We start from the raw sequence: 62,500 nt of genomic DNA, 5'->3' as shown, positions 1-62,500 counted from the left end.
AGCGCCGATTCCCAGACTTCCAGGAGGCTGCTAGTACATTGAAATTGTAAATTAAATTTCTCCGCAGTTCTTGAACTGTATCAGTGGCTGAGCCCAAGGCCCCCAAAGAAAGGAGGATCTATCTCCCAGCAAAGAGAAATTCAACAACACCTATCTAAGAAATGCTTTTCGAGATGGTATTCTCTCGTGGAATCCAAAGACGCTTTTGAGTCCTCCCGCAAAATAGCGCCTCTTATTTGGTGCTTGGTAGAGCTTCAGGGGGTTCGATCTGTTTATTCAGTTTGCAAATGCAGCACCTCTCAGCACACTTCTCCAAATCATATCGTAGCGGAGCAGCCGAACAGGTAGAAGCCTCGGAAATAAACCGTCGAAGGCCACGTGGCCGCGCTGCCGGAGGAAGAGGAGGGAGTAACGGAGTGATGAAGAGGCAGACGGCGTGCACCTGAACACAGGAGCAGTGGAATAATAGCGCGCCTCCTATGTCTGTGCCAAAACATGACACCCAAGTTACTAGCCAGAGAACAACAGGAAAACGAAGCACTGCATCAGTGCAAGGGCTATTCATAAAAAATATCAGTCATCCCGCAGTGTCGATGCAAGAGTTCTTTAAAAAGTCCATGTTGTTAGCAGCGTACCAGTTGGGCAATCATTCAAAACCAGTATTGTCCCACTGAAAAGCCCCAGAACACCTGCCACCATTTTAAGGTTTCCATTTAGATTAATGTGGGATACTGAAGGCTGGGGCTAACCGTGCCACTAAGCTCGAAAACGAACAAAGAGGAAACTGAACAAGATTACGTTGTCTGTCCCAGTGTGCCCACACCCGGTCTGTTACAGAGACAGAGTGGAATTGCAGAGACAAAGGACAGGACAAGGTTAAGGTCGCGAGGGGAGTTTTCTCACTAGAGAGCAGCCATGTCCTGTCAGCACTGCACCTCTTCACCCACAGGACATGATGATACTTTCATTTCCTCTCTCAAGCTTTTCATGAATAGCTTTCCTGGCTTGAGAATAGACCCATTAGGAGAACAATAATGATACAAACCTTGACAAATGTGGGGTTTAAAAGTGTGCATATAAAGAATGCATTTATATGGAAAAATGTAACAGGCTGTGTAATATCTGAAATCAGTGCATCTCTACAAGAGCAGTGACTCCGTTTTCCTGCTCTCTTCCACCGGAGACTGGGGGAGAATAATCACCCCTGTGATTTGAGCAGCCTTGCTGACATTCCTCCCCATGACGCCAACCAAAAGGACAGAGCGCTTTCCTCTTTTTCAAAACGAGCACACGCAGCCCGTGGAGCAGGTGAGGGGAAAACGCTTCTCCGGAGACCAAAGCACGCGCGCGGCCCCCGTCATCTCGAACGCCGACCCTTGAAACCATGTGAAAGAGGGAAAAATTTTAAAAAACAAAAAAGAAAAAAGACAGCAGGAGACGACGCCCCGGAGTGCGCTGGAGCCAGCCCGTGCGGGAAAATGACGCGTGGCCGTTCCGTGCTTTTGATGAACCTGGAGCTGGCAAGGGCACGGTGCAGTGTGTGTATGGGTGTGTATGCGTGTGTGCATGTGTGTGCGTGTGTGCCCTGCTGGACATACCCGCCTATTATTGATAACCAGATCACTTCTCTTTGTTAGCCACATGTAATGACAAATGGACCGAGGTAAACATTTGCTTAAGCACAGGCGCACCTGCATTACTGTAATGACGGAAGGAGCAGAGCAACTGCTCATCGGAGAGCCATTCCACCTGTGCTGTTCGGTCTGCTAGAGGATCGGTCCTCTCTGGCCACCGCAGTGACCTTCTGAATCAGGGAGAAGTTTACGTTTCCTTTTATTCTAAAGCTTCCGTGGAAGCTGCCGTTTTGTGCTTTCTCTCCGCTAACGCAATCGGTGTCAGAGGGAGGCCGACGCATCTAAGACACCGTGAGTTTGTACCAATAAAGTCACTTATAGCTAAATGCATTGTCTACAACCCTGGTGACCCATATTTCTTACCCAAGCACAGTGGTTTGATTCAGGAAAAGAGAGAGAGAGAGAGAGAGGTAGAAAGGAAGTCACAGAAGGCCCGTCTGTTGCAAGTGTGCAACAGGACCCTTTAATTACATTTTGGAAGGAACTTTCTGTGAATATCACAGTGCTCTTCTGACCCCTAACTCCCACAAGACTCCCACAAGAGCTCCTCCCACAAGAGCCAAACCACACCCCCCACCACCACCATACGTCTCTCCATCCATGACTCTGTAATTCCGTGACAGTTGATACCATAAAATCTGAATCTACCAGTTTCAAATCGCGAATCGGTTACAAATTCATGATTTTCCAGCATGGCAACTCTGAGATTGCCGTGCAGAAAGAAGAAGATCTATTTAAACAAATAAATAAATACATAAATACGACAGCGTTGACACAACAGCAATGTCAATAATAGCACTTTAATTAGGGCTACTCCCGAGTGACACAGCAGTACAAGTTTTGTTCTATTGTAAGTAGATCGCAAATTCAAATCCCCTGGCGGAGAATCATACTGAGCAGTGACGAAAGATGCGGCAGACGACTTCACCACTGAATCAGAGGCGTTAGATTACCTATATAATAGAGGATTCCAGTCTGGGAGCTGTTGTGATTGGGTACGATTGGTTTTTTTGTTGTTTTTTTAAACAAGCCATTTCAGCAAAAAGCATAAAATAATGCAGTTTCCCAAAAAACACAATATCACAATATTGAACCTCAGTACTTGATGAATCTTAACGTTTTAAAATTCACATCAAATCTGCAATCAGAGCTTTGGTGTACTGAATCCACTCCACTCGAGTGCAGTGTGTTTTCAATCCACATCCCTTGGTTTTCCCTCTATATGCTGATAATCTGCATTTCCGAGATCTTTCTAAAGGCCCTTCCCGCTTCTGTTCCTCGGCCCCAAAACTTCCACCTCTGGCTCCGCCCCTCTCCCTCATCTGCGGTCCGTGGCTGGCCACTCTCAGCAACCGCAGCTATCTGTAGGAAATGCATCGACCCCTCCCATCTCTCAGTCACAAACACCCACCTCCCCAAACCCCTGAACCCCCAGCTATGCCCCCCCCCTGCTCCCACCTCCCAAGCTTTAGTGTGGCCAGCACCTCTGACAATAGGCAGCTTTGACAGCTCTGCATAATTCATGCACTGTGCAGCTCCGAGGCCGAGGCAAGCCCGGGCTCGATCTCCCACTCGCTCTCTCGCTCACCGTGAGACAAACCAAGCCTACGAGTGGAAGAAGGCAAAAAAAAAAAAAAAAAGAAAGAGAAAGAAAGCAGCCAGACAGGAAAAAATAAGAGGCCGCTTCCATTAGCCTGTTCCCAGCCTGATCCGAGGTAATCCGCGCGAGAGTGTCCGTGCTGCCTGCGCCTCGTCATTCCCTCAAGCCCCGCGCTGGGGACGAGAGGCTTCGCAGAACAGGCGAGGAGTGTGTGCGAGACGCGCACTCGGAAGCATCTCCTCTCCGTATTTGGGATTGGCGGACGCCCTTAGAGGGCCAGTCTTGCTCTTCGCGTCTGTTTAAGTGAATCAGCTTCGTCGGTTGTTCTACCTCAGGCACCTTCTGAGAAACCCAGCTTCTCTAAAGCTAATGCTTTAACAACAGTGGTGCACAGTACAGGACCATGGTATGTTTCATTTGGAAAATCCAAGGCTTATTTTGGGGAATCCGAATCATCATAAATGCAAATGGCTCACCTGCAGCTCAAATATTTTTACACAAAAGCAGACTTATTTGCTCAGCTTGTGAAATGAGGCCTCGTTAATCAGCTCGTCTGCCCTTGCACTATACTGGACTTAGACGAGTGAAGGGCTTTTCCAATTCTACTCATGGTTTGAGAGGTGTGGGTTATATAGGTCATGATCGCACACTAGCAGACTACAGAGATTCTAACCCTTATTATTAAAACATAACTCCGAAACAGCTCGTGCACTGGACTAGATTTCAATTTTTCCCTCTCTTGGTCTGGTGGAGCAAAAGTGACTGACTTCTAAGGATAAAAAGTTTGTCTTGCTGTCTACATTGAAGCGAAGCATTGTGTTTCAGACTTTTTTTTTTTTTAATGAAAATGAAAATAGGTTACTGCATTGTAAGCACCACCCACCCAAACCAGGAAATGGGACTCCACACCTCCGCAGTCTTGGGAGAGTGCACTGCAGACAAGAAGCTGTTTGAATGATTCACACTCTGAACAGCTGCGAAACGCAACACCGTGACTGCATATACCCAGATCAAATGCACAGATGCAAATACAATATTCACCACCCTCCCCAGCCCCGAATCAATGCAGCTACTAATTACCGTATCTAAAACATAGAAACCAAGTTTATGACTACATTACATTGGGCTTACTTGATGTAGCTGATAACATACAAGAACTAGACAACATGATTACATTACTGCTTTATCATACAAATTCAATTCAGTGATTCAGTCATTTTAAACCTTGCATATCGACCAAACTAATCTCTTATTGGCCTTTGGCTGTGTAGTCCATTACGCTGACCTACATTTCATGGAGTATTTTCCGTATTTTCAGCTATATTAGCAGTCAGAATCTTGTTGGCCTTCAGTAACCATCCTCACAGCTCGAGCCATACACTTTTTTCTCTTGATTTTTAATTTTTTTATTTTTTTTGCTCAGCCTTACGCCAACAGGATACTGCTCCAAGTCTGGCTGTGCTGCATAAATTCAGAAACTTGCTAGCAAGCCATTACAAAGATTATGAACTGAAGTCCGCAAACACTGATATATTTTTGCTATATCATGCCACATGCATGAAATGAGTTGGGCCTGCAGTTTCCACGAAGCATTTAAGTGAATTCTGCTGTGGGGTTTCACAGTGCAGAGGAGCATGAGTCTTCAAACATAATGTTCCTCACAATATGAACAGATGAGGTCACTTTGAGCCAAGGTTGCAGCCAATCCAATTTGTCCAGTGGAGCACGCAGAGATGTGCCGATAGCTTCCCCAGCGCCACTGCATTCGGCAGCTGATTGAGCCGTAAACACCGTAAACATTAACATGCAGCACTCCGAACCACCAGACCAGCGATTACGCACACGCACACAGACTTGATCGGAAACCGCTCGGCTGCTTCCAAAAACAGAACATCTCCCAGCATGACAATCCGTTTCTTTTAAAAAAAAAAATTTCTACAAAGGCAACAATTATTCAAGCACACCTCTCCTTCAGAATGTGAATGTGAATGTAAAGTGGACTGCAAACAGAGACCTTTAATCCACTACCAAAAACCAAACTGAATCAATTCAAATACACCGTCCCCTCTTGCCAGAGGACTTCCTGCACCTCTCCAGCTCAGCGGGACTCTCTCATCCTGTCCTCTCCTCTCTTGGTCGTCATAGTTGTGTCACTGGTCCTTTCGGCTCAGACCCCTGTGGGACAATAATGTTAAACCTCTCAGTTCCGCAGCTAGGGCGAGTTTTGAGAGCCAAACTCCAACACCCAGGCAAATTACTCACACCCTCGGCCACAGCAGGGGGTAAGCGAGAGGACGCTACAGCACATCGCCCGTAGGAGGAGAGGGGAGGATGAAACAGGAGGCAGACAGAGAGAGGAAGGGAAGGCGGGAGAGATAAAGAGAGGGGGTGAGAACGAGAGGGGGAGAGAGAGAGAGAGAGAGAGAGAGAGGGAGGGAGGGAGAGAAGAGAAAGACAGATGGGGAGAGAGAGAGAGAGAGAGAGAACAAGAGACAGAGGGAAGGATGGAGCCAGAGAGAGAGAGAGATGTAGGGGGAGGGGAGAGGGAGAGAGAGAGAGATGGAGAGAGGGAGAAATGAAGGTCTGAGCAGGAGGAGAGCGCTATGGGGCAAAGGGAAACTGCACTGTAGGCAACTCAGACATTCACAGAGTTTAGAACATTTATAGCTCACACAACATAGATGTGAGAGGGTGCATTTTACCCCAGAGGCTGTAGCTGAACGCATGATTGGACACACACACCCCACCCTCTCTGTCTCTCTCTCCAACACACACACACAGGCTATGTGATACATTACAATTCATGTGCTAATGATAAGTTACCACACTATGACTTATGTACACTGTATAAAAATATACAGACAGGTGCATTTGGCATCGAGCGATACTCAGCTGGGTGGGGTCATATTTTTAGGGGTTTCTTGCAAAAACATTTCAGTGAGGTGACGTGGGCGTAGATACCGTATCTGCCTTTACCGGACCAATGCTGGACTGCTGTTTCTTTCAGCATCCTCAAAACGCAAAAGTTCAGAGATCAACATCAGTAAATAGATCAGAAATGTCATGTTACTGATGCTGACATATTCATTACCAGAGAACGTAAACAGGAGAGAAGATGGGTACATACTGAGTAGATGTGGAGGATGGAGGCTGTATTTCCTTAAGACTTACATGGGATTGAGTACACTGCTAACAGTGGCTGGCTGTAAATTCATGCTGCGTCTCTATACTGTCACATCGTCACATACTGTCATGGTGGGTTTTTTAGTTTTGGTTACCATGATAAATTATCATTTAAATTTTTTACTTCTGCTTGTGTATTTTAGTTGATGTTTTTTTGTTTTGTTTTGTTTTTGTTTTTTTTGCTTTTTTTTTATGTGGTACATTTTTTATATGTGCTATTAAAAAATGCCATAGTCACAATACATATTGAGATATCCTCCAGTATTGAGATATGCTCAAAATGTCAATGCCAAGGTAACGATAATGTCAATACATCATTTTGCGCTGAAACTGTAACTGTAGAAATAAATAATATCTTACTAAAAATGTCAGTAATTGTATGAAGTGGAAACAGACATTCTTTGGTGAAAATGGGCCAATTTCCGAATGCTAAATCAATCAACAATCACTACTGCCATTAGCTAGGCTAAGTAACCTGGAAAGTTAATTAGTCACACATTCATGCAGCATCCAGCAATGGTCACGGGCATATCCAACTAACATTAATGGTTTATATTTAGTTACAGTTGTTAAAAAATCTCGTGAAGTCTCAACAATGTGTCAGTCATTGTAGTATTGAGAGTAGCAGCTTTAATTTATTGCATAGTCATATAATATCCTGTGTAGCTGTACCTGCTTATGATAAACGACATTATTAGTGTCAGTTTGAAAAAGTGAAGCGGATTTTTATTAGTCAGCTTCTGTCAGCTTTCATTCACAGTATGTCAAGTAGGAAGAAGTTCAGCAGTTTTTTGGGCAACCTAAGACAAAAAAATAAAAGTAAGATGTGGGAAAACAAGTACTAGTCAGATGATTGGAGTATAGAAGAGTCGTACGACAGTCATAATTAACAGTCACAACATTATGAATAATGTGTTGACAATAAGAAATTGTCAGTAATCTATTCCTGAACATCATGGCAAGAAATACCAATTGTTTACTGATAATATTTTTCATGTTCACTCTGGTTCATTCAAAATAAATAGAGAGAGCGAGAGAGAGAGCGAGAGAGAGAGAGAGAGAGACAGAGAGAGAGAGTGTGTGTATGAGGATGCTCACAGGTAAGGAGAGCAGGTGACATGTAGGTGAGTGAGAAAAAGAGCAAATATTGACAGTGAAGAACATAAAGCCATTACACTAGTCTCATCCTGATGCACAGACTCCTGTTAGCCGCCATATATGGATCAAGATTCTTTCTTGTCATTAGTTTAGTGATGATAATTCTGTCCTGTCTGCTCTGGTTCATTCAGAGTAAAGAGAGAGAGGGAGAAAGTATGAGACCACTGACAGAAAAAGGAGCAAACATTGATGGTTAAGGACAAGTAATCAGAACAGTCATTGTAATGTTAATTTAAGATATTTACATTTAACATTTCCTATAATAATAATAATAATAATAATAATAATAATAATAATAATGATAATATATTCCAAACAAATATGAACCATAAAGAAAAGCCCTCATTTTAAATTAAGAAAACAGTAAGACTAATAAAGTAGTCCCACAGTCTGTGTGTGTGTGTGTGTGTGTGTGTGTGTAGGGCGGGGGGGGGGGGGGGGTTAGTAAAACAAATAAATACGTAACTAAAAAGAAATGAGAGGAGAATAGATGATTGGACAGGAGAGGGCAGAGGAAACGATACGACTGGAAAGGAGATTAGAATACAGGAGCAGAGGAGAGGAGGAGATAAATGAAGAGGTGAAAATGAGAGCAGAGCAGAGCAGATGTCCCTGATACCCTCCCAAGTGTACATGCAAGCAGATAAACCTCAATCTCCTAAACCTTGGTCGCAAGAGCTGGAGTTGCCTTCATATAATACATAGATTTATGGTTATATGAGTATTTATACTTTATTAGTCCCTTAATAATAATAATAAAAATTAATCATTTCTTCTCATGAGTTGCCCCCCAGATAGATCCCCCCCCCGCCCCCATGTTCAGGTCATGGCTATGGCCTTGCTATTTAAGCAACATCTTCAGTGCCCTTTGAGGTGTACAAATGTTGAGCAGGCACACTGGTATTGGAAATGTTTAAATAATTTTCTGATCATGGTTTAATTTTGGGTTTGAATATCCACTTTCAGCAGGCAGTCTCCATTTCCTGCAAGCAACAGCCGATTTCACCAACTACAGCCGTATGCCCTCCAAAAATAAGCACCTTCCCAGCAAACTGTGGACAGAGCTCAGCACACAGCCGGCTTGGGGCAGACTGCATTGGATTTCAGTGGGAAGAATCAGTCAATAACGATGCGACTGTACACTGTAGTGAAAGATGCCACAGTCTCCAAAGACAGTCTGGTGTGTTTAACAAGCATATGAGGAGAAAACAGACGTGTCAGTGGAATACATAATCGTTCCGGCATCGGCTGATTCCGGATCCAGCACCGCACTGCAGAGAGAAACGCTGCCTTCTTCTAGACTTCATAACCTTACAGCACAATTGGGTCTGAGCAGGCAAAGTGGGTCTTACATCAGTACTTATACATGGCTCTTGGCCATCAGAAGGCAAGAGAAATTCATGAGGTGCTTCAGACGATCTGCATAAGTACATAAATAAGCCGTTCCTTCCACTCACCTCTCTTGCGCATTAAGAGCTGAAGCAAGATTTTGCCACTGGTCACTCATTCCCTCCCGGAATATCGTTACTAATTCCGGGCTGAATCAATTTGCGGCGACTTTGCCACGTAGCATCCATTATGAATTCCAGGCTTTATTTTGTGCTAATGTAAGTGCCTCCCTCAGCCCCACAGCCAGGGCTGCCCCCCTGCCGAAAACGGCCCAACGTTTTACGCTTCAGAGAGTCTCGCTGAGGAACGAGGAGAATGAAGTTAGATACGAGTGAAAATGTTTTGCATTTGTGACCTTTGCCAATGTGTCAACATTACATTAAAACCAATGTAATAACCGTAAATCTGGTACACGCGTGTAATTGGAACATAGGGCAGATGCTTCCATTTTCAGATTGGGACATTTTCTCTTCACCTTTTTTTTGTTCGTTAACAGGTGGAGGACCTTCGGCTGTTTCACTACACCACTGTAAGAATCGTGAATAAAACAGCAGAGCCCCACAGCTATATTTTTTTTTTTCAGGTTCACAGAGCTCAGTGCTACAGATAACTTTTCTTACAGTGGTGCAAGAACACAGTCAAACTTTTGTACTTATAAAACTGCAATTTGTCAGTCCTTTACTCACAAAATATCTTGGACTAAATCCAATTCCACAACGATTGGGTGGTGAACAACTGAACTGTTAGTTGGAGTATCTGCTATGAAACAAGGTATTTTTATAGGATGACTTCTAGAGGTGTGCAAAAGTGTGTCAAAATGGCAATGTCTACGTAATTAAATCATTGATAATATACATGTACAGTAAAAAGCCAAAACTACATGAACACCACTCTGAATGACTCCTAATGAGATACTAAATCAAGCACGTGGCCATGCCACATGTACTAGAGTGGTACGCACTGAAGAGTTCACTGACTTCAGCTCTGCTCCAGTCCACTGCAAGTCCTTTGGTGGTAAAGTGGAAACATCTAGGAGTAAAAAGAACCGTTCAGTCACAGAGAGGTACACCGTGCGACCTGACCGCGCGGGGCAACCGAGGGCTGAAACACGGAGCGTATAAAGATCACCCAGCCTCCACTGCATCACTCACTACAGAGTTCCCAACTGCCTCTGGATGTGATGTCAGCACAAGGACTGCGGGCCGGGAGCTTCTTGAAATGGGTTTCTTTGGTGGAGCAGCTGCTCGCAAGCCTGAGTTCACTATGTAGAATGCCAAGCATCAGCTGGAGTGACCACCGAACTCTGGAGCAGTGGAAACTGGATTGATGAACCACGTGTCACTATCTGGCATTCTGATGGATCAATCTTGGTTTGGCGAATGCCAAGATTACACTACCTACTGGAATATCTAATACAGTACCAGCAGGAAGGTTTGGTAGAAGAGGGATAATGGAGCGGAGCTGTTTTTCAGGGTTTGGTCCAGGCTCCTTAGTTCCCGTGTAGTTTGAGGAAAGTCTTTCCCTCTCCCAGAATGACTGGGCTGTTGTGCACCATGTGAAGTCTAAAAACACGTAGGCTGAGTATTTAGGTGTGGAGGAACTGCACAGAGTTGTGACCTCAGCCCTAATGAACATCTTTTTGGGATTAATCGGAATGGCGGCTGTAAGACAGGCCTTCCTGTCCAACATGTCTGACGTCACAAATGTGCTTTTAATTGAACTGGTACAAATTCCCACAGACACGCTCCAAAACCTTGCGGACAGACTTTCTACAAGAGTAGACACTGTTGCAACTCCATACTATCACCAATGAGTTTTCACTAAGATGTCCAACAAGTTCATATATTTGTGTCCACATATTTTTGTCATATATTGCGGTCAGTGGATGTACATCGTAATGTTTGGATTCTTATAAGCCTGTTTGATAAGTGTTGTAGTGTTACAGGTTGCAGCTCATCTGTTGGCGAGCAGTTTGTGTAGCCATCCCATCCATCACTGGTCAGTTTCTGACCACAGAGCCGCTGCTGACCGCATATTATACGTGTGGTGGCCGAAGTGTGGCATCGCATCAACACTGATATGTTAGCAGCGTTGGCTGTGGCTGTTAAGCTGGGTGTCTGGACAGCGGCGTTCCGAGAGTTTCAGTGTCACCGCTGGGACGAGAGTGGTCCACAGTCAACACTGGTCCTGTGGGCAGAAACCGAACGCTGATGAAGGGCTGGACGATGACTAACACACTGCCTGAGGGCAAACATGGGCAAACAGCTACGCACACCTACGAGGTATTCTTCACACGCGCGCTGGTCAGGTAGAAATATGCCTGCATCTATATTGGTTTAATTTAGTCTGTATAAAAGAAAAAAAAAGGCTTGAAAGAAGATTCCACTTCTGCCTACACAAAACCATATGAATATAGAGACAAGGACGACAGTGGAAGAAAAGCAGAACCAGCTCAGTGAAACAGATGGTGGTATTTGCATAAATAATAAACATATTCAAACATCAATTGCCACTTCAGCAGCAATTAGTGTCTGGCAAAAGTAACTACTTTGTCTGTGTATCAAAGATATAGATCGTTTTCACTGGCATTAAAATAGTGCAGGTATTTTTTCTTCACATGGACCATCTTCCGTATGAGACAGAAAACATCCTTCAGAAGGTTTGATTCCTTAGTTGCTCGTACGCTTCTCTGTGAGATGAGAGATCCCCTAGAGATCCGTGTTGCGCGGATGTGCATGCGTGCTCGTGCACGGGCTCGTGCTCGGGCACGTGCGCGTCAAAGCCGAGAGTTATCCTTCACTCGATAGTAGTGACACACCGATTTCAAATGACAGAATTCCAAAGCCTAATCAATGTGCATAAAGCTTGTTGATGTGGCAGGGCCCATAAGGGATGGCGGATGTCGATCGAGCAATAGCATCCTATAACAGCCTCTGCTTACAAACATCGGCAATAGGTCGCCGTGGTGATGGCTGCCTTACCCCTCTTTCACTGCACACGACAGAGCTTTTCCATTGATTACCTATTAATTCTCCAAGCTGGGAAATTGTGTTACATTGAGTAAGCATTGAACAAACGATGTTTGTGACCGTCTGGGGGCATGTAGGTGCTCTCCATTGAAGCATGTTGCCTTTTCACAAAGGAACAAAACTCATGAACACCTCATCACGAAATATCAATAAACACTCACTCGCAACATATAAACCATAAGCAAACAGTTCAAAGGCAGACATAATGAACCTGCAACCTAATTAGAGGCCCATTTAAGGGCTGGGTTTTTTGTTTTGTTTTTTTTTCTTCTTAAAGAAGGTAGACAAAATCAGATCAAACTTCAGGAAATCCGAGCCATGTGGAGGTGGGGCCCAGCAGGCAAACCTGACCACGCACGGGTCTGTTCTCAGCCATCACACTGTATTTATAAGGTCGTCTAATCTGCAGGGTGTGTTTGTCAGGCTGCGTTAACCTGCTTCTGTTTGCTCAGCAGTGGGGAACTGAAACAGGCACTGATGTTCTCTCTCTCTCTCTCTCTCCCTCTCTCTCTCTCCCTCTCTCTCTCTCTCTCCCTCTCTCTCTCTCTCCCTCTCCCTCTCTCTCTCTCTCTCTCTCCCTCTCTCTCTCTCTCTCTCTCTCTCTCTCCCTCTCTCTCTCTCTCTCTCTCTCTCTCCCTCTCTCTCTCTCTCTCCCTCTCTCTCTCTCCCTCTCTCTCTCTCTCTCTCTCTCTCTCCCTCTCTCTCTCTCCCTCTCTCTCTCTCCCTCTCTCTCTCTCACTCTCTCTCTCTCTCTCTCTCTCTCTCTCTCTCTCTCTCTCCCTCCCTCTCTCTCTCTCTCTCTCTCTCTCTCTCTCTCTCTCCCTCTCTCTCTCTCTCTCTCTCTCTCCCTCTCTCTCTCTCTCTCTCTCCCTCTCTCTCTCTCTCTCTCTCTCTCTCTCTCACACACACACACACACACACACACACAGTCTCTCGCCTCAAAATGTTTCCAACATATGGTGCCTTAAACACACATACAGCCTCTCTCATATACTGTGTGTATAAGTACACAGTCGTATACACCCTCACACGCTCTCTTATATATGCACTCTCTCTCTCTCTGTCTCAGGAGAATGCAGATGACATCAAAGAACGTGTTCAGGCACCAATTTAAACGATGAACCTGGTATTTTCTATTCCATCACACTGTGACAGGGTGGCATAGGCTACTTGAACAAAATCAATACATACAACAGTGAGTGAAAGCCCAGGTCTGGTGGTGATTTATGGCCGAAATTAAGCCTGTGATGGGAAGTATCTGTTCAGGGTGATTAGGGCAGAATTAGGCCTTCAGGCTGGGAGACTCACTACTGCCCCATGCTCCCGCTGTTTTAACCCCCCCCCCCGCTGTTCTAATTCCACCACGGCGACAAATCTGGAGAAGGCGCTCGAGTCTGCGATAGCAATAACCCTTTAGCTGTTTCCAGCGCACGCTCCAAATCATGCACCAATGATGCAAGCTAAGGAAAGCACAGCCCACGATCTTCACTTCCTCTGAGCGAATGTGACGGGGCCGTATCCTAGGCGACACCCCTCACCCTTACTCCACCTCAGCACGTTCCTGGCATGGGGCATTATCTGAACTGTTCTCCAAGTTAAATAGGTATATATAGCCACTCCTGGCTGAACGGGAGAAACATGAGATGAAAAGCATTCTGTAAATAAGCAGTTAAAATGCTGGGTGGATTTTTCCTCCCCGCGCCCCTCAATCAGACAGACACTTCTCTGTTTCCCCTTAATCAGAGGACACTGCAAGTCCTGTTGCTGCGTTGTCGAGGTGATGTTACACGTGACCTTTTCCTTCTGCTCAAAACAACTACAGCCTACAAAAGCTTCTTCAACTCTCAACCCAACGTGGTGAATCCGAACAAGAACAGTGGCTCCTCACCTAAATCACTGAACATATCAGAGTGAGTAAGGATTTTTCAAGTGAATGATGTCTCCATTCACTGTCCTGCATTGTGGGTGTAATGGTTTTGTGGATATCCAAATGGCAGGTGGGATGAATTTCATTTTCAGTGTAGCTTGTCATCGTAACTGTGTGAAAACAAGGTGATGTGATGACGCTGTCAGAAAAGTGCTGTCCAGACATTACAGGGAAATACTGAACTATCAACAATCTTACTGACCTTTCAGACCGACCTCAGCTGCAAAAACGACTAGGAACATGAAAAGAATTCAAATGTTTCCCCCCCAAAATCATCTGAATCAATTACAGCAGTTAAAGACCCATGAACGTTTTTAAGTGAGCTGTGTGTGTATGTGTGTGTGTGTGTTAAGGTCCCATTAGTGTGACGACTGTCATGATGAAGCGATTACTCCAAGTGTGTCCCTGTCTTCTGTGTGTGTGTGTGTGTGTGTGTGTGTGTGTGTGTGTGTGTGTGTGTGTGTGTGTGTGTGTGTGTGTGCACTTGATGATAAATTAGCAATATTAGCGATATGCTCGTTATCACAAATGCTCCATCTCATGAAAAAGTAACTGCCACCACATTCTGATTGTCTTTTTTACAACTGGTTCAATTATACATTACATCAAAATGTTCATAATGAGGCCTTTAATTGAGATTAAATAGAAGTTCAGATATGGCACCTCGAGCAGGCCCTGGGCAGTCTCATCTGTTCCAGTAGTCTCTCACGCACTTACCACAAACTATAGCCTTGACCCACCTGTGAGGCTGACGTGTAACAGATGATATATTATACTCCATTTTCCCAGGGCCATAAGTGAATGCGATTTTGATCTTAATCCTTGTTTCGATATTTGAAGTAAAAGCAGAACGTGCACAACATAGGGACGCGTGCAGACAAGCGATGCTGACAAGGGGTCTCCAGATATGCTGTTGATGCATCGTGTCAGAAGCAGTGCGCTGCTAATGTAGTATAAGAGGGACCGTGCATGCAGCATCGCATTTCTGTAACGATGTGGACTGAATGAATGGCTTGGCAGGTTTAGCGTTCACGTGGGGAATGAGACAGGCTGTACGCGGTACTCGACTCTGTGTTTTCCGTCACTGGACGACTGTGCAGCCGATCGCAGATCGCTGACTGCCGAAATGGCCGTGCTGTGTCGGGGCGAGTCTTCAGCACAATTCAGTGACGCTCGTTTAGATTCGGCGCCTGTCTGGGTAACGCGCTCAGCAGACTGCGTAATCGTGCACAAGTTTGTTCAGCATCCACGCAACTGCACTTGAGAAAAATGCATTGTGTTACCGAAGTGCACGCAGCTCATGCAAACTCGTCAATGACGAATTATGCGTGCTGTGTAAGATTGCGTTATTCAAAATAAGTACGGTGCACGAACGCCAGTCTGAGAAATTCCCTACACTGCAAGACCCGAGATCAGACCCCTGGGTAATAATCTTAGTACTCACCTCCAGCGATTCACTTCAGGTTTCCATCGTCGCGGACAGCATGACAAACTTCAGCAGCAGGCATCCAAACTTATGCACAGCAGCGATGCAATGACAGGATTACAGCAGCAGATTCCCCGCAGTCACGCCTTCCGCCCCGTTTCTGAGCGCGCACTTGGCTAAGTGAGCTCGATCTGGGTGGAATTCCTCCGCTAAACTACCCAAACCCTACCCTGCGTTACCAACACCCGGACTAAAGAAACGCTGGCTCAGACGGACTCAGAAACACGTGTCATACGGCGCAGGACCGTAACACTTCTCTCTCTCTCTCTGCGACGCGAGCCGCGGGACAGGGGCTGGAGAAGTGACCGGCGCGCTCGCGGCGCTGCGGAGAGCTTTTGTCACCGCGCGCTGTCTGTAAGCCCGGCTACACTAACACCATCTCCACGAGCGGAATATCGCTATGGATGCGCATCGATTTAAAACAACAACAACAACAAAACAAAACGAAAAAGACAATGCAAAAAGATGACTATTCAATTTCCCATAGTACACTGCAAACACGCATCCCTGATGTTCCTGCAAAGAATGTATGATGGTTTTGGTGGACTATAAAGAAAAATAAGAATTATTATTAAGAATTATTGCTGATGGTGTTGTTTTCACAATATTTCAATTTATATTATTAATTGTATTAATTTCTCAAGAATCATATATATATATATATATATATATATATATATATATATATATATATATATATATATATATATATATATATGATTCTTGAGAAATTATATATATATATATATATATATATATATATATATATATATATATATATATATATATATATATATATATATATATTCATAATAATTTTTTAAAAATGGGTTAATTCATTGGTGGAATGAGCCATCATCATCGTCAAGTGTTGCTCTGTGCATTTGCCCCAGTGCAGGGGACCCTGCACCCCTCATCATAGGGTTATGTGAAAAGCACATGACATATGAATCGGCGTTTGATGCCTGTGAAGTGACAGCTCTCAGACTGCCCGAGTGCAAAGAATAAAGACCATTCATTACAAAAGCCCCTTTTCCCGCTCAGAGGAAAGACTTTAGTGCAACAGCACTTGCTCTCCTGCTCCCTCGCTCACCCTCTCATTCTCACCCGACTTTCCGTCTCCATCTGTCTCTCTTCCTCTCACTTACTGCCTCATGTTCTTCACTCTCTTTCATTTCTCTTATTACACCCTGACACTTTTCACAAATCTTTCACACTTTCTCTCTCTCTCTCTCTCTCGCACCCCCCTCTCTCTCTCTCTCTCTCTCTCTCTCTCTCTCCCTCTCTTCTGTAAGAAGAATGGTGTCCAGTGAGAGCAGAATCCAGTGTCCAGAGGCCCTGGACCAATATGGCTGCTGAGGCACAACACCACCACCACCACCACCACCCCCTCCACCGAAGACTCAATGCTGCGATGGAATTATCTGTCACGGCAAGCCGTGTCCTCCCCACCTACCACAGTCTCCGCAACCCTGTAAGCATGTCCAGCGCTTTCCTATCACAAACCTTTGTTATCCGCATGAACGCTGGTTTGAATCAGCAGCCTGCTCAGTCCTCTACCTGAAGAGCCCGAGTAGAGACCAGTACTCCCCGCTGAGTGCCGGTGTGTAATATGGGGCACTTCAGGCTACCTAAACAGGCACACTTACCACCTGTTCTGATAACTATCCTCTTTGGGTGTGTATAGGTTCATAATCTCTTTGTGAAAGTACAATACAGCTAAAAAAAAATAGACCTGCACCAACACCTTCCAAGCAGTGAAATTTCATATTCAACACTTGAGTGCCAGTAGTAAATTACAGCCTGGAAATGTTGCAAATTGCCTTCACCAAATTTCCATTTTAGGACACATCTTATCGTAGACTTCTGAAAGGTGTTTAAGTAAGATGATTACCAAAAACATTCAAATCTCAGTAGCCTGGCATAGTCTTTAACTCTGTAAGCCATTTAAACAACTTGTTCATGGCATCCGATACACACCGGAGTTGCAAAGGAGTGTTCAAAGCACCTTTCACATCAAATTTAAAATCAGGACTTCATGTAAAAAAAAAAACTATTGCATATCATATATGTTCACATCATTTAGTTTTGAAGACTGCTCAGCATAACCTTTCTGATTTGGAAGTTTAAAAAAAATGCAGTCATTTTTTTTAATAAATAGACTACAAGGTTTTGCCTGAAAGAACTAGACTCCTCTGTAGAGTTCCTCTCCAGATTTGCACAGATGGTTTCTGCAGTACTCACAAGATCACCACGACCTGAATGGGGCCCATTACAGTGTGCATGCATATGCCAAATGGTACCTTTTGCATGTGGAGTCCTCTGTCCAGTTTTTCAGCAGAGCACTAAAAGGGCACTAGAGACTGATTCATTTCCCTTCATCTAATGGAGTCTTCTCCTCAGTTATGAATGTCAGGGCAGTGTTGCAGCGTAGCTGAAAATGAAGACAGAAACAAGACAGAATATTCCTGCTCCTTTTTTTTTCATTCCAAATTTGCCTGTAACCACAAGTCTTGTTTACTGGATTAAAAAAGGACTGGAGACACAAAAATACGAAAACAAAACCAAAACAAACAAAAAACACTGCACAGGACTACAGCGTGTCATACAGTATGTAAATACATCACATCTTTTAAAATGTTTATTCTTTTAAAATATGTACATTTTATTTTCTTTTTTTGTTGTTATTGATGTTGCTGCTGCTGTTATTAAAAATACTGTACAATATAAACATTTTATCAAATAAATATGAGGTTGTATTTTTACTGTTAAATAATAAAAAGCAAACACAATGCTGTTGGTTTTGCAGGCAAGACATAATGGATGTAATATGAGAAATTCGGGTTTGATTATGTTTCAGACCAGTGGATGTTTAAAATATGGATATTTAGGGCCAACAGCATTATAAAGCCTCTCCAGTACTTCACAGATTTATTCTGTATATTTTACATGGCCATAAAAACCCACCATAAACTCTATTTCACCACCTGAACAGGAAAATGTGTAGTGTAAATCTGTAAAACTCCATTACCATGTATTTGGAAGAGTGCACAGTAAATGTTGATAATTAGTTCCAGCTAAGTAGTAGAGAATTTTGGCAAATAATATTTAATGTGCCAGTGAAAACCAAACATAAAAAAACATAAACAAAGGAAAGAAAATGTAGAACATTACTACTGTTACACATTGTTAAATAGATCATTTATGTGCAATCAAACGTGTATAAAATGTCTATAAAATGCATATTATTCTTATTTTTATTAGTTATAGCATTATTATTGTTGTTATTATTATTATAATGATCATCCTTATAATACTCATAATTGTTGTTGTTGTTGTTGTTGTTTGATTTAATTGTGCTTTAAATCTGTGCATGCCCATATATTTTGAAATCTGCTTCTAAAACATCATGGCACTGATCATCTGTGCGGAAGTTAAAGCAGTACTGTCAATAACAGCAGGCAGGAAGGTGGCTGTGTAGAGCTCCACACAACAGAGAATAGTTCAACCTAAGCTACGATCCCTGGGAATGAGTGTAAGAGTCATGGAGACAGATGACTGGTCAATGACGATCTCCATAATCGTTAGTCCCCTGGTGATTCATCAAGCCAATGACACTTCTGCCCCTAATGCTGCATTTTTCCAGGCCGCCGTTGAGCAGCATGCGTGCTGTGATTTCCTCCAGAAGGATTGATTATACCCAGTCTGTCTGCCCCATGCATGAGGGGGCGTGGGGCTGCATTTGTGTGTGCAAGTATGTGCACACGTGGGTATGTGTGACAGAAAGCGCAAGAAAAAGAGAGAGAGAGTTATGAGTGAGTTAGTAAAAAGTCCGTTATTAAGTTCATAGAGAAACAAGTTTCGAGTTTTAGGCAACCCCAAACCTTCCAAACCTGCACGCACACACGCACACACGCACACATGCGCACACACACACACACACACACACACACACACACACACACACACACACACACACATTTTGCTTGTAAAAATAATTCAAATAAAATGAGGGCAGTCTGGAGCCAGCCTGGGCAGGTGGCACCTTCATGACACTAAATTAAATAGGCAGAGCCTGAACAGCAGCAGACTGCAGACCAGCCATAGAGCAGCCATGGAGCATGCATAGAGCATTCATAGAGAAGCCATATAGTGTACATAGAGCATATATAGAGCAGCCATAGAGCATACATATAGCGTGCATAGAGCAGCCATGGAGCATGCATAGAGCATTCATAGAGAAGCCATATAGTGTACATAGAGCATATATAGAGCAGCCGTAGAGCATACATATAGCGTGCATAGAGCAGCCATAGAGCATGCATAAAGTGTACATTCAGCAGCCATAGAGCATACATAGAGCAGCCATCGAGTGTACAAATAGCAGCAAAAGAGCATACATAGAGTGTACATAGAGCAGCAATAAAGCGGTCATGGAACAGCCATAGAGCAGCTATAGACCAACCATAGAGCAGTCAAAGACCTGCCATAGAGCAGACATAGACCACCCATAGAGCAACCGTAAAGCAGCCATAGAGCAGCAATTGTGCAGTGATCAGCAAAAGTATCATCTCCAGCCACACTGTCTGCCAGCAAGGTGTCACTGGATCCCTGCTGCTGTGTTTAATTAGAGAATGAGTCAGGCTCGTTCCCAGGCCTTGCTCTGATCATGTAATCCTCCTCTAAACAGAGCCTGATCAATACTTAATAAAGCTCTGGAACAATCAATCCAGCACAGAAACATGGTGGAGAAAAACCACAGGACAGAATGTGGGTGCTGCTTTCCTGTACCAGTCGGATCTCTGTTCCGTAAGTGCACTGCGGACAGACGTGCTGGAGTGACATTTATCAAAGTGAATGTTGAGGATTTCACAGGCTGTTTACTAATTGAATGGGGAATTACAACAAATACTAAACCGAGGAATGCCTCATCTGTAAACACACATGCGCACACACACAAGCCCACATACACACACACATACACACAAACGCACATAAACTGAGATAGGAAAAACAAAAAAGAAGAAAGGCAATGAATGTAGGTTGTTACGCTGGCAGCATGGTGTAACAAAAACCATCACCCAATAAAGAATGATGCCTTGGTTTGTGTTCTTGTGTGTGGGTGGGTGGGTGAGTGAGCAGTGAAATCTCCTCTCCTGGCATACAACTCCATTATCCTCTTACAATCTCCAGTCAGTGAAAGGAATAAAAGCCACCCACCACTTCAAAATACTCAAGATGGCCACGCGGTCGGGGGCAAAAGTTTGTAATTAAGGAAATAATTATGTTCATATGTGCCCTGAAATGAGAGGAGATGGAGGCAGTGCTGGCTGGAGACAGTCTACCGAAGCCCTGAGCAGCGGGGAGTTGATTTAATAGAGTGGAAATTGCACTCGGATGGAGGGCTTAGTGCCTCCAGTGCTCTGAATGGTTCACAGTCAGGACGCTGGGCCACGGCTCTTAGCCATGGACGTTTAAAAAAAGCGCACCACTTTGAAAAAGTCCCGCGCTTGCCTACGTACCTGCCTCGCCCCTGCCAGGTTTGTTCTTTCAGACCCGGGCTGACACAGACAGATCGGTGCACCTAGTAATACAGCGGGTCTAAAAGTGAGCCGTCACTCCAGTGGTGCCCTGTAGGCGGTACAGGGCCGGCGGTATGTGTGTCTGGTGGGGTGTGTGTGGGGGGGGGATTATGATTAAGAGTGGAGCAGGGAATTAGCTGTGTTCTCTGCCCAGTGAAAGATGATGACGACAGCATCTCCTCACAAACAGCAACACAAGCCTTGAAGACTCCAAATCAGGAAACATTAAAAAAAGAGGCTATAGTTCAGAACCCTTGCCAAAAGCAGACTTTCTCTCTCTCTCTCTCTCTCTCTCTCTCTCTCTCTCTCTCTCTCTCTCTTTCTCTCTCTCTCTCTCTCTCTCTCTCTCTCTCTCTCTCTCTCTCTCTCTCCTTTTTCTTTATTTTTATGCCCTTGAAAAGTCTGGTCAAGTCACAGTGCGGCTCTTAACCCCTTTTTCCATTCCAAACATTTCAATTGTCTCTATCAGAGAAGATGCACATGCACCCACGCAAACACACACACACACACACACACACACACACACACACACACACACACACACACACACACACACACACAGACACACACAGACACACACACACACACACACACACACACACATTCTCTGTGCATGGATTCAACCTTTGCCCAATCACCCAATTAAAACTGTTCCTCTGCCTTTTCTACAGATAATTACCCTCTCATCTGACTAGGACCTGTCACCAAGACGCTGCTCTTTCTTTCTGCAAGCTTCTGCAGCATAAGAGAGAGAGTAAAAGACACTTTTGATTTCTTTCCTTTCTTTTGTCTCTAGGCTTCAGTGATTATAAAATACACAGGGTCACAGCAAACGGGCGTGCAGTGCACTGTGTCTGTTAGAGGCAGTATTACAGAGGGGGAGGAGACTACTGTGCAAATGGAGGGGGTGGAGTCAGGAAGAGCTCCTCCCATAGAGGCAGCCAGTAGAATATGAATGAAAGGCCCAGTTACTGAGCGTAAATTATTTTAAAATGTCTTTAAAACAAGTCTGTTGGATTAAAACTTCTGCACAATCCCAAACCAAATATGTATTGCCTTATTAGTGTGCTTGTACATATGTGTTGATGTGTGTGTGTGTCTGAGTGTATGTGCACTGTGGAGGGAAGCATCTAACCACAGCAGATGTGAACGTACGCCAGATTATGAACCCATTACTCTAACACAGAGTGGGTCACTGCAGTAATCTACCTATAAAAGAACACCGACAATCAATAGTCCACACACATCTCATTACGCAGGTGAAACTCACATTCGTCTCTGCTCTCTGCCTTCTCCCTGCCTGCAGATGAAATTGGGTTAGCAATGATTACCTGACTCAGGTAGAACTCTCACTGCCCTGAGGCTTATTAACAGACATAGTGACGGACAGAACGAGGGCCAAACCTGCTTTCAGCTTTCAGCATCGTACAGCTTATAGCCCTGCTGCACCCCTCAGCGCAACCCCACCTCTCTCTGTCACTCCCAGCGTCACTCTCTCACCCTGTGGTTTACCCTCTCTCTCTGTCACTCCCAGCGTCACTCTCTCACCCTGTGGTTTACCCTCTCTCTTTGTCACTCCCAGCTTCACTCTCTCACCCTGTGGTTTACCGCCTCTCTCTGTCACTCCCAGCGTCACTCTCTCACCCTGTGGTTTACCCTCTCTCTCTGTCACTCCCAGCGTCACTCTCTCACCCTGTGGTTTACCGCCTCTCTCTGTCACTCCCAGCTTCACTCTCTCACCCTGTGGTTTACCGCCTCTCTCTGTCACTCCCAGCGTCACTCTCTCACCCTGTGGTTTACCCTCTCTCTCTGTCACTCCCAGCGTCACTCTCTCACCCTGTGGTTTACCGCCTCTCTCTGTCACTCCCAGCGACACTCTCTCACCCTGTGGTTTACCCTCTCTCTCTGTCACTCCCAGCGTCACTCTCTCACCCTGTGGTTTACCGCCTCTCTCTGTCACTCCCAGCTTCACTCTCTCACCCTGTGGTTTACCGCCTCTCTCTGTCACTCCCAGCGTCACTCTCTCACCCTGTGGTTTACCGCCTCTCTCTGTCACTCCCAGCGTCACTCTCTCACCCTGTGGTTTACCGCCTCTCTCTGTCACTCCCAGCGTCACTCTCTCACCCTGTGGTTTACCGCCTCTCTCTGTCACTCCCAGCATCACTCTCTCACCCTGTGGTTTACCCTCTCTCTCTGTCACTCCCAGCTTCACTCTCTCACCCTGTGGTTTACACTCTCTCTCTCTTTCTCTCTCTGTTTCACTGTTTCTCGCTCTGTCTCTCTTCATTTTCCTGTTTTGCTCTGTTTTTCTCTCTTCAAAGTGCTTTACTGGTGTTAATCATAATTAAACAACTGTTGCCAAAGTGATCAAAAGTGATAAAATGGAGAAAAAGAAAAAATAAATTAAATGAACTGCATATAATAAAGTATCTTATATATACTTAGTGTAGACTCACTCACACATACTGTCTCTGTCGCTTTCTCTCTGTACATATGTTTCACATTCTCTTTCCTTTGTCTGTTCTCTGTCCATCTTCCTAGATTTCTATCTATCTATCTATCTATCTATCTATCTATCTATCTATCTATCTATCTATCTATCTATCTATCTATCTATCTATCTATCTATCTATCTATCTATCTATGAAACATTTTCATATTTAGAGAATGACCATTCCTGTAAGCCTCCAGCTATAAGGAAGAACCACTGAAAACTATTTCCTGCTCCATCATAAAGTAGAAAACTATAGAAAACTCTTCACACCTTTTCAAAAGGTAGAAAACAAAACATCTGAATAAGAAGAGATTGCTGGTAAGGCCTGTTCAGTCAATAAGAGCTGATTTTGTATAAATAAAAGAAATTTGGCAATCTGAGTGTCAAAAGCAACTTTCAGGCAAATTCAGCAGTGACCGTTAAAATCCCAGCATGGATAACAACCCCTGTAGCAGAGCGGAGCACAGCCCGCGCACACCACCTGCTCTTGGACATTATCATAAAGTGCACAGTCCAGCACCACATGCTCATTGCGAACTGTGAAGATGAACCTGTTTCGTTTCTGACCTCGCAAAACATTCAACAGCAGTTTGAATGACGGTCAGATTACAGCCATACATAAGGTGCTGGAATTATGATGCACAACAGATGAAGAACAGGTGCGATATGCAGGCGATGCGTGCCGAGCGGTGGGGGTGTGGTTGGGTTAGGATGCTCAGTGGCAGACGCTCCCTCCAAGCGAATGTGAGGGTTAGGTACTGGCTAAAGGGGGTTTGGAGAGATCGGAAGTAGACGACGTGAGATATACAGCGCTTCTGTCGAACAATTCCCACAGAGCATCCGCTGTGTAAATTAGTTTCAGCGTTTATACAACACTTGTTCTACGTAGGCCAGCCAGAGGTTAAACCGATTTCTTGTGATATTTAGCATGCCATCTCATGTCGACGCTAACTCTGCGCGATAAAGTTTCTCCATTTGATTGGGTCAGAACCTTTCTTTGATGGTTTGTCCATGGCCACGGTTTGTCTGTAGGCAGGGAATACTTCCTCTGCTTCCTCATCTTCTTGGGTTTGCTCTTGCCTTAGGAGTGTCTGTTCCAGTGCCACTGTTCCAGTGCCAATCCCACGCCTAGACCGGCACTAATTGGTCACAGAGAGCATAAGTTGGAGAGGGAGACTTTGGCATGCACGTAGGTCTGGGTGTTTCTCTAAGCAACAGTGTTCACAAATACCGTAATTGTGATGACAATAGATTAACTGGTCCTACAATTACAGCGTGGATTGCACGTCACATTTCAGCGAGAGCGGATTAACGCCAGAAAAACCATTTGGTGCCTCTCTCTCGGTTTTCTGCCTCGCGGCTATATGTTGCTGTGGCATCTCCAGGACGCTTTCAAGTCGGTCCAGCCATGTCTACGTGCCCTGAGCAACAATAAGGACAATGAAGACTTCTGCAATGAAAATACTTTTCACCTTGGGGGTGGTGGGGTTTAGTGGGGATGGGGTGGGCTAACAATCTTCACGGCATTTGATTACAGCGCAGCTTCAGGAAAGGAGCGCTCAAAGCTGGAGCTTCTCAAAGACGGCGTGGAACTCAAAGACCCCCTGCCGCTCACACCCAAATGAGAAATCTCCCCACGTTGCCGCGACCCGTCCAATCAGAGCAGGCTACGCCTGGTCGGGAGGCTCATCCTCCGGCATTCACGCATGGTCTATCACTAACTTATCAAAGAAAGACTACACTCTCATACATAGTGCCTATGCACAGCCCTTCTCTTGAAGGAGAACATGCCTGGAATACAAATGAAAATCACAGGCTGGAGGATAATGCCCTACAGGATGAGTGGGAGCTGTCCCTTTGCGTAAACATACAGGCAGCGCCGGGTGGCCGCAGTGAAACTCACACGCAGGACGATGAAACGAAGGTGTCAGTACACTCTGGCTCGGACCACAGGCTCTTAGGTCATGCGCAACAGCTGACAGGCTCACACAGCAGTGGTGTAACGTGCCGATGGAAAGAAAAGCAAAGAATCCCAGACAAACGTGGGTCAAATGGAACACCTCCACACCTCCACCGGGGCATGACGGAGGGTTAAGTCCCATTCTGTTTCTGAATCCAGCACTGTTTAACATTGTCATTGTCTCCTTGATTACTTCAAGAGTTATCACTAAAGAGCGATGGCTGAACAGCCAGGTGTATATGGATAACCATTACGTAATTTAGCGATTACTTGGTGTCTTTAAATATTGAAGTAATGTGGCAGAGTGTTTGGCTAGAAAAACAAAAACAGACCACAAACATTATCCCTTCCACAAATGGTACAGTCATTAACATTTTTTTTTTTTGATGTTCTTACCTGAAAAAAATAATCGATTTCCCTCTAGGAAATAAATTTATCTTATAAATCAGATTATAAAGCAACACTGCATTAATATACATAAAGATCTTAGGTATTAAAAAAGAAACACTTTGCGTTAAATCTATCTCAACTGTTTTCCCTAAGATGATTTCTCAACCTTCTCTTTAGTAAAATGGTATACAGACATTAACAATTTCCGCAAGTAGTGAAAATGAAAAGATGATACATGTGTTAATAAAGTGCACACCCCTTATATGCTGAGGTTCAAGGTGTTTTTATTATGATACTAATCTGAGTTGTAGGTATTATTAACTAGAATATCCTCAATTAAATCCAAAGGATACACTTTCCTTTAAAGTGTTAACACCTCTCATCATGTACAAGTTATTCCTAATCTGGCCATCCTAAAACGGATGTGACAGCTCACTCACACTGTAATCTTGCCCAGTACCTTTACCTCCAGGTCTCTCTCAGATGAACTGAACTGAACTGAGCTGAACTGAACTGAACTGAACTGAAATGAAGTGAGCTGAGCTGAGCTGAGCTGAGCTGAACTGAACTGAGCTGAGCTGAGATAAGCCGAACTGAGTTGAGCTGGGCTCAACTGGGTTCAGTTCTCTGCAGGGCAATCAGACACACTCCCTTGTTTTGGCATTTTCAAGCATGCTCTCCCAGAGATACGGGGTAGTAAAGAATATCTTTAAGAAACAGTTCTCCTGTCCTAAAGAAATGCACATGCTGCAAGTTTAACTTTAGAAAGAGTATGCTGAATAGCACCTCATCATTTACACAGCTACAGACTCACAAGAAGAGTCTCCTATGGTGTCATATCAGCACACGTCATATCAGTTTTTTAAATTTGTTATGTTTTTTCACTATTAATTAATCACTAATTCATTTATTGATTGAGCTACGTCTTCCATGATCTATGATCTTTATGAATAATAATTCTGAATACTTTATATTCCTTTCCTTTTTCTCTCACTCACACTTTGAATGTCTTCATTTCTCTGTTAAACCACAAATTCATTTACTATTGATTGTGTACAATAATGAGCAAAACTGTTTTTTTTTCTTTAGAGCCAGGGCTTTAAAAAAATAAATAAATAAATAAATAAAAACCTAACTCAATTTATGTGCTCAGAAGTACACTATAAATCATTTCAATGAGATTAACTACTTTTTGATTGGCAAAAATTTATAGGGCCACCGTCAGAGCAACGCAGACCGAGTATCATTAATGTGACAAAAATGCTGACAAATTATAGCTGGGGAAGAGACTGAGGAGATAATTACACATATGCACGACTCGAGTCACCATTCGCCGGTGTTTGCGATAATCACTCCGCCGCTCAGCTGCAATTACTGATAAACAGCTGCCCGGCGGAGTCCGGTAAAGCGAGCCACGGTGCATTCCTGCTGCAACAACCGCGGGCACGTGCTTTTCGCGTTGGCCCTCGGTTCCCCGCGAGCTCACCGCGAGCTCCTTTATCGGCGAGTAGCAGAAGGAAACCAAAACGCGCGACAGGCTGCAGGACTCGAGTGTGCAGCCTCCTGTAAAGGGCACCTGCTACGCCCTTACCTCGTTTGGTTCCCCTGTAAAACTGATGATGGTTCCCCTGTAAACCTGCGAAAGCGTTGGTTTTGAAACAAGGAGATTGAAGCGCGTATCTGTGGGTGACTCTGTAGCGCCGCCTGCTGGTCAGAGAGAGCCATTACCGCTACAGTAAAGAGTTTGACCCAACGTGGTCCAGTTAGACGGGCTTGCAGTGTATGTTGACGATGTGAGAAAGCAAAATGATTGAAACGGATTTCCCTGAGACAGATATGTGTCAGAATCGCTGATTAAACCGTGCCGTACATCTGATTGTCTTTATCTGACACCGTCAAGTTGTCGTGTATGCCGTGTAGCTGCTAGTGAAATAGTCATGCAATGCACATTCTGTATTCTACTCTTCTAATGTACCTATTCACTCTTTTTTATTGTTAACCACGCACCCCCCCACCAAACCATTCACTGTGAAATATTAAAGAACCTCTTGTTCATTTCCAAGATATTAATTATTCCAAGATAATAATAATTATTATTATTCAATTAATTATTAGTCAGTATGCAAAAAGTGCAATAAAACATAATTAATAAAAACAACTTTAATGAAAATATGGTAAATAATAATAAAAGCTCAAATGTAACTTTTATGGTTATGAAACATCATGCAAAAATCCAATCTCTGTGGAACTACACTGCACATCACAAAATGTGGTTAGCAGTCAGTGAGACTGGCATCTGCACACCCCCATTGTTTTTCTAGACAAGCTCATGATATGAGGCTCAGATCCCCACAGAATCACCTGCAGGGGAGTTTATATCCCTCCATCTGACCCCTGACCTCCATGCTGCCATCTTTATCGCAGATCTCTCTCTTTGTCTTTCTTTGCTGACTGGCTACAGTGTCTGCCTGCAGGTGGCTTTAGGCTGGCGGATGGAGAAAACCCAAGCTGGATCTCCACGAGGGCTCCGGAGCCGAATGGATGCTGCACCTCCACTCAGAGGCTCCTCTCTCTTACGGACACAGCTCGCAGCCTTCCAGACATTTGGATGACTGGAACGAAATGTTTCAGCCTCCCTAGCAAAGAGTTAAGAAACTGCACTGCGGACCTGCAGATAACGTAATGTTTCAGTTATCACTGCTCCCACCAGCTTACACAGTGCCATTTCTTATCATATACAGCTATCAACAACTTTCTGTACTTTTACAACTAGGTGTTTTGTTTTTTTTTACTTGCAGATAAGCTGGTCTCATGTTCTATAGCAGACTGCAGGCAATGCAATTTCAGCATCTAGAACTGAGCTTTACCAAAATAAATAACAATAAAATGTCTATAAAAACCTGTGTGCTTAGTGGACCTTTAAAAATAGCAGTCAGCCTTGCTAACTTTAATGTATTAGTCAGCTTCATATATATATATATATATATATATATATATATATATATATATATATATATATATATATATATATATATATATATTCTTTCCTTTTTCTCCTTTTCTTATTTCAGTCTCTTGCTATCCCTTTTTCCTAGCAGCTAGAGGGTCCTGCATAGAATCTTAGCCTCTTAGCTGAATAGAAACCTTGAATGCTGTTCCTGGGATCTGCTGGAGCCGTTCTCCCAGTTTGGGGGTCATATCCCCTAGTGCTCCGATTACCATAGGAACCCCTATATACACAGCAGTAGAAGCAGAGTACAGTTGTCAGGGGGTGGCATGGTAAGGAAAAACACAAGAAAAAACCCTTCAGAGACTATATCAGCAGGTGCAAGCTGACCTCTCCCACAATGCCTTGTTGTTACCAGCAAGCAATTTAAAGGTCCAAGCCAGCAAGATAAAAAGAAATTCAGAAATCTTTAGAAATATTTTTATAGTTATTGTTAAATTTGGTGAAAGGAAAACTAATGTCCCAAGATCTGCAAATAATTAAAATTATATATATATATATATATATATATATATATATATATATATATATATATATATATATGCATGTACAGTATTTAAGAGGACGTGATAATTTCTTTCTACCTGTTCATGCATTTCTATATGTGACACTTGTTGACCCAGAGTTTCGGGGCACAGCTGAGACATGCACTGTATTGAAATGAGCTGGAGTATTAGGAAGGCTGTTTGATGGTGGGCGCACCTGCAGGGTTGCTGCAGGCTGGACTCACACTGGCCACGGTTGCCTCTGACAGGGAGTGATGGGCAGCGCTGGGTTAGGACTGCCGATGCAGGCTGTCTGACTGACCCTGTGTCTCTCTGGAGAGACGGGGCAGTCCAGCTGCAGAATGAAGACCGGACCCTGCAGAGGCAGCCACTGGTAATTGTCTTGTGATGTAATCACTTTTGCAGAGAAGAAAAAATACTTTTTACATTCTCTGCGGAGATAAAGGGAAGGAGAGGAAAAGTTTCTTTTTGTTGAAAATTGTACTGTAAAATATATATACTTTCATTTTTTTTTAATAAACACACACATTTTGTACTTAGCACATAAACAATGAGTTAAATGGTTTTCCAAAATATGGTTTAACCTTCTTTTATCTATTTAATGTCTTGCTAAATCTTTTTAAAAACATTTAAAGGTATATGTATGTTCTCTAAACTTTAGTGCTGAAAGCAAAAGTGTGCTGTAAACAAGGATGTTCATATTTCTCTCTGCTGTTGTTTAAGGATCCCACCGTGAAATCTTAAAAAAAAAAAAAAAAAAAAAAAAAAGAATTTCTTTGAGAAATTGGTTGAGGTTGCGGAGAGAACTTGTATGTGTCTTTCCTTAAAATGTGTCAGAACAGAAATTGAACTGCAAACATTAGAAAAAATATGAGCAAACAAAAACATGCAAACTGTAAGGTAACGAAACATTGAGCAGAACCCACAGGCTGGAGACTGGAGTACGGACTGGTGGAAAGCTGGATCTGGAGGGTCTCCTAGCCCAGGAAAAGAGTTTGGTCTGAGGGACCACTGGCAGGCCACACAGGGGTGTGTGGGTGGAGTACCTGAAGCAAATAGGCCATGACTTTATTACTTAATGAGTATATGTTCAGTTCCACACACTCATACATTTCACTTATTTTTTTCCTGTCATTAGTGCTTTCATTCTAGTATAAAGAAGATTTTTTTGACCCACAATATCTTTAGTGAAACATGTTAGTGTTTTGTTCATCTGATAGAATTCAATACATGCATAGATTGTGCTATGCAGCAAACAAGTAAATTAAAATAATGGTTTTTTTTGGGGGGGGGGGGGGTTGGAGGGGGGGTGGCTACATTGTTTGTAGGCTGCTGTGTGTGCTGTGTTCAGACTAGCTGGTCCATACTGGCCTAATCTAACAACAGCTCACTTTCAATTTCCCCTTTAATTAGCTGCAGAACATAAATAGGGCAAAAATTCAGAATCAAGCTAACTGCTCAACTTTGGTCATTAGTATTACTGTTAGCATTGGATTGGCATAATATTGGATAGGAATTTACATGTAATGAACGGCAAAGAGATCTTAATGTGCATTCTCTGAGTTCGGGTTATTTGTTTGTCTCAATTTGAGTTAATATAATGTTAATGAGGGCTGCTGTATGCTGTTCCTACATGTTACGTCTTTCAGAAAGTTCTGTGTTTTAAATCTCATTTTAAAAAGAGCCTTGGGAATATTGTTTGTGCATATGCTATAACATCTGACACTTTTCTTGATTACAAATAGCAAAACCTTCCTTTCAAACTGCAAAACATGACAGATTGTCTTCTCTCATCCTCTTATGGGATTCCACATTTCCACCTCTTTTTCTTTCTTGGAGGACTCAAAGATTCAGAGCTTATCTGACCCCCCACTCCCCAAAAAACATTTGGGCACATCATAAACGTGTTGTTTTTGCATTTATTATCTGTGGAATAAACCTACAGAGCTATGCAGATTAAGATACAATGATGCTGAACAGGGCAGACTAAATCTGCTTTTATTCTCCACCACACCTGCTATCAGCAGTCGTTGATCAAAATTCAACTCTGAACCATTAAAAAAAAAAAAAAAGATACCCTTACATACTCTCCAGCCGCTTACTCGTCTGTGTGGTCTGGGTTGCCCTTTATTTGATGCTTATATTGTTGTTTGCATTGTTTTGTCCATGACAGACCCTTGAGATTAGTTTCAATAACCAATTTATCACCCAATCTATCTAAAAATAAGATAACCTAACAACTAAATCGGTTTAAATGGATTCATTTGCAGAAAACAGAGATTATTTTTGAACTTTGGCATTTTTGCTAGAAGCGTGTTTGTAACGCATTATGAAAGAGCATCTCTTTCTAATCCTCTCCCTACTCTGCCATTGTATCACTGCCCCTCTGGCTACATAGTGCTCCGTCTCACACACCACCTCGTCATCCTGCGATCTGAGGTCTAAGGCTCACGCTGCTCTGATGCTGCGCCTCCTCTTATGCAATTCTTCTCAGAGCTCACCTTTACCATCTTTGTCCTAACAACACTGAGTTTGGTTGCAGTAAGTTGGTCTAGACAGTTATTGTGTAGTAAGATAAACTGGATCAGCATAGAGACATGCCAGGGTGCCATTAGAACATCTGGCCAATTCTCGTTTATCGAAATGTAGTCCTTAACTCATGAGCCAATCAATCATAAAAGTGTAGGGTCAAATTGGATTCTAATCAAAATCTTTATACAAACATTTGTTGCAGCTGGACTGAAATATGAAATTTGGGAATTTATTATTATTATTATTATTATTATTATTATTAATAATAATAATAATTTTCGAACTTTAGAAAAGGACAAGAAATTGCAAGCCAGAAAGATACCGCTTATGATGCTTTTACTGATGCTGATTGTGGGTTAAATTTGGCCTGAACGGTATTTAAGAGTTAATAAAAGACATTAACTTAGAATATCAGTGACAGTCTGTACTCTGTGTGTTTATCGAGATGTGTTATAAGGCTGAACTCTATTTAAAGGCAGAGGTAGAGAGAGAAATAACGCCTGAGAAATAGCCTGCTAGACCGAGGTCAGTAAGAGAAAAGGTACCAACGGCGGCTGTGTTTTTAATAACACACTCCAGGGGCTCTTCCAGAAACCCCACAACCTCATCACGCCTTGAGCGGTTCTTCAGCCTCCTTCGTTGACTTGTTCATGGAGCATTATTATCGGGGCAAACCCATGAATAAAATATAACAGAAACGAGTACATTCTCTTTCATGAATAATGTAAACCCAAATGCAATATCCTCGCTTCCCTTCCCAGATCAGACCAGTGCTTTGTCACACGGGGAGCTGTTGCTCTCTCCGGTTTAACATGTGAGGAGGCAGCGCTGTCCCGTCCCTGTCCACATCCTTTACTGTCCTTTGCGGTGTCCGTCTCCGAGACTGTGCGGAGCCTAAAGAGAACAACTGCTTCGTTCCGCCAGACGAGATCAGTGCCTGCGGAGCTGCAGTTCAACCCTTCAGCCTTCACACGTGTTAGCGTCCGCCGTGACGTCACCCGGCCCGTTCATTTCGGACATCATGTGACAAAACACGGAAGTGCAAAGCGCCACCGCTCCTGGATGGTGGAAGAGAAGTAGCTTTTCCAATGTTTCCCAGTGTCTCCCAGTCATACGGCCGAATTGATCCGCTGGTTCAGAGACTCGAGGAACTCAGTCGGTAGCTGGTTAACACGCGTGCGATGCGCGTAACTCCACAACTCTAGCCAAGTACAAGAGGAAGGATATTTTTCGTCATGATCCAAACTTGGATCTTTTTCATCTATTTACTTCCGATAACTCAAGCTTTTTTGCCACTCGTGATGAACACTTGGCACTTTGAGAATGCGACTGTTGCAGGCAAGTGAGAATAAAAGTTAAGCCTACTGGGAAACTAACGTTAGCACGTTAGCTCGTTTGAGCTTGTAGATGTCTTCTGCTCCTGGTGCGGATCAATAAACCTCTCAGACCTTCCTATAGCGTGTAGGCAGTCTGTAACCCCTGCACGGTCTCTTTCTCTCCAGCATGAGACAGTCTGTAACCCCTGCACGGTCTCTTTCTCTCCCGCATGGGACGGTCTGTAACCCCTGCACGGTCTCTTTCTCTCCCGCATGGGACGGTCTGTAACCCCTGCACGGTCTCTTTCTCTCCCGCATGGGACGGTCTGTAACCCCTGCACGGTCTCTTTCTCTCCCGCATGGGACGGTCTGTAACCCCTGCACGGTCTCTTTCTCTCCCGCATGGGACGGTCTGTAACCCCTGCACGGTCTCCTTCTCTCCCGCATGGGACGGTCTGTAACCCCTGCACGGTCTCTTTCTCTCCCGCATGGGACGGTCTGTAACCCCTGCACGGTCTCCTTCTCTCCCGCATGGGACGGTCTGTAACCCCTGCACGGTCTCCTTCTCTCCCGCATGGGACGGTCTGTAACCCCTGCACGGTCTCCTTCTCTCCCGCATGGGACGGTCTGTAACCCCTGCACGGTCTCTTTCTCTCCCGCATGGGACGGTCTGTAACCCCTGCACGGTCTCCTTCTCTCCCGCATGGGACGGTCTGTAACCCCTGCACGGTCTCTTTCTCTCCCGCATGGGACGGTCTGTAACCCCTGCACGGTCTCTTTCTCTCCCGCATGGGACGGTCTGTAACCCCTGCACGGTCTCCTTCTCTCCCGCATGGGACGGTCTGTAACCCCTGCACGGTCTCTTTCTCTCCCGCATGGGACCGTCTGGTAACCCCTGCACGGTCTCTTTCTCTCCCGCATGGGACCGTCTGGTAACCCCTGCACGGTCTCCTTCTCTCCCGCATGGGACGGTCTGTAACCCCTGCACGGTCTCTTTCTCTCCCGCATGGGACGGTCTGTAACCCCTGCACGGTCTCTTTCTCTCCCGCATGGGACGGTCTGTAACCCCTGCACGGTCTCCTTCTCTCCCGCATGGGACCGTCTGGTAACCCCTGCACGGTCTCCTTCTCTCCCGTATGGGACGGTCTGTAACCCCTGCACGGTCTCTTTCTCTCCAGCATGGGACCGTCTGGTAAGGGCACGGGGGAGCGCCGTGGACGCGGCTGAGGCGGGATGCGCGCAGTGTGAGCTGGAGCAATGCGACGGCAGCGTGGGATACGGCGGCAGTCCCGACGAACTGGGGGAGACCACTTTGGACGCTATGATTATGAACGGGTAAGCCAGTTTAACAGGGCTTGTACTCCACATTTCAATCATGAAATGCATTATGCAAACCATTGCTACTTCTGAAAATGGAAAAGGAAAAGTTTCAAATATGCATATTAAAAACAAGTATGCAAGTTAAAAACAATGCACAGACAATGTGGAAACAGATTCTGCAAACTGATGGAACAATAGTGTTTTTTAAGTCTGTAGTGTTATGTACAGAGTGAATTGATAGGCTGAAATATCAAAGGTACTACGGAAATATTGCATAACCTGTGTGTGTGTGTGTGTGTGTGTGTGTGTGTGTGTATGTATAAGAGTGAGAGAGAATTAAGTCCTTAAGCACCGTAGTCGAACGGCCTGTAGAAAAACAACATCTCTTAAGAGCCTAATAACATAAATTATACAAACGTTCCTATTTAAAAAAAAAAAAAAATAATATATATATATATATATATATTTTTAATGACAGTTCCATTGGAACATATAGAAACATAATTTGTGGATGGAAAGTACCATTTCTTTGTCTATGTGCTGTATAAAATAACAGGACTTTCTTGTTCAGTGACACAATGGACCTGGGGGCTGTGGGAAATCTGCACCGAGTGAAGAACGCAGTGGGCGTGGCTCGAGCCGTCATGGAGCACACAGACCACACCTTGCTGGTGGGCGAGGCAGGTACAGTGAAGCCCCGCCCCTCCTCTCCTCCAGAGCAGCTCTGCATCCTGGGGCTTCATGCTTTCTGACAGCAGTAGGTTACCAACTCTACTCCTGGAGATGTGGCTTCGGAGCTTTGTATCGTCTCCTGCCCTCGATAAGTGTTTTCAGGAGAATAGGAGAATTGTCAGTGTTAAATGTTGCCTCATTCACATATAGGCGCTTTTAATTATGCATTAGATTCCCTTTCTTAACCATCGGATAAGATGACAATGCAGCTGTCTGAACAGGATTTCTGTCTGCACAATTTTTTCCCCCTCATTTCCCATTGGCTGCACCAACAAGTCATTCAAAAGATCAACTTGTGCTAGTCCATTCAGTCCAGTCTTGCTCCAGCTGTAGCTGTTAAAGATGAAGTTATGGACTCGTTTCTCCTTCATGCACCCGCCCACTTGCTCACTGAGCTGTGTAATCTCCCCCAGTCTCAGATGAGTGCCTCAGTCAGCCAGAAACACAAGACAGGGGATTTTATAAAATCACTAGCCCTCTTTGTGCTCGATTTAAACAGTTCACTTCACAGCTTGACCCAAAGTGCTCAACTTTGACAGCTTGGTTTAGCAATCCGGAGAGAGCCAAGAGAGGTCATCTGAGAGGTGAGGCCTGATCTGAGGCCTGTCAAACAGCGATTGTGAATATCACAATGCAAAGAGTAGGATTTCAGCTAGCGGATCTGAGGTCTGTCATAAAAAGTGAGTTTGAATATCACAATGTGAAGAGCAGGATTTTTTTGGTCTACTTGCATACTGTTAAAAGATGGAAGCATGCAAAATGTGGTTAAATACCATTTTATTTAGGCTAAATTCAGTTATATATTTTAATTATATATCCTCTTAAAGACTTACATTGCAGAGTTAAATAATAGATCTGAACAAATCTCTACCTACTTTACCCGAGTAAAGATTTTTTTATTTGTGCCTGATTTTTCTCTGTCTTCTGTGTTTATATTAGCCTTTGGCTGTTTCAAATCCACTTTGTCCACATGTGATTTTTGTTGCATGCTCTATATATTGTAATATACCTGCTTCAACTTCCCTGACCTGCAGCTTCTGCATTTGCTCAAGACATGGGCTTCAAAGCTGAAGATCTGACCACCAACAGGTCACTGAACATTTTCTTCCAGTGGCTGAAGACGAACTGCCAGCCCAACTTCAGAAAGGTGGGGGGTTCTTCTTCCTCTTCTGCAGCTCATACCCAAACATTTGAAGATGTCCTTGACATCAGAACACTGTTCGTTTGGCTGGTTTAGTTGCGAAAGGGGTTTTTTGGAAGCCAAAGCTTGGAGCGCCATCTCATTAAGGAATTTTGAGTCATCACATTTGAGGTTTTTGAGTCATCTCGTTAAGGTTTTTGGATGGACATCTAGCTTTAGCCAAGTTCAGTGGACCTCTGGAGTGCTTAGTTTAGGTAAAGATGACTGGCAGTAAGCAAGGATCCAACATTCTTGCCTCCTTATGTCCTTGTGTTTTTCCTTAGTGTTGAATAAGCACCGGTGAGGTTCCATAGTCCTTTGTCATAAGATTATGGCAAAGGCCTTTGGCACCTAAGATTAGGATAAAGGACTTTGGCACCTAAGATTAGGATAAAGGACTTTGGCACCTCACCAGTGCTTATGACAGAACTCTATTAGATTTAAGTGTCAGGTCCTTTAAAATTCCAACTTCATGTGAACTTTGGTGAGAGGTTTTGGAAGGATATCAGATTAATCTCAGCAATTTTCTTCAGGATCAATAACATTCTTATCTGTCTGTCTGTCTGTCTGATGAATATTTCATCATGGGTTTTGTGAAAAATACAATGCTTGATCCCAACATGCTGTTAGAGTTGGTACTTTCAAAGCCTTGTGGAAATGATGGCTTGATCTTTAAAAAAAAAAATGTTGTTCACACTGTAGAAGATTAAACTGGCTGGGTAGCTAGCCAGGTTAATCAAATCAGTCCTTTTCTTAGTCTTGGATAAGTGGGGAAACAAATGCATGAACGGTGCTAGGCAGCTGACAGCTGAGTACAGCAATAATTTTATTTTTGATGTGAAAAGATTTAAATAACACGTCATATTAGTTTTTAGAATTCTCTTCTCTAGTCATGGCAGCAGCATAAAATTGCATTAAACAAGTTAAATACACAAAAAAATCTTTATAGTAAATGTTCCAGCACAGTGCAAACACTGTTATGAGCACACAGTCCTCAGGATAACTGCTTCATGATTTACACAGTTAATGAGAAAATTAGAGTTGGATTTGCTTTTTGCTTAATTTCCAGAATGTTTTACCAGACCCTTCCAAGTCATGCGGGCCATATAAGCCTGAACCTAAGCAGAAGTGGAGATCCCAGAAACCACGCACACAAACAGATCTCCACTCCCACGACACCATCGGTAATGAGCTCTATCTGTGCTAAGGTACAAACAGGTTAGATAACGCACACCAGGTTGCCCTGTGTACTATACTTAAACTGCAGAACCATTAACTGCACTCTTGACCTGAGCTTTGATTTTTTCATTAAGCTGTGAAGGGTGGAGGTTTTGATGGGAGGGGAGCTGAACAGGAGGGGGCTAGCTACCCATAATCCCCAGTGCTGTGATACTTGAGTATATGAATCAGTTTGAGTGCTCTTGTCTTGATTAGGAATGATTGTGATTGGACAGAACGGTCAGGTGGTCGCTGCAACCTCGACCAATGGAGCGACCCATAAAGTACCTGGGTAGGTACGAATTTTTTTTAAGAATGTTGCTGTTATTTTGTGTAATTAATCTAATTTGAACTACTTGGTTAATCAGAATGAATTATGAACTAGAATGTTTTGAGACTAGTCATGGCTTATGTCAATCCCACCAGGGGGGAAAAAATCCACATAGAGTACAGTTGAAGGAGAAAATGTGACTTATACTCACAGAAAAGTAATGTAGGATGGTACAAATGCTGAATAAATAATGTTTTTACAGCTTTTCTGATGTAAATGAATTCATTTTTGCTGCTCTTTGTGTGTGTGTGTGTGTGTGTGTGTGTGGTGCACATGTGCGCTTTAGACGAGTAGGGGACTCCCCAGTGGCCGGAGCGGGTGCCTATGCAGACAGCACAGCAGGGGGCGCAGCAGCTACAGGCCAAGGAGACATTATGATGCGTTTCCTTCCCAGGTAAGCTTACTAGTCTTACTGAAACATGGCCTAGGATTAAATACCAGCCCCCTACTTTAGCTTTGATAATCGCAGATAGAATGGCCAGAACATGTAGGATTCTCAGCCCGACTGCTGTCTGGTTGGTAGCTATTTGGCTGTGGAGCTGATGAGGTCAGGCATAGATCCCACCACTGCCTGCAAGACCGCCATCTCCAGGATCAAAAAGTACCACGGAGATTTCTTCGGGGCTATTATCTGTGCCAGCAAAACGGGGGAATATGGTGAGTTTTTACTGCTTCAGGTTATTTCTCCTTCAAGTTTACTATTTTGTCCAGTGATTCTTCTTCACGTTATGAAATAGCTATTATACTGACAGTCACTTGCATGTTTTGAGTTTCTGTAGTAAACATGGCCGTCCCCGTGTGGAGGACCTACTCTGTGAGGCATAAACTGGCTCAATTAGTTTTTTCATCTAATGTGAGCTGCATGTTCTAGAAAAATTAAAACAGTAAATAACGACTTCCATAAAAATTGTTTGCTACGTTTCAGTGGTAAAAATTACTTATTGCTCCTTTAAGCCAGTCATTACTTTAATAACCTCTAAGCACTCTGTTGAATTGTTTAGCTAATTTGTTGTTAATTAATGTATAATGAAGCAGTTTGGCAGTACATTGCTCAGTACTAAAAACTACACGAATCAAAACTGGTTCTGTGTTCAAAGGTGCGGCTTGCAGTAAACACCCCGGGTTTGGCGAGTTCCCCTTTATGGTATTCAACTCAAGGACAAACAGACCAGTCATGGAGAAGGTGGACTGTTTTTAGTTGCAGCCAGTACAGGTGACTTTATTTGAACCTCAGGCAGCCTTGTACTGTACCAACCTGCACAACCAGAGAAACCTAACAAATGTTGTATTTGACTGTGAAGAAGAACTGTGGTAAAAAAAATGTACAGGAATAATTTTAATGAAAAATCATAGTTTATTTGAATTTTATTAAACATTTTCACAACGATTCTGAGATGTAATGAATATTTTCTTTACTTGATAATTAACAAAAATCAGGGAAGTACTTATCAATAATTTTCTTCTAAACATATTTAAAAGGTATTCAAGGAAAAATTATTCTCAAGGAATTGTGCAACATTCAAATCAGTTTTTTTTCATGTAAGCAGCTGATTGGTTGGACTCTGAAGGGGAGGGTTGTTGTTGGGGCCATTCCCCGCCCACTGGAAGAAGTCACACTGCTTGCCCCGTTTCAGGGGACACACGTAAAAGTTACGCCCATTATTTGGTCCCAGTTTCAGGACCGTTCTCATCAGGGTGTGCTTGCCATGGTGACACTTGGGGAAGTGCAGGTCTGCCCACTGGTACCACAGACAATAATATTGATTTTAAAAAAAGAGTTTTATTTATTGTTGTTATTTTTCTATTATAAGGGTGCCATCAAGCTTCTCTCATTGTTTTAAGCACAGACATTTCCCAGACATAGAGTAAGCCCTAAATTATTAAGTTGCCTCAGCTTTAAGAGTAACGCTTGCAAAACTGTAATCTGAGAAATACATCGTGGAATTTAGCCAAGGTGTGAAATTCTCAACAGCAGACAGTGGAAAAACTTGTGTGTCAACTCATCCATACTACTGTAACACTTGTTTCTGGTCTACCAAAGAACTTGCAGAAAGTAGAAAAAGACTGTGGCAAAAAAATGACATGCATGAGAATGTCTGTACTTGCCACTTGTCTTTCAGAGCTGGTTTTAAGGTACTCTTAACAACCTTTAAATGCCTGCATGGTCTCCCCTCTCCATAGCCAAGTGAGTGATTATTAGGCATGTTCCCCCAGCAGCTCTCTGACCTACTAACGGCACCATGCTGGTTATACCTGCCACTAAACTAAAGAGTGGAGAAGCTCCCTCTTCTAAAATAAGGCTCTAATCTCTGGAATTCCATTCCTAGTGACCTGAAGATCCTGACCTTGATGATGTGGACACATTTAAGAGGAGAGATTAGCCAATAATTAAACCATGACTATTTACATGACTTCTGCACTTAAATATTCTGCTCTTGTATTTTTTCTTGTTATGGTTTATCTTTATTTATGTCATACTATAAACCACATTGTAAACCCTGTTTTAAAAAGTGCTAAATAAATTGAACATTATTAATTTTATAGTTCTGGACTAAACGGCCATGCTAATGTTGAATCCTCACTGGAAATTCTTTTTAATCTAAGTTTAGGCATACTCGGGTCTTGGAATCTGGCAGCTATTGTATGAATAAGTGTACAGTGTTTTGTTTTGTTTTTTTTTTTACCTTGAAGAAGTTACATTGGGTTCCTCTGGGCAGAGAGCAGGTGTAGAAATGTCTGCCCTGGTTCTCTCCAGCCTTAGCGACTACCCTCAGGAGGCTGGGTCGCCCATGGGCTGTGCAGCAGGGGGTTGTGGGTACTGTAGTGTGGCCCTGGATGCCATTCCTGGATTAAAGAAAGGTAAAGAGTAGCAGAGTATTCACACCTGAAACCACAACTCCACTTATATAACAGATACCAACCAACTCCCAACCTGTCACCCACAACACACTGGCAGGCATTCACAAAGCATCTTGGAGTAATGCTCTACATGTATTTCATCACACCTCGAAGAGTGCTGGATACTGTTTGGCACGATTCCTACACGAAAATCTCCAGGCTCGGTTTTTCTTCTCTTGCTGGGCTGGCTGGGAGACACAGGGGAGGCTCGTCTGGCGAGCTGAGACGTCGTGGGCTGCATCCCTGGCTGCATGCTGGCACCTCCCCCTGCCACTAGGGGGCTCCTCGGTCGGTTGCTGGCAGGACTAGGAGCTTCAGTTGGGCCGCGTTCACAGCTCAGGTCTGTCAGGACCAGGGTGGTATTTCCAAATGCTGCTCTGCAGTGGAGCCTCAGTTCCTGCTTGGGGCAGGAAAAGCTGTTGCTCGGGTAACGGATCAGGGCACTGGGGAAGGGCAAAACCCCTCTGGACCCTCCAGGACCTGCGTGGGAGAAGCAGGAGGGATGGGTATATTGGTTATGGCAGAATTTCACTCTTACACCCAGTCTACTTTAAATGTTAACCTGTAGTGTGTTTGTAGGTCCAACTGCAACAATACATAAAGCACCATAGCACCTTTGCTACTGAGGTGAAACGAAGTTTAAACTGAATTTGAAAAAAAAAAAAATCTGCTGCAAATGCATTTGAATGTCCAAACCTGAATTTGTAAATTAACTCCTTTTGAAACTCACTCTCAGGTCGAGGGGTCAGACAAGCCTCACAAGACCTGCTGATTGGTCGATTAATCAGAGTGCAAAGGTCACATGTCCACTCTTCTTCCTCCTTTGTGGCGATGTGTCCGCGGCCACCCACGTCCCTCTGATGTGCCCATCCCAGCATGGCGCTCTGACCCTGGAGTTTACTGTGAAAGTACATCCGTTTATTCTTAAGAGTGAACAACCTCCATCATGCCGCTTTTGTGGGTATATATTAATTTATTCAAAACATCTGTGTTCAAGTGGCTGGTAAAACTCCCACAAGAAGAAAACAATTTATATGCGGAACAATTCCTCCAGGAGAATGATGTACAATAAAAACAGGAGTATTTATCAAAAATATACGCAAGTATGTTGCTTGGGTTTCGGCTGAGGATAGTCTCACCTGATGTCAACTTCACCTGGATCTAAAGTCTGGCAGTGCTGGCAGAAGTACGTCATCCTGCTGTGATCACCTAGGCGACAGACGGTGACAGCTCCATCGCACTGTCCACAGACGGACCGTTTGTACACCTTACAGTGGCAGTACAGCGGGCAGCCTCTCTTCTTACACTGCCCAGATCACAAACACATTTAACATAACTACTAGTAAGAAGTGCTCAAAGTCACACGTCAGGTTCCAATGGGAGTGTCCTCCATTAATGCACGCTTAAAACAACTCATCAGCTCACTGGAAAGACCTGAAGGTGTTGGATATATAGTGTTGGAGTAGTAACACTAAACTCTGCAGTACTTCAGGAAAGCAGAAATGTATCATAACTCTGATCCGACTAGTTCCTGTAGAGGACAGGCAGGAGCACCTGATAAAATAGCAGTGAGAAATCCCTTGCCATCTTCACCAGATGCTGAACATGCTCTGCTCTCAGTTGATTCACCTTTGAAATGAAAGAAGAATTCACAGCATATATATATATATATATATATATATATATATCTCATCGTGATTTATGGGAGAACACCGGCCAACTTGGGCAGTGCTACTCGACCCAGAGCTCACAGGTAACTGTCAACACGGGATGCTCTCTCCTGCCTCCTATCACATCTAATGCACACCATTAAGAATCCTGAACAACCCAAATATCTGGGACAGGTGTGCTGGGAGCTAAGGTAAAGTCAATGTTCAGACCAGCTGGCAGGCTCTGTGCACCGAGTGGAGAAGCACTGATCTAAGAGAGACCATTGCAGGGAAGGAAGACTCAATCACACTTCATCTTGTTAATGATGCATCGAACCATTTGTAGGTCAGACTTTGTCAGGAATACAATTGGATCCCAGGACTATTCCAGAATATAATATTTCTTTTCATGGGTTTTGGTTGTGTGTAAACATGGGAAAGCATGTAAAATAGTTGTAAAAGCATTTGTATTTTGTACTGCAGTTTATTGATGAACCACCGTTACCAGTTTTACAATGGAAGATGTTATTAAACTCATGTCCTTATTCCTAGTGTAACTAAGCACTGTCATTATGTGCTGTGCCATTCCATAACATCTACATTCCATGGCGACAGTCACCTTGACAGCAGGATGGAGACTGCTGTTGAGGAGTGCTTCATTTTTGATGATGTTCCCGACGCCGGGCAGAATAGCCTGGTCTAGCAGTACATCACACAACATGTGCCTGGTATCCCTACAGACTGCTTCCACAGCACGAGACTGGCTGAAAACTGGAGAACACACGTCCAAACCTGCCATGATCTGCACCTTCTCCTCACAGTCCTCTGACAGCCTGTATCTCTCAAACACACACACACACACACTAAAAAGTTAGAGTTTTTGCTAATGTTTAGTTCTCTCTGTTGAGGGTAAATCAGTCTATTACTTTCTGCTCATTTCTTATATTCATTAGATGAATTATCTGCTAATCTGTTGTGGGATGTTGTGCCTTGAGAGACCTTGCTTATTAAAGATGCGGTCTGCATTTCATGACTACTACATTCTAAGTCCCTAACTGCATCAGACCATAATTTCACAAAGACAGATGGTAACACGAGGAATTCCTACCGCATTTCCACAGTGGAGTCAAAGAAACAGATTGCATGCTTGGTGAGTCGAATCGACAGAGCGGGCGGTTTCTCCCCTGGATCATGCCTCTCCGCGGGATTTATACGAATGGACCCATTCATCCCAAAATGCAGTCTACAATCCGCCAACCCCCAAAAACAAAGAAACAAACCCACTATTAGTATACATTGCATTTTACAACACTACATTTTAAAACACTTACTAGCTGTCCATACACCTTAAGCAGCAGTAACTCTGCTAGTGAAATGACCCAATATAGCCAGAAACCATAACCGGATGATAATATGGTCTGTCAGGCATGGGTCAAGGACAGGGTAATGACCCCTAAAACCACGAGTGCTTTTGTGAATGATCTCTAAGCCACAGCTTTAAGGAGATGTTACCCTATGGGAGTGAAATGGGTGTGTTTAAATGGCAGTAGAAGGACTGGCCTTAAAGCCCTGCTACCAAAATACATGAACAGTTCCTTCCCGAGCGTCTGCACTCCCGTGTACTCGCTCCCAGTGAGGCACTGGAAATCCTGTCTCTGCAACAAAAACGTGAACATAAGGTGTCATGAAAAGCGCAGAATCTCGTCTATACTTTGTTTTCTACACGACACAAGCGACCCATTGCCTAATCCGACCCATCGCTCCCAGCACACACGTACGCTTCCACGTATCTCTAACACTTTCTGCCCCTTCGGAACTCTGGCGCGGATTTTTTCGCCATTCAAGGCGCAGCCCGGTCCTTCCACCATGGCGTTTGGTTTATCAGCGTCTCCTGAGACAGCTCAGGACACCGTGTAGCTGTCGGTGAATTAGCGGAAGCAGGTTAACTGCCGCAAACAGAAACCCGCCGGATGAATCGAATCGGCGCATGCGTGAAAAAGGCACTGAGTCTGTTTCCGCTTTCACAATTACGAAAATGAAAGGCTAATTCGAAAAGCATGTGATGAAGAATAGACACACTAATTTATTATTTGTTTTAAACTTGCTTATAGTGTATTTCCCTGCATAAATACAATTAAACTGCATTACCTGATTTAAAAAAATGAATTACTTACCATCGCCCAATCAAACAAATTGCCAACATTTAAATAGGTTAAATACATACTGATATTAGGAGAACACTCGCGAGCTCCAGGATGAGATGAGCTTCACTCAACACTTCTGCAAAGTAAAACAATGTGTGTTATAAAGAAACTATATACGTAAACACAGTGAGTCATATTTTCTTTTATTTTGCAACGGAAGCTAGTTGACTTAGGGGAGAGTGAAAAATATTCTCAACAATTGCGAGCTGAAAAATATGAAAGTACGCAAGGCGGCGCTGTTGCTTTGGCGTCACAGAGTACCCCCCCCCCCCCCCCCCCCACACACACACACCCACGTCATACCCCACAATATTCCCAGAGTGCCTCACTCCCCAACCATGTCGGTGACCACTGAGGGCTACAGGCCCTTCGCTGCCCAGCTGTCCAGTGTTTACTTCACGATCTTGGCGCTGTTCTGCTGCAAGTTGCTGATCCGGATCACCCTCAACCTCCTCACCCACTTCTACATCATCAAAGGCAACCGCAGGGAGGCCGCCCGGATCTGCGCCGAGTTCTACGGCCAAGACCATGGTAAGCAGGGTCGCTGAGGTCACTCCGCGACCACCGCCATGTGTCTTACCTTACTGACTGGCATCCTGCCCTGAGTTGCCTGTATGCCCTGGGTCATATATCGTCTCGCCAAGATTACATGACCCTGTTCCCACACATATGCTGGAGCAGGCGAGTTTAAACCTAAACACTGATGGAACTGTCTGGACTGCTGCTCTGATGCTTATAGGATGATATTAATAGAATTCAGGCCATGTCATCCGATCCACCCCACATACTTACCACGCACAACAAACCTGCTCACCCGTAGACCGATAGTCAAACACGCACAGCCTCGCTGTGCTGGCAACCCCAGGATGGGGCAACAGCCCTCTGGTTACAGCCACAGAGAAGGGTTCTGAGGTAAACAGACGGAGGGAGACGCTCCACGGAGGACAGCTTCTGTGAGCCCGAGATCAGGGAGAGAGTTTTCCCCCGGGACGGATGAAGCCTGCCTCGTACCTGTCAGTTTAAGTAGAGCAGCACAGACACAAAGACCAGAGAGAAGCACCTCTTCCTCTTCGTTTTATATCCCAAGGGAACGTTGTAAAGAGAAAACATTCAGAAGAGACACACTTCTCTTTCAACGTGGAAGTCTATATAAGTTGGTTAACTAGCCAAGGTTGGTGTAATGATGTAATGCTTAGCCTGGCAGCTGTGGCATTCTGAGGAAATGGAGGGCATTTTCTTATATGAGTAATATGTAAAATCTAATAAGGGCATGTTTGCTTTCAGATACCCCTTTATTGCCCGAGGCCTTTGTGCTGGACAGTTTTGGAGATGACGTGCTATGTGGGGCTGGCATAGCTGTGCTCACAGCAGCTAGAGTTCACACCGAAGACGCAACTAGTTTTGTCTTAGGATCGAACAGAGCTGTCTCTGTACAAGCTGAAATACTAAGAACTTGCTGGTGTCACAGGGCAGTGCTTCAGTGGATAAGAGGAGTTCACTGAGGGTTAGGGAGGGAGTAATTCTTAGACAGATAGTAGGTTAGACTGACAGTGATCGATAGTCAGGCAGTGAGTGTTAGACTGATAGTTAACGTTAGACTAGCAAATTGACTGACAGGCAGTGAGTGTTAGGCAAGGATTGTTAGATTGGCAGTGATTGATAGACAGGTAGTGAGTGTTAGTCAGGCAGCGATAGACAGGCAACGAGTGTAGATAGTGAGTGTTAGACTGAAGCTCTCTGTGCTACAGTACAGATTTCTGTTGTGAGAGATGAAGGCAGGACAAAATGATGATGATGACGTTTGGAATGCATCCGCGGTTATTCTGGACATTGACTCAGGTGTGTATCAGGTGTCCTCACAGGTGCTGGGATGTTTCAGGCTGCAGCGCAGTGACACGCAGCCGTAGCTGTGATTTGACTACCATCGCTCTAATTTCCCCAAGCTTTACGTCCCTCCAGTACGGTGTAGCACATTAGTTAAGCTCGGGCTGGGTCCTGTTGTTTGCAGGGTCATGGGCTGACCGCTCCCCTCTGCATGATGCTGCCAGCCATGGAAGACTTCTCGCCTTGAAGACCCTCATTGCACAGGTGAGTGACACCTCCCTGAAAAGCCTCATCGCACAGGTGAGTGACTCCTCTCTGAAGAGCCTCATCGCCCAGCTGAAGGTCACCTCCCTGGGACTCTCTGTGCAGCATCGGTCCTGTATCGCCAGGCCTCCATCACGCCCAAAGGTAGCAAAGGTCTTTTTTTCTTCTTTTGATCCCAGTGTCACGATGCTAATCAAATGTCAAGGGGAAGAAGAATGTCCAAGCATGTGAGGCATTGGGAATAAATAAATGAATGGATATAGGAATACAAAGATAGTAGACATGCTAGTAGACTTGGTGAGATTGTAGGGGGTGTGCACAAAAGTGAAATGCTATTTATGGTTTTATGGTTTTTAGGATGCTAATTATGGTTTTTATGATGCTACAATTAATGGTTTCTAGAATCAGGTAAAACTCCCCATCTAAATTCCCCACAATGAGATACTCCGCCAGTACCAGTGTGAAAATGCAAATGTTACTTTCGATAGTCCTGTGCAAAAAAAACCAATACAATGCAATACAATACAATACAATATTGTATTTCAGAGTATACGGCACTGTATAATTCTAAAAGCGCACTGCTGCCTCCATGTGGACATGTAGAGCACAGCTCTGTTTCTTTTGCTTTTTTGTCACAGGGCCACAGTGTGAACGTGCTGACTGTAGACCACGTGAGCCCTCTGCATGAAGCCTGCATAGGGAGTCATGTGGCCTGTGCACGAGCCCTCATTGATGCAGGAGCCAACGTTAGTTACTGCATTCACTGATGGCTAACCGTTTCCTCTGCGAGGACTTGGTTAACAGTCACCCAGCATTACACAAGTCCAATGCTACACAACCTTCCGGACCATAATTCATTGCCGTGACATGCATTGTAATAAATAATGTTCAATAGTATCATTTTGCTAATCATAAATTGCATTAACTTCTGAATAATTAAAAAACAATGTAGATGGTTAATGATTAAGTATTGCTTATTTTTTGCTGTTCATGCTTTTATGCTGTTCATGCTTACTCTTTATTCTGAGTGTCTGTGTGTGCGCGCGTGTGTGCGCGCGTGTGTGCGCGCGCGTGTGTGTGTGTTCAGGTAAATGTGACCACCATCGATGGTGTGAGCCCTCTGTTTAACGCATGTTCGGCAGGCAGTGTGCTGTGTCTGGAGCTCTTGTTGGAGAGTGGGGCCAGGCCCCAGGTCCTGGCACCATGCCAGCCCTCTCCCATCCATGAAGCTTCCAGCAGAGGTACAGCTAGCCCGGAGCGGGCACAAAGTTCTGCCTGGCTGATTGATGGAGAAGGACTCCCATGACTGTGACTGCCCGACAGGTCACAGCCAGTGTGTGGAGGTGCTGATTGCGTGGGGAATAGACGTGGATTATGAGACTCGGAACATGGGCACACCCCTCTACACATCCTGCCTCTGCCGGGAGTTTGTCTGTGCACGTAAACTTCTGGATGGAGGTGATACCCCACCCCCCACACACATGCACAAGCATGCACACACACACACACACACACACACACACACACATGCATTGCAGATTAACGACCGCATGCAAAATACAGAACATATTCTCTGTATTCCATGTACAGATAAGTCAAAGGTTTTTCAGCAGCACTTGTCAAACAAAACAAACTACTACATTATTTAAGTACCCCCTCCCATCCTACCTAGGTGCAAATGTTCAGAGGGGCAGGCTGATGGAGAGCCCTCTCCACGCGGCAGCACGGAAAGACTGCTTGAGTATTGTTAAGTTGCTTCTGGAGTTTGGAGCTGACGTTAACACACGGAACCTGAGCTTTAAGAGGCCAGTGGAAGTGGCACCACCAGGGGGTGTCACTGAGCGCTTCTTACTCATCTATGAGGGTGAGACACATGTTGAATTGTATGTTTTCTAAAATCAGATTATCCAATTCACATAAACAGATGATGTGCCATGTGTGTATATGACTATACTAAACACTTGCACTTGGTGTGTTGGAATTTGCAATATATACTATAAACCACTTACTGAATTGATCACCTTTTTTTCTGTCCATTTTGTGTTTAAGCCACACCCCGTTCCTTGAGTCATTTGTGTCGTCAGCGAATCAGGGGGTGCCTGGGCCCAAGCAGACTTCATCTCGTTCCACATCTGCCTCTCCCTAAACCACTGAAAATCTTCCTGCAGTATAGATAACAATTACTCTTTTACAAATTCCCATCAGATCAGCAATCCATGGAAATAATATTCTTAACATATACAGTCAGTATTAAAAGGCCAATGTACATTTAACTATTGTTTTTTTTTAACATTATAAAATTATAATGATACAAATTTCATTATTTATATCAGTGTAATGATATGATAATGAAAGTGACACAATGATACAATAAGAAAATGAAAAATAATTGCAGTTACAATACAGGCTTTTTTAATAATTGGTTTAAAGCTGTATTTTCTATTTCTTAACAAAAATGTTGTGTTCACTAAATAAATAAATGAATAAATACAGTTAATAAATACAGTTAATAAGACAAATGATTGCCTCATTGTCTACCGACAGGTGGCCACAACACCTGAGGGCCTGGTGTCCATGGAACCGTAAACAATGACAAAAGAAAGGTTTCGATAAGAAGTGTCCGATTACATAACCACCCGAGCTGTGTACTGTATTTACTCGCTAGTGCGGTCATTCAGATATGTCTTATTCTCAGCCTCCAAAAAGGACTGCACTGCCCCGAGAAATGTTAAAGTGGCTACAAAGTCTCCATCTGTCGTTTTCTCCGAAGAATGTGCGCAGGTAAGTCCAAGTACACCGGCCAGGTTGGGTTAGTGATTTAACGATATCTTCGGTAGATAGCCACACTGGTCGACTAATGAAGCCTAATCCGGACGGGATTAGATTTACATGGGGACGTGGAGTACAGACACAAGGCATACATGACTGAGATGGGAGTGGATGCGCCATTTACGCACTGCCGTCGCCTCCAAAAATAGAGGATGGTATCCACTCTCACTATAGTAGTAATGGCATTTTAGTGTAAAAATGAGCAAGATAACGACATGGTCATGACACGTATGTAGGCTGCAGGCTGCGCTGCTCCGTGCTTTAACTAAAGCCACAAGCGTCTGGATGTGAGGGGGACTAGAGATGAACGAGCCGGGATATCGGTTCACGACTAAACGAAGTGCCGAACAGAGCGCCCCCACACTCGAGAAAAAAACTCATTTTTCCAACAGAATATGGCGGATGATTAACACACATGTCGTTTAGCACGGGAGTAATAATAACAAGGTTATTTTTATGGCTCGTCATACAGAATGTAAAAAGCGCGGGATTTTTACTGACGCGGGGGCGCGCATTCTGACAGGACTAAAATGATAGAAACGCCGGTAATAATTATATTACCCCACCTTCCCATGTAATCATTATATTACCCCACCTTCCCATAGAATAATTATATTATCCCACCTTCCCATGTAATCATTATATTACCCCACCTTCCCATATAATAATTATATTATCCCACCTTCCCATGTAATCATTATATTACCCCACCTTCCCATGTAATCATTATATTACTCCACCTTCCTATGTAATTATATTACCCCACCTTTCCATGTAATCATTATATTACCCCACCTTCCCATATAATAATTATGTTAGCCCAGCTTCCCATGTTATCATTATATTACCCCACCTTCCTATGTAATAATTATATTACCCCACCTTCTCATGTAATTATTATATTACTCCACCTTCCCATGTAATCATTATATTACCTTACCTTTTCATGTAATCATTATATTACCCCACCTTCCCATGTAAAACTGAATAGGGCTTTAGTTAGCAGGTTTGTTAGTAGCTTGGCTAATTCCCCAGCTGTACATCCACTAGACACCCAGGTTTATTTATAAAATGAAAATCTCCAAGGCAAACCAGTATTCAAAAATCTTCTTAATGCCATTACATTATGCCAGTTGGGATAGCTAACCTAGCTAACTAAAATATCCTATCCTTGGTTTGCAGTTTTCAGGGGTAATTAAGTCATTTTGCTGCTACATTTTGAGTACCAGTATGAGTCAGTGAGTCAAGAAATTGGTTTTGCAATTTCTGTATTTATATTCGAATAAACAGACAGACGAAATATTTCTCCTCAAAGGTGAATTTCAGTCTGTGCTACTTTATTGTAGAGACTTCTCTAATGGATACCTCATAGCAGAGATCTTTTCCTGGTACTATCCTGAGGCGTTCTCCATGCATTCCTATGACAACGGCACATCACTGGTCGCCAAGCAGAACAACTGGGCGCAGACAGAGAGAGTTAGTAGTCCCCTCATTTTAGCTGCCTCACAACTTAAACATGACAATGTATAACAATTTCTTCCAAGTTTTATTTACAATTGTTGAATGTAAATAAAGTGCTACTATTTTCACCAATCATCAGTGAATGAAAAGGTAACATCCAGGCAAGAATGATGTGCTATAGTCGTCATTTATGGGTTGTTTTCCTCCATTAACAAAAGGTCCTGGTGAAGCAGCATGTGAGTCTTAGGAAGGAGGCCATTGAAGGCACCATCCACTGCAAACCTGGAGCAGCAGAGTCCCTGCTACAGGAGATACACACCCTACTGACCAACAGGAGGCCAGCACACACACACACACACACACACACACACACACACACACACACACACACACACACACACACACACACACTCACGCATGCACACATGCATACACACACACACACACACACACACACACACACACACACACATTTATCAAAGTTTTACATAAGATTGAAAGATAACCCTGAAGCTGTCATTTTACACTTTGGCAGTTTTTTGTTTTTTTTATTATTTATCTTCTGCTTTTCTATAAAATCATATCATTTTAGCTTCCCTTATACCACTGTAACATATTTTGCTGCTAAAACACCCTGTATCCACCCTGCCATTGGTGATGCTTAATTTCTTTTTATGCACATTTGTGAAATGATCTAATGCAAAAGTTTTATGAGCTTTTCTCATTAATTCCTGACTTGTCTAACCTCACCCTCTCCTTCTCCCTGCAGTATCAAAACTGTCCAGGAGGTGGCGCCAGACTTCACAGATCAGCGCTATCAGGAGCAGTTGCCAATGGTGGCTCGTGCGACAGCCTCCAGAGCCATCAAGAACAATCTGTGTCTGAGTGAAGAAATGGCTGAACCCAACATAACCACCAACCAGCAAAAAATCCAGGCCATCATACAGCGCCACATACGGCACAGGAGGGAGGAGAGGATGCAGGACCCCAGTACGAGCAGGCAGAGTTGCACTCTACACCCTGCACACGGACCTCCACGCCCTGCACACACACCTCTACACCCTGCACACGCACCTCCACGCCCTGCACACACACCTCTACACCCTGCACACGCACCTCCACGCCCTGCAGACGCAACTCCACATCCTGCACACACACCTCCACACCATGCACGTGCAACTCCACGCCCTGCACACAAACCTCTGCATCCTGCAGACGCACTTCAATGCCCTGCACAAACACCTCACACCCTGTACACTCATCTCCATGCCCTGCACACCTTCATCTCCACACCCTCTACACACATCTTCACATTTACATTTACGGCATTTAGCAGACGCTCTTATCCAGAGCGACTTACAAAAGTGCTTTGTCATTTACTCATAGAATATATCCAAGTACAGTATAATAGGTTAGAATTAAACATACCAATGAACTAGAATACTGTAGAATACAGGGATGAATGCTGATACCTAGAAGTGCAAAATACATAAGGTCTATCTTAAACAATGATAAATGCTATAAACAATAAGTGCTAGAGTTTGTTAAAAAGCATAAATAATGCCCTACAATAAGTACTAAATTAGTCAGTCAATAAGGAAGCAATGTCAGTTGTCCTTTAAATATTCTGCAAATAGATGTGTCTTTAGTCTGCGTTTGAAGACTGTAAGGGACTCTGCTGTCTGGACAGCAAGCGGGAGTTCATTCCACCATCTTGGAGTCAGGACAGAAAATAGTCTTGATGCTTGTCGTCCATGAGACCTGAAGCAAGGTATTTCAAACCAAGCCGTACTTGAGGTTCGAAGTACTCGAGGTACAGATCGGGCTTTGACCACTGACCTCATGTATGAAGGGGCTGGTCCATCTTTGGCTTTGTAGGCAAGTATCAAGTTTTTAAATCTGATGCGTGCAGCTACAGGGAGCCAATGAACGGAGCGCAGCAGTGGAGTAACATGTGTGAACTTCGGAAGATTGAAGACCAGTCGTGCTGCTGCATTCTGGACGAGTTGTAGAGGTTTGATGGCTCTTAGAGGAAGACCAACAAGTAGCGAGTTGCAGTAGTCTAGCTTTGAGATCACAAGAGACTGCACAAGCACCTGGGTAGCTTCCTGTGAAAGAAAGGGTTGAATCCTTTGTATGTTACAAAGGAGGAATCTGCAAGACCGGGTTAGATTAGAAACATGAGTTGGGAACGACAACTGGTTGTCCAAAGTTACGCCCAGGCTACGGGCAGCTTCGGCTGGTGATACCAGGGAGTTCTCAAAGGAAACAGTAAGGTCGTGGTAAGGGTTGGGAGTACCTGGTATGAACAGAAGCTCAGTTTTACTGAGGTTGAGCGTCAAGTGGTGGGCTGTCATCCATGACACGATGTCAGTCGAGCATGCCGAGATGTCTGGAGACCTGCGTGTCCGAGGGTGGAAAAGAAAGCAATAATTGAGTGTCATCGGCATAGCAGTGGTAGGAGAAACCATGAGAACATATTACGTCACCAAGAGAACGAGTATACAAAGAGAAGAGAAGGGGGCCCAATACTGAGCCTTGTGGAACACCAGTGGAAAGTCTGCACAGTTTGGACGTGGATCCTCTCCATGTCACATGATAGGACCGTCCATCCAGATAGGACTGAAACCATCTCCAAGCAGAGCCAGTCACACCAAGCCTGGAAAGAACAGAGAGAAGAATGTTGTGGTTCACTGTGTCAAAAGCTGCTGAAAGGTCTAAAATTTGGCAGCTTTAGCGGCATGAAGTTTCTCAGTCACCGCTACGAGGGCCGTTTCTGTAGAATGTGCCGGTTTGTAGCCAGAGTGATTGGGATCGTGCAGCTGGTTCCGGGTGAGAAAAAGAGACAACTGATTATAAACACATCTTGCACACGCTCGTCTCCACACCCTGCATCCCACCTCCACACCCTGATCGTGCATCATCGCCAAGTTTAGTTTGCGCACCCTCCCTTGCTGGTTCATGCCCTTCACGTTATTTCTGCTCACTGATCACTGCACCAGTATATACAGTCACAGAAAGAGAAAATGAAGACTGTCATCTATGAAGCAGAATGACTTACCAATCAAAAAGAACGAATAAAACAAATGTTTCGAAACTCTGATCTGAGATCAGTGTCCTAAGACCCCGTATGTCATAGCTGTGCCTTTCTGGAGGCTGCAGGGTAATGACGGTGCTTGATTTTTGGTTACAGAGCGCTTCAATGCGAGACTCACGCTGGGTGAACAGGCTGCCCGGCTGCCTCCTGTAGCCACCCGTGGAGACCCAGACCTGCCCACCAAGGCCAGCCACACTGCCAGTAAGCCGTTGGCCTGCTCCTGCTACCGCTTGGGTTGTGCCTTGCCGCCTCAGAATTTCCCTGAATAGGGTGCAGGGTTTTAGGAAGCTCGGCCGTGCTGGCTTGGTAGTGTCTGTGTCTAACACAGTGCAGCTATTTTTTTTTTTTTGTGTGTGTGTGTGTTGCTTTCATTGTGAAGATCTGGGAGTGAATTAGAGATGCAAGGAACAACCGTGACCTGTCACTAAATACCTCATCTGTGTTTCTGTAATTACAGACTCGTGTAATCCTGCTGGTCTGAGACTGGAACTATCTGCTTTGTTTTGTTTTGTTTTGTTTCTGTGTCTGTGTGTGTGTGTGTGAGTGAATGTGTGTGTGTGTGTGTCTAGTTAATCTTCTTGTTAATCTGTCACTTTCAATCTGGATCAGTTCCCCATTACCTTACTTGGTACCTGCATGAAGAAAATAACCATTTCTAAATGTATTCTAACAGTCTAGAGGTTGTAATGGAAATTATTTCATACTACTCATTCAATCGAACAGGCTGATCCTTGTTCACTGTGATGTGTGGGTCTGTCCAGGGTTGCTGGGAGCCAGGCACACGACACACACAGGCGAGATCAGGCACTGGCAGTCCTGAACAACATCTCAAAAAGGCACTGGACAGGAAAATGCACAAATCTGTGTTTCAAACACTTACATTTTTTTTTACAATCCATCCGATCTAGAGAAGGGTTATGAAAACTAATAAATGATGGACATTAAATGGGTATACTGCTTTAACATTATGGCCAGATTTATAGTAGGACCAAAGTATGTGTAATTTTTTTGAAACTCCATGGCACCAGTTTGTAGGTTGTTTTGCAATTGCCTACTCTAGCCTACATTAGCATTAATTAGCATCTTTGATGTATAAATGTACAACTGTATTTTGTTAATCATGTTCAATCAATTGTGTTTTATCCAACATGAATAAATATAATTGCTTCTTGAGTATGTATAGCTGTGTTGATTTCTTCCAGTAAACAACTGAAATTTGACCCGATACTAGTGGGTGTAGTGTGTTACAGGTGGAATGCTAACAAGACAAAACATGGCTTGTTGAAATATTAAAAATTGTAAAATACTGACCCATATGTTTCTAGAATCACTCTAACCTGAGTCTCACCACTAGAATTTCAAGAATTGGACATTTGTGCATCTTGGACATTTGTGCATAAGACATAGAAACTTAGACATGTCACTACTTGACAGATAGTCATAAGATAGTAGAGCATTACTGGTATGTGGAAATAAAATTAAAAATTTTAACCTGTGATTCAGATGTTAATTTTATGAAGAATGTGGGAAACCAAATTTATGTCTGGTAAACAGGCACTCTTCATGAGCAAATGGAAAGGCCTTTATTCTAACAGCTACAAGTTGAAGGGGTGTGATCTCACACCATGCCGTAGCATTTGTCCTGGTGCGTGCGTCCTGACGAGGGCGACGATGTATGTAGAAGGGAAATCTTGAGGAGGCTCTGTCTACCAGAGCTTATTCAGTGTCAAGGGATAGGCGAACAGTCTATGTAAAACGGCAAAGGAACCTTTAATAAACCACCTTGACCTCGATTTCTGCCAGTACATCTCTGTCTGTCCGTCCGTCCGTCTGTCTGTGCTCTTTTTACATGTTCCGAGAATAGACACACTGTCCTATTAACAATCTACTCTTCAGACAACAAGAATTCCTCTGGTGCTCACTTATCCCCCTAAAAATAAACCAGTGGCTGATATTATACTTCAGCACTTCTGAATCCTCCAGGACGATGCAGAGGCCGCGTCCCTTTTTAAGGGATCCACGCATGTACAGATGACACATAAATATCAAAGACACGCTTGGCAGGAGTGAGATAAATGACCACTCAGATAATGACCACAGCCACTAAAACAACTAGCATGAAACGATGAGCTGTCATCGCCCATTCGCCCTTGTGTCACAGCGGGAGTTGGCTACCGTATTACTTATAAGAGATGTAGCCAAAGTCACACTGGAGAAAAAAGACTTGCCGATCATTATATTGGACACCTTCAGGATACCAGAATTAAGGATTTGTCATTTCCACTGGCAAGGCATTCTAATGCTAATAGACACTGCATTAATGACATATCTGTGTGCTTTGCTATTTCTTGCTATGGCAGCAATGAATTTAGCAACCTCAAAAAGAAGTCGTCTATACTCGAAGTCATCTACCCCACAGGAGGAATGCTGGCTCCTCCTCCCTTGCACAGCTGAGGAAGGACCTGTCTGGAACACTCTGTTTATCTGGAAACTCTTTGTGCTTCAGTTCCATTTTGAGTATCTCTTCATCTCTGAGTCACTTGGAATCTTTTTCACATTTACAAATAAAAGGGAAAAGCACTATTAAGGTTATATAACCCCTATTTTTCCCATTAAAATCAATGTTTTTATTTATTTATTTTTCTTTTACTTGTAAAGCACTTCAGTGTATGAAATGTGTACTACAAACCTATAAATAAACTTTACTTAGCCTGACCAGGGCTGTGTTGCCTCAGTTTGAGCTGACGGTGCATTTACGATATGCATTTTTACTTCATTGTGTATTGGTCCTGTCTTGTATTGTTTGCATTTGTGAAGTGTCTGTTGTAGTTGTGTGTAGCACCATGGTCCTGGAAGAACTTTGTTTCGTTTTGCTGTGTACTTGTATATAGCTGAAATGACAATAAAGCCTTTTGACCTTGAACTTTGAACTTTCTTGGTAAGACTGACTGAATTGCATTTGTTCTGTTTATTGCAAGACGAGACTATTTATTGATTATCCACCGTTGAAGCAGAACGAGTTCATATTAGAAAGTAGAGGAACGTTTGTGTAGAGGAAATAGAAAAAAGGGCTTTTGCTGGTAAACATGTAAACGGTAAAACATGTAACAAATGCCATGAACTCAGTGAACACCAGTGTAAAATATACATTCCCCTGGAATAAGTAACTAAAGGTCCGGCATCCCTGGATAAGAAAGTGAGGCACAAGAGACAGGAAATCGTGGAGGAAAAAATACACAGATTGTACAAAAATAAGAGTTTCTATGTTATACGCAGCAGTGTAATAATTTTCACACCTGTCTGTGTTTTATATTTCAATATGATTATGCTTGTGCTGGTCTGTGCTTTATTGAACAGCATTTAAAATCCTACAGATACTCTGTGTATTTAGTAATATAATTACATTTGTTTTTCATTGATTTAGATTGTTGGGATCAGTGACTTTATAGTCCGCCTATAAAAAAGGTTTTAAAATTATGTTCTCTTGGTTCCCTGCTCATTCTCCTTCCTTGTTAATAACCATCTAAATAACACAATGGCAGCTGTATAGTAGTTTTGGCAGCTGTAACACTGCATCAACAGCCAGTACTGGCCAGACACAAAACATGCCAGCACACAGCACTTACTCAAGTTTATATTTGAGTTTATATTAGCTCAGTCCAGCCCTCCTTTTCTATCTTAGTACATTTCATTCCTTCCAAATGTCTCGAAGGTGGCACAGACCACAGCATAAAACACTTCAAAGAGAAAAGGATGAGCTGTGGACAGACCCGCTGTGAGTCCTGGAGAATACAGTCACTCAAAAAGGAGAGCTGCAGAATGGCAGGTGCGACTTAGTGGACGTTTGTCCGTGAAGTTTTCCTTCATGTCTCTTTGCGATGCTTGTTCACCAGTATCCTATACAAACAACTCTCCAGTCATCTTGCATTTTCCACACGGATGTGACTTCCAGTGGACCAAGAGTTACAAAATATAAACAATAGATGAAAAATGATTTGATAAGAAATGAGACAAACCCATGGACAAGGGTACCCTTTTCTCAAGCCTTATGATGCATACAACTTTTGCTTTCCAAAAGCAAAGGAAAACAACACCAGATCAGATTCAGAAGAGAAAGCTTTGGTCATTATGTTTGCGTTTGCTAGTGTCTGCCCAATAATTGATGTCATTCTCTTAAAAAACCTTGTAGTTAACTATTTGTATAATTTAGCAGTTGAAGAATTGGGAATGTTACTTAGCTAGCCAGGTAGCTAGCTGCTAATGACTGGAGCTAATGCGGTTATGACTTGTCCATTTTTGTGCTTACAGTGTGCTCTTTTTTAAATTTCCACCGCAACATTGAATACCAATTAACAAGTCTTCTGCAACAACATTTGTAATTTGAAATACATTTTACATTTCATGGCATCGTAATGCACCACCCAGAAAACCATTGCCACAGCTGAGGTAGACTTGGTACTACCTGGTACTCAAGCAAGCAGTTATCTTACTGGATGCATCTGTATGGTACTGCTCTGTGCCACCACACCTTCTTCACCGGGTTTCAACTTGGTTCTAAGAACAACATGTATTTGTTGACATTACATTCAACTAAAACATGAGAACAAATGTGCATAAAACACACAAATGAGAATGACGCCTATCGAGACCGGACCGCAGACATGATAACCCAACTTCCATCCTTCTGTTTTCCTCTGTGATCTTTTTGCAGCTGGGGAAAGCCCCGATTCCTTCCGCACTGCTCCTGTGCATCCACTGAGTGGGAGTTGCTCTGTGATAACTGTATCATCTGAGCACTAAGGGTGCGCTTCGAGAGGACATGCCTGATGGTGGACGTTCTTCCTCTTGTCTTCCTCAGGTTTCTCAGCAATCTGATGAAAAACACAAACATGCCAAGGAAAGATTCACTGGCAGATGGCGTTTGCTCCCATGACTGCTGTTGGCTTCATTACTTCACATTCATGTAGAGTGGCAGTGAACAATAAATAGGATTCTGTGGAGGGGACACTAGGGTGGAGACAGGAGGGGTGTATGGGGTGGACATGGTGTAGACATGGGTGGTGTATGTGGGGTAGATAAAGTGGACATTGTTGGTGTATATGGAGTGGACATGGTGTAGACATGGGTGGTGTATGTGGGGTAGATAAAGTGGACATTGTTGGTGTATATGGGGTGGACATGGTGTAGACATGGGTGGTGTATGTGGCGTAGATAAAGTGGACATTGTTGGTGTATATGGGATGGACATGGTGTAGACATGGGTGGTGTATGCAGGGTAGATAAAGTGGACATTGCTGGTGTATATGGGGTGGACATGGTGTAGACATGGGTGGTGTATGCAGGGTAGATAAAGTGGACATTGTTGGTGTATATGGGGTGGACATGGTGTAGACATGGGTGGTGTATGCAGGGTAGATAAAGTGGACATTGTTGGTGTATATGGGGTGGGCATGATGTAGACATGGGTGGTGTATTTGGGGTAGATAAAGTGGACATTGTTGGTGTATATGGGGTGGACATGGTGTAGACATGGGTGGTGTATGTGGCGTAGATAAAGTGGACATTGTTGGTGTATATGGGATGGACATGGTGTAGACATGGGTGGTGTATGCAGGGTAGATAAAGTGGACATTGTTGGTGTATATGGGGTGGACATGGTGTAGACATGGGTGGTGTATGCAGGGTAGATAAAGTGGACATTGTTGGTGTATATGGGGTGGACATGGTGTAGACATGGGTGGTGTATGCAGGGTAGATAAAGTGGACATTGTTGGTGTATATGGGGTGGGCATGATGTAGACATGGGTGGTGTATTTGGGGTAGATAAAGTGGACATTGTTGGTGTATATGGGGTGGGCATGGTGTAGACATGGGTGGTGTATGTGGGGTAGATAAAGTGGACATTGTTGGTGTATATGGGGTGGGCATGATGTAGACATGGGTGGTGTATGTGGGGTAGATAAAGTGGACATTGTTGGTGTATATGGGGTGGGCATGATGTAGACACGGGTGGTGTATGCAGGGTAGATAAAGTGGACATTGTTGGTGTATATGGGGTGGGCATGATGTAGACATGGGTGGTGTATGCGGGGTAGATAAAGTGGACATTGTTGGTGTATATGGGGTGGGCATGATGTAGACATGGGTGGTGTATGTGGGGTAGATAAAGTGGACATTGTTGGTGTATATGGGGTGGACATGATGTAGACATGGGTAGTGTATGTGGGGTAGATAAAGTGGACATTGTTGGTGTATATGGGGTGGACATGGTGTAGACATGGGTGGTGTATGTGGGGTAGATAAAGTGGACATTGTTGGTGTATATGGGGTGGGCATGATGTAGACATGGGTGGTGTATGCGGGGTAGATAAAGTGGACATTGTTGGTGTATATGGGGTGGACATGGTGTAGACATGGGTGGTGTATGTGGGGTAGATAAAGTGGACATTGTTGGTGTATATGGGGTGGACATGGTGTAGACATGGGTGGTGTATGTGGGGTAGATAAAGTGGACATTGTTGGTGTATATGGGGTGGGCATGATGTAGACACGGGAGGCTTATGAGCTGTAAAATCTGGAGATGCAAATCTATTCACTCCTTTCTTTTCTATTCCCATTCCAACCCACAGACCATCCGTCCAGCAGCTTTACTCTACAGTTTAATAGAGAAATTTGGCTACTTTCAGTGTCTTGGGTAGGAAAAATCTGTGCAGTGTGTCCATCTTTACATGGCACAAACACAGACAACCTTGCTTGGAAACAGTTTCTAAATATATCCTAAAAACACAAATCATATGTGGACATAATTAACACATGTGAAGTATTTTACCATTAGCTGATAAAGCTGTTACTCGAATGCTGCATATGTACGTGTGTGTGACAACCAGGAAGACGAGGTGGGATGTGAATGTGTCAGTGCGCACATTTGATTTGAAGCTTTACCGAAAACTGGGTTACGCTCCATCGCCCTGTTGGACAGACAAATGAAGGTTAGGTAAACTCAGCAAAAGTTACTATCATGGCTCATGACAACTCAGAGACAATGACTCGTCCTGAGCAAAGGCAAGGCATATGTGTACCTGCAGACAAACACTACCCAACAAAATGGGTAATGGAGCATGAGGATTAAATGCGCTAACGAGAAGGAATTGAGATATAGGTGAACACAATAAGGCCGGAGACGAGTACAAAAACCACAAGAAAACCACATGGCGCTGCCACCATGGGAACTGTGGAGTGAAACTGTGACAATGAGTGTCTTGGGTTAGAGTTGTTTGTGAGATTATCAGACAATTGATCAATGCAATCAAATTAAATACTTTAACACCACTAAATATAATCATTCACTGCCAGAATTTTGGCATTGAAACTAGGCAACCAAAGTAATAAATAACAATTTGGTTGTGAGGCTAGACAGGATAGATGTTGTTATCTTACCTCATTTAAATAATTTACCTCATTTAAATAATTTACCTCATTTACATCAATTGTTTTTTTCCCCAGTGTGTGGCAACCACTAAGGACTGAATATTTTCCTCTGAGCACGTTTTATTGGCAACTGCCAAAATGTGAGAATTTGCCCAAATATTACAGTGTTTTGTGACACCTCCGTACCACTACTGAAATGGAACCCCCCCCCCCAAAAAAATGCACACAAACCCCATCAAAGTGTGGTGTGGATTCAGCTCTGCAGGACTGTTTCACGATGTGTATTTCAACTCTTCAGTGATTAGGACTCTAACTCCACCCTACCTCCACCCAAACACCACTCCATCAGGTGCTGTCTGTGACGATTATTCAGGAGCCTAAAAACATCTTCAGGCACATGCCATCATGACTCTGCTTTTTCATGGCCTCTAGATAACTCGTCATGCAGAAGCAGCAAACTCATGGCTGTGGTGGAAACATCAAACATCAATAATTACACCATCCAAATGAGTTCTCCACGCAATAACATTATTGATGATCGTTGCTCCAGCACATTTACACAGAGTTTGTATAAAGAAGGAAGGATCAGGAACGATCTTTCACCCCTCACATGGCCTCTTCAGAACACTCCCATCTGGACACAGGCTATTGAACATCAGAGCCATGCCCTCTAGACTTATGAACAGTTTATTCTTGCTGTCAGTCAGTCTGATAAACAGATCCACCAAACATGTTCACATTGACATTCCACATTTAGTCTGAACTGTTGCCTCATTTATCTGTACCTCCTACTGCACCCAGTCACTTTACACCTGTGATTCAACTCCGCTCCTTTAATCTGCACACAGTGTCTCCTTCTCTGACAATGATTC

General features: G+C 43.7%; 5 protein-coding genes across 8 annotated transcripts in view; 3 read left to right on the top strand and 2 right to left on the bottom strand.

Annotated features, from left to right (window-relative positions):
• Positions 1–15,491, bottom strand: part of si:dkey-237h12.3 (teneurin-3) — a 107,383-nt gene extending 91,892 nt beyond the window's left edge. Inside the window, 1 exon segment of the mRNA XM_035532356.1 lies at positions 15,365–15,491. The gene's annotated coding sequence lies outside the window, so the exon portion shown is untranslated.
• A 17,420-nt stretch (positions 15,492–32,911) lies between these two features.
• Positions 32,912–39,337, top strand: aga (aspartylglucosaminidase). The gene is made up of 9 exons (XM_027014185.2): positions 32,912–33,215; positions 34,372–34,528; positions 35,085–35,197; positions 36,280–36,392; positions 37,495–37,609; positions 37,860–37,935; positions 38,261–38,368; positions 38,498–38,631; positions 39,072–39,337. Exons 1-9 carry the CDS (start codon positions 33,113–33,115, stop codon positions 39,170–39,172), a joined length of 1,020 nt encoding a protein of 339 aa, XP_026869986.2. The 5' UTR covers positions 32,912–33,112; the 3' UTR covers positions 39,173–39,337.
• A 146-nt stretch (positions 39,338–39,483) lies between these two features.
• On the bottom strand, positions 39,484–45,433 carry neil3 (nei-like DNA glycosylase 3). 2 transcript variants are annotated; one of them, XM_035532253.1, is made up of 12 exons: positions 45,306–45,433; positions 44,746–44,801; positions 44,300–44,438; positions 44,082–44,176; positions 43,630–43,764; positions 43,141–43,354; positions 42,427–42,501; positions 42,012–42,178; positions 41,603–41,772; positions 40,980–41,352; positions 40,659–40,818; positions 39,484–39,713 (listed from the first exon to the last, which is right to left on the bottom strand). In XM_035532253.1, the coding sequence occupies exons 3-12, from the start codon at positions 44,387–44,389 to the stop codon at positions 39,510–39,512; spliced, it is 1,683 nt and encodes a 560-aa protein (XP_035388146.1). In that variant the 5' UTR covers positions 44,390–44,438; positions 44,746–44,801; positions 45,306–45,433; the 3' UTR covers positions 39,484–39,509. The 2 variants fall into 2 exon arrangements, with proteins under 2 accessions (XP_035388146.1, XP_026869985.2); XM_027014184.2 differs by lacking the exons at positions 44,300–44,438; positions 44,746–44,801; positions 45,306–45,433 and having other exon boundaries at positions 43,141–43,292; positions 44,082–44,164.
• asb5a (ankyrin repeat and SOCS box containing 5a) lies at positions 45,041–49,318 on the top strand. Of its 2 annotated transcripts, XM_027014187.2 has the most exons (8): positions 45,540–45,896; positions 46,010–46,564; positions 46,734–46,813; positions 47,452–47,559; positions 47,901–48,054; positions 48,137–48,271; positions 48,486–48,677; positions 48,863–49,318. In XM_027014187.2, the coding sequence occupies exons 2-8, from the start codon at positions 46,495–46,497 to the stop codon at positions 48,988–48,990; spliced, it is 867 nt and encodes a 288-aa protein (XP_026869988.2). In that variant the 5' UTR covers positions 45,540–45,896; positions 46,010–46,494; the 3' UTR covers positions 48,991–49,318. The 2 variants fall into 2 exon arrangements, with proteins under 2 accessions (XP_026869987.1, XP_026869988.2); XM_027014186.2 differs by lacking the exons at positions 45,540–45,896; positions 46,010–46,564 and adding an exon at positions 45,041–45,256.
• Positions 49,319–49,422: 104 nt separating this feature from the next.
• spata4 (spermatogenesis associated 4) lies at positions 49,423–55,339 on the top strand. 2 transcript variants are annotated; one of them, XM_027014189.2, is made up of 6 exons: positions 49,423–49,594; positions 50,989–51,118; positions 51,322–51,440; positions 51,873–52,093; positions 54,297–54,401; positions 54,962–55,339. In XM_027014189.2, the coding sequence occupies exons 1-6, from the start codon at positions 49,494–49,496 to the stop codon at positions 55,018–55,020; spliced, it is 735 nt and encodes a 244-aa protein (XP_026869990.2). In that variant the 5' UTR covers positions 49,423–49,493; the 3' UTR covers positions 55,021–55,339. The 2 variants fall into 2 exon arrangements, with proteins under 2 accessions (XP_026869990.2, XP_026869989.2); XM_027014188.2 differs by having other exon boundaries at positions 54,658–55,339.
• The last annotated feature ends 7,161 nt before the right edge of the window (positions 55,340–62,500 follow it).

The sequence above is a fragment of the Electrophorus electricus genome, chromosome 12 (assembly GCF_013358815.1).
Source record: "Electrophorus electricus isolate fEleEle1 chromosome 12, fEleEle1.pri, whole genome shotgun sequence".
NCBI lineage: Eukaryota > Metazoa > Chordata > Actinopteri > Gymnotiformes > Gymnotidae > Electrophorus > Electrophorus electricus.
This window is presented reverse-complemented; position numbering and strand designations above follow the sequence as displayed.

What these genes read in the sequence shown, in the direction of transcription:
- neil3 (XM_035532253.1), bottom strand. Translation starts at nt 44,389, where the DNA reads ATGGTGGAAGGACCGGGCTGCGCCTTGAATGGCGAAAAAATCCGCGCC. An exon ending in CCAGGTGAAGTTGACATCAG is followed by an intron (nt 41,773 to 42,011) that starts GTGAGACTATCC and finishes GTACTTTCACAG; the next exon opens with TAAACTCCAGGGTCAGAGCG. An exon ending in AGTATCCAGCACTCTTCGAG is followed by an intron (nt 40,819 to 40,979) that starts GTGTGATGAAAT and finishes TCTTTAATCCAG; the next exon opens with GAATGGCATCCAGGGCCACA.
- asb5a (XM_027014186.2), top strand. Translation starts at nt 45,064, where the DNA reads ATGTCGGTGACCACTGAGGGCTACAGGCCCTTCGCTGCCCAGCTGTCC. An exon ending in TGAAGACCCTCATTGCACAG is followed by an intron (nt 46,814 to 47,451) that starts GTGAGTGACACC and finishes TTTTTGTCACAG; the next exon opens with GGCCACAGTGTGAACGTGCT. An exon ending in CTTCTTACTCATCTATGAGG is followed by an intron (nt 48,678 to 48,862) that starts GTGAGACACATG and finishes TTTGTGTTTAAG; the next exon opens with CCACACCCCGTTCCTTGAGT.
- aga (XM_027014185.2), top strand. Translation starts at nt 33,113, where the DNA reads ATGATCCAAACTTGGATCTTTTTCATCTATTTACTTCCGATAACTCAA. An exon ending in GACGCTATGATTATGAACGG is followed by an intron (nt 34,529 to 35,084) that starts GTAAGCCAGTTT and finishes TTTCTTGTTCAG; the next exon opens with TGACACAATGGACCTGGGGG. An exon ending in ATGATGCGTTTCCTTCCCAG is followed by an intron (nt 38,369 to 38,497) that starts GTAAGCTTACTA and finishes TCTGGTTGGTAG; the next exon opens with CTATTTGGCTGTGGAGCTGA.
- spata4 (XM_027014188.2), top strand. Translation starts at nt 49,494, where the DNA reads ATGTCTTATTCTCAGCCTCCAAAAAGGACTGCACTGCCCCGAGAAATG. An exon ending in TCTCCGAAGAATGTGCGCAG is followed by an intron (nt 49,595 to 50,988) that starts GTAAGTCCAAGT and finishes ACTTTATTGTAG; the next exon opens with AGACTTCTCTAATGGATACC. An exon ending in CAAGGCCAGCCACACTGCCA is followed by an intron (nt 54,402 to 54,657) that starts GTAAGCCGTTGG and finishes CTGTAATTACAG; the next exon opens with ACTCGTGTAATCCTGCTGGT.